Source organism: Lampetra planeri, chromosome 42 (assembly GCF_965212315.1).
Source record: "Lampetra planeri chromosome 42, kcLamPlan1.2.h2, whole genome shotgun sequence".
NCBI classification, from domain to species: Eukaryota; Metazoa; Chordata; class Hyperoartia; order Petromyzontiformes; family Petromyzontidae; genus Lampetra; species Lampetra planeri.
The window spans coordinates 7838974-7904488 of NC_136148.1; the positions used below are offsets into that span (position 1 = coordinate 7838974).

Consider the following 65515-nt stretch of genomic DNA (forward strand, 5'->3'; position numbering starts at 1 on the left):
AGAATTCTGCATGGCAGCATCCCGCGCCTCTGTCAATTTTTCCAGGTTAAATTTAACATGTTCGGCCAATTGAGTTTTTCCCTGTGGCGCTGGGATCTGCAGCTGGGCCCGAACAGGTGGAACAGGTTCGCGGCCATACATGAGGAAGAAGGGGTAAAATCCCGTGGCAGCATGGGGGGCCAATCTGTATGCTGCCAGGACCCCCTGAATTTTCAAGTCCCAATCTGTCTGTGAGTCCGAAACCTGCTGTGATAACATCGACGTGATGGTACGATGCAACCGCTCGACCATCCCGTCGGTTTGTGGGTGATATGGAGAGGTACGAATCTTTTTCGTGCCCAGGATCTCACAGACCTGTTGGAGCAATTTGCCAGAAAAATGTTTACCCTGGTCGGTCAGCAGCCGCTCGGGAGCACCTTTGTCAAGGACATATCCCTGGACAAAGGCCTCCACGATGGCTGCTGCCGACTGGTTGGCCAGGGGCCAGGCCATAGGCCAGCGCGTGAAGTACTCCACCCCGGTTAACAAATATCTATTTCCCCTGGGGGTGGCGGGGAACGGTCCCAGAATATCCAGCGCGACAAGTTCGTTCACTCGGGAGACCCTGATAGACTGCAGGGGCGGGTTCGACTCCCTCGCTGGTGGTTTCCGCTGCGCACACCTAGGGCACGACCCTAACAGATCCCCGACATCCCTTGGCATGCCCGTCCAAAAAAAATCAAGTTGGAGCAAGGCCAGGGTCTTTTGGGTTCCCAGGTGGAGGAGGCGCTCGTGAGCGGCCCACACCACCCTACCCCGTAACCCCGAAGGGACCACCAGCCGGTGTCGATGGGATTTCCCGTCCCAATGCATTAACAACCCACCGAGCATTTCCCATGCGTCGGCATCACCCCTCCCCCGCCCCCGGTCCCCGACGCAGCGGCGCAACGCAAGGAGGGAGGTATCTTCCATTTGCAAACGCCCCCATTCCGTGGCAGGCAACCCCAACAGGGAATCAGATCCCTGTTGTGCGATGGAATTCGTCATTGACGCTGCGTCGCCAGCAGCCGCCAAGACCGGAACAGGCATTTCACCAGGATGCCTGCACCGACCCGACCCCAGGAGGCATGCGCATTCGGGGGTGGTTGGCATGCGCGACAGAGCGTCCGCGTTGGTGTGGCGAACGCCCTTACGGTACGTGGTCTCAAAATCAAAATCCTGGAGAACCTCCAGCCATCGAGACAATTGTCCCGATGGTTGTTGGACTCGCAGGGCGTACTGTAGCGCCGCATGGTCTGTACGGACGGTGAAATGCTGTGACACAATATCGTTGCTCCGCTGGAGACAACACTCGACTACCGTACGCGACCACCCGTTCCACGCCCTCAACCACCTGGGAAAGCACGCCCCCAATACCTGTGTTGCTCGCGTCGGTATCGAGCACAAAGGGTTTTGAAAAATCGAGATAAACCAGGGGAGGGGCATTAACCAGAGCGTCCCGAAGGGAGCGGAACGCAGCCTCCTCCTCCTGTCCCCAATGGAAGCGGACCCCCTTTGACGTCAAAGCGTGCAGGGGCTTAGCAATGGTGGCAAAGTCCGCGACAAAGCGTCGGTAATATGACGCGAAACCAACGAAGCTCCTGACCTCTCCCACCGAGGTGGGAGTCGGCCAGGAGCTGACGCACTGCGTTTTGGCGGGATCGGTAGCAATACCCGAGCGTCCAACGATGTGCCCCAAATAACGTACCGATTCGCGCAATAAATGACACTTTTGGGGTTTAAATTTCAAATTAGCAGCCCGCATTTTGAGGAAAACGGCCCGCAACCTCTGGAGATGCTCGTCAAATGTTCTGCTAAAGACGATAACGTCATCCAAATAGATTAAACACGAATCCCACTGCAATCCAGCCAAAACCAATTCCATCAATCGCTGGAAAGTCGCCGGCGCCGAGTGTAATCCCATCGGCAACCGGTTAAATTGGAAGAGACCATGTGGTGTACGGAATGCAGTTTTAGGCTTAGATTCATTATCCAGAGGAAGCTGCCAGAATCCCGAAAGCAAATCCAATGTGGAGAAGAATCGCGCCCCCGCCAAGGCGTCCAGCGATTCGTCAATACGGGGAAGCGGGTATGCGTCAGCAACGGAAATTTTGTTGAGGCGGCGAAAATCTACGCAAAACCGCAACGATCCATCCTGTTTCTTAACCAGAACGATCGGCACCCCCCACGGGCTGGTAGAGGGAGAAATGATGTCGGCGGCTAACATGTCATCAACAGCCGATTTGACATGGTCCTTTTCGGCGGGACTCAGCCGGAAGGGGTTTTGGCGTATGGGCGCGCTGTCACCCATATCAATATGGTGACGCAGCAAATGGGTACAGCCTAAATCGAATTTGTTCTGACTGAACACGTCGGCAAATTCGCGCAGGAGTGTCCTAAGTTTTTGACGCTCTACATCCGACAGGTCCGTCGATCCCGCACAAAGCGCCTCAATCCACCCTTCATCGGTGTCCGAATGTGGAAGCGGCAGAGTGGCAGTACCAACGTGATTGGCGACAGGTTCCTCGCAGGGCACTGGCGTTGCGTGAGCAAGCACGGTCCCTTGAGGAATTACCACGGCCTGCGACCCCACATTGAGGACCGCGATGAAAGGGTCCCCGTCCCCCCTTACGATGGTCTGGGCGGGAATTAAATGCGGCCCGCTAACCCCGGCCCTAGATGGCCCCAGCAGGACACCCTGGTCCCCAACACCCTTAGCGAAGGGCCTGCGAAGTTTTAGGGGCACCAACATTTGTGCCCCCGGCGGCACGCGAACCATTTGAACGACAAACGCCGGTACCGTCGCGAACGCCGACCGAACCGCAGTAGGGGAAGGCAAAAACTCCATCCGTCGTCCCGACGGGAGCTCAATGCAACCTTGATCAATCAAAATCCGAATTGGCATTTTGCCCAAGAAGTCCGTCCCCAGCAGGCACGGAACCGCCAGCGAGGAGGAAACAAAAATCGGGCCGGACAATTTAATATCACCGATCGAAATTTGTGCGCGAATCTGACCCATGATACCCAATGAACCCCCGTTAGCAGCGTAGAATGGGACATTAACCGGTAGCAAAGGACGACTCTGGACAGGGAGAATGTTGTATATGAGTTCCGAAATGATAGTCGCCGACGCTCCTGTATCAACGAGGATACGCACTTCGACCCCGTCAATGTGCCCTACTACGGCCGACGACCCCGACGACGCAGCCACAACGCGATGGGCCAACACGGACCACTGCCTGGGTTCGATTTGGGTCCCCATAGTGGTGCGTGTTGGCCCGACGGTGCGCAATGTTGGCCCCCCGTTCGTTGCGGTGTGCTTGTGTGTAACGGGTGTGTGCTTTGGCCAAACATGTGGGGTGCCGCGACTCGCCGGGTCATGTTGATGGAGCTTGGAAGGAGGAGGAGGGCCGGCGTCCCGGCGAGGCGTCGTCCCCCGCTGTCGAGGAGAGCGGCACCCCGAGGCGACGTGGCCCCGGATGCCGCAGTTATAGCAGCGCGGGAGCGCAGGCGGTGATGACGGACGGTCGGAGCGGCCCGACCCATCCCGGCCCGCCCGTACTCCCACCCTCTGCTGCTGTCGGAAGTCGGCGGCGTAGACTTCCTCCGTCTCGGGGGTGACGGCAGCCACCGTACGCCCGGCCGCTGCCCTGCTGGCCTTCCGTCGCTGTGACAGGAGGTTAGCGTGGAGGAGCCGCGCCGCCTGGAGGGAACCCATCTCCGTGTCTTCCTGTGCGACGATGGCGATGTCCAGGTCGTCCGCCAGCAGAAGAATTTTCTCAGTGACCATCGCGTCCACGCCTTGGTCATCCATACGAGGGAAGGCCGTCTTTGCCAACGCCAGAAGGCTCGTACGGTAGGCGAGGGGCGACTCCTTTGCTCCCCGCTGGCGGTCGTAAAATCGCTGTCTGCATTCCGCCGAAGGTCCGTAGACCCCAGCCAGCAACTGCAGCGCCATCTGAAGAGTGGAGCGCTTGTCCCTCGGTGCCGACGTAAGAGCGGCGAGGGCGTCGCCGTCGAGGAGCGCCGGCAGCGTGCAGAGGGCTTCGGCGTCCGACCACCCCGCCATTTCTTGGCGCGCGAGGAAGCGCCGCTAGAACCCCCCCCAGTCGCCCTCCTCAGCTACAAACTCTTTCAGCGGGGGCAGCCTTTGGTGTAGCGCAGCGATCGCCGTGGAGGCCCGCGCTTTGCTGTCCCCGCAACTCGGCTGAGCGTCGGCACGAACGACAGATGGAATCGCCTGTCGCGCTGATGGTGACGCTCCGTCCGTTGGTGATGACGCGGCAGCCCCTGCGAGGTCGATGTCGGACCCCAAGTTGAGGCTGGCCACGCCTTCGGCAGCTGCTGCGGCGATGGCGGGAGATTCGAAGTTGAAGTCAGTAGAAATGGCGGGAAGGCGCAACGGTCGTCGGCCGTCCTCGCCCCGCGGCGGTCCAGCAGCCCCCAGCCGAGTGATGCTCTCGAGTGTGGCGGCAGCAGCATACAGCAGCTCCGCCAGCCTCGCGTGCGCCAGCCGAAGTCCGTCGGATGGCGACTCCCCTTCCTCCCGATGCCCCGGTAAGGATGCATTCGGCCCCGGCTGCTCGTTGCGCCCATCAGCCGTCTCTGGCACCGCACTTCCCGCGGTGTCCTCCGCCTCCTGCACCCCGGCCCGAGCTGTTCGGCGCGTGTCCATGTTCGTATTAGTTCACTTCTGTCACCAGATGTAGTACCGTTGAGGACGCGTGCACACCGGAGTAGAGGCACACGTATTTATTTCACAACAGTCACTGGGGACATACAGTACTGGAGGGGGTATCGGCCCCCTCACCCGGATAGCTGGGAACACACGGCTAGCTACCCCTAGCCTGCCTCCTAATCCTCCAATTACTGGGCTAGGGGAGGCTGTCTGGCCCGACACTGGTCAGTCGGGCTACGGTACCCGGAGTCCCAGAGTCCTGGCTCTGGTTCACGGGACCACGCCGCTGGCTCGGTCTTGCGCGGCCCTGACAAGGGCGGCGTCCCAGGGGAGTCCAGGGCACTAGCTAGGCAGTCTTCGGTCTTCAAGAGTTTACTTAAACATTCTGCCCCGAGCCCTCTGACACATCCCCCTTTATACTCCACCCCCGCTGAGGGGTGGGGCCCCGGGCTGCCTGGTGCGGACGTCGTTGAGAGCACCCCCCCCGTGCACTCACGTAGCCCCGCCCACTGTGTTTGTTTCCCATAAGCTGCCATGCATAACGGCTCTCTCTCTAACACCCCTACATATACATTAGCAGACCATGGTTGCGGCTGTAACCTCGCTCCCAAGCTGCTGCTGCTGACGTGTGTGTGTTTGCAGCCTATCGCATCGGATTGCCTAGCGCCGACTGACCGGCCGATAGGCAGAGTGATAAACGTAGCACTAGCGTTATATTCTAAAAATAGATCTTCGGTTGACGAATGACGACCGAAAGTCAATATCAGTTTTGGCCGAAACCGAAACCAGACCGAAAGTTAAAATTGACTTTCGGCCGAAACCGAAAGTATGCCGAAAGAGGCCATTTGCCAACTTTTGGCACCGAAACCAAAACCAAAACCGAATTTCGGTCGGCCTCTAGTTAGAAGCAAGGGCATTTCTAAATAAGAGGGAGCTAAAGCTGAATAGTGGGCATAAAGTGATGCATGCTGGGAATTGCACGAGATGGAAAAAGGAACGTGCGGTCATAAAAAGACAAATTAGAGACGCCACGTCGACTGTTAAGTCAGTGGGCTGGAACAATTCAGATCACTCGAAGAGACGATGGCTGATGGACGAGACTAGTGATGGAATGGCAGCCAAAGGGGTAAACGCGCCAAAAAGAATAGCTACATTTGAAGGTGGAACAAGGAGACAGGTTCATGTGCAGGAGTGAAATGGATTGCGGCATCACAGGATCATGAGGGATGATTTTTGTGTCTGTCGGCCTTCATCCATCCGCTGATACTGCATGGGTGATGATGAATGCTGATGTATGCTTTGGTATGAAGAGGCTTAACGGTGAAAAGGTAAATGGACGTATTGGTGGTACACCGGTCCCCATAAAAAAAGTATAAAATCTAAATTGTAATCGGCAAATCTGTTTTATCAGTGTTTAACTGACCCTGTCTCCAAGTTTGACGCGATTAAAAGGTTTATTAAGTTTACTGAGACTTAAAAAAAGGTGAACATTGACCATTGATTTTGGATCCGTTGAATCGAGGAATCGTCCGACCAAGTCTAGGGCACGAGGAGTCAAATCTGCCCTTGGAACACGGAGCCAGCCAGTCGTCATCAGGTTGCGTGCTGCTCCACGGCAGCAGACTGTGAAGCTTCGTGTTCAGCTCCTCATAATATTCGTCTACCGACTGCTTCGACATCACGAGAACTGATTTTGACGCACCACCCCGCAAGATTTCCTGACCGGGGTTGCGAATTTCAGGAAAAGAAACAAAATAAATCATGCTTGCAAAAATTTTTCATATATAACGTGCACTGGTGTACTGCCAATACGTTCAAATGTACATTTTTAGTAGTCGAAATGTGTTAATGCATTGACAAAAAATGAAGTGCGCATAATCCTGACATTGAGCCAGTTAAAACACTCTTCAATCACAGTTATTTAACATTCTTAATGTTTTTTTTTATTAAATGTTACTGAAATGAAAACTGTGCAACACTGGAAAGTTTGCATCACAAAATGGAAAAAAAGACTGCGGTTAGCTTTATCAAAGTTTCCATGGGCTTATAAAATGCCACACGAATTAGCATCAGTCGCTTTATCTCGAGTCAACAACGGCCACCTGCCGGGCGGTCCCAGTGCTGGTAGCGAACGGTGCGGAGTTTGGGGGTGGGGGGTCCGCGTGTGGAGGAGTCGTGAACCGCGCTGCTCGCACGCGGCTAACAGAAGCTGCCGTTGTTCTCACTTCGTCTCGGCTCCTCCAAGGTGAGAGCCTGGCCACTCACCCCGTTCCCTCCTCTTGACGTCCACCGTCGTCAACGCACTCGTTTGTTGTCGTTGTGCTCTCATCGTGTCGACGATTGCAGGTAGCAGGTGAGCTTTGTGAATTGTGTTGTCGCGGTATTTGCTTGTTCTTGTTAAGCTATGCATTTTGCCTGCACAGTACGATACCGCAGGTTTGGTGGTATCGTGAATGCTTAAACGCCCTTCATATATCGCCTTAACCAAGGCGTGTAACATAGATATATTAATTTGTACAGCAGAATACTGCGGTGAGATGAGTTGGTGAGGATGGTAGTTGGCAAGAGGGATAGAGTCAGTGACGGGGAAGGAGAGTTTGGGTAAGCGAAGGATAATCAGTGCGGGATTTAAGGGAAGAATGATTGATTCGTGAGTGAGGCTGATTGTTTGACGTGGAGGGGCAGTTTGTTCCAGTGTAATGATGACGATCGCTTGTGTTGTGATCGAAACGTCATAGTTCTTTGTTTCTTTTATATTTATTACTTTTATTAATTTGTACCTATCTGTGGCTTCACCGAAAGACCCATAGAATATGAAAGGGAATGATGATTGGGCACAGGGAGGAGGGGGAACAGAGACAGCTGGGATTGTGAACGGAGAGGGCGAGGAGTGTAGAATGAAACGAGGGAAGCGAGATACGCTGGGGCGAGACCATGGAAAGATTTGTAAACGAGGGCGAGGAATTTGAAAAGGTAACGATAATAGACGGGAAGCCAGAGTAGCTGGACGAGGAGAGGTGATGTACTGCGAATCTATGAAAAAAAGAGCTTCATAGCTCATCGGATTCCTCCAGGATAAATTAAGATTATGATTATGATGTGTGGTAGTGGTTAGGGGAGATAACAGACGATCCGGGCAGCGGAATTTTATATTTGTTGATGTGGTTTAAATACGTAGGAAGGAAGACCGAGCATGAGGGAGTTGCTGTAATCGAGTCGAGTGAAGATGAGGTCGTGAATTAGAAGTTGTACCGCCGTATTTGAGATGAGGGGGCGGACTTTGCGATAGTTTTACAGGTGATAGCGGCAGGAACGGGTAGTGGCAGATAATGTGATCGGATAGATGGAGAGAGAAAGAGAGGAGTCAAAGATGACGCCAAAATTACGGCCAGACGATACAGGGGTAAGGGAGACAAGATGAAAGGAGATAGGACAGGGAAGCAGGAAAGAAAATTATTTAGGTTTTGGAAGAATTGATGGAGAGAAAGTGCTGGGACATCCAAGACTGGATAAGGCAGGTAGAAATGTGAGAACCAAGGGCGGGGAATGATAGACGGGAAGGATGAAGAACATATTAGCGCCATCAGCAAAGAAATTATGGCGAAGGTTGAATGATGAGAAGAGGGATTCGAGTGGAGAGACGTAGAGACAGAAAAGGTAGCGGACCACCTTGGGGGACACCAACAGTGACGGGGGGGGGGGGTTGGGGAGAGGTGACGTGGTTTGATGACATTGGTTGAGGTGCGTCAGGGGAAATAGGAGTGAAACCAGGAAAGATGGATACCCGAAATACCGAGAGAGGACAGGGTAGAGGAGAGAGGGGGATGGTCAACTGTAGAATGAGAATATAAGACTGACATGAGCAGAGTTTTGACAAATTATTCTGACAAATACCGCAAGTAGGGCCATTCCCATGGAATACAAGTAACAGAACCTGGATTTGAATTGTGGGTATAGATAGTAAGAAGAAATGTACTGAGTGATGCGGGAATGGACCAGGCATTCAATAAGTTTAGAAAAGAAGGGGAGAAGGGAAATAGGCCGATCGTTCTCAGGGCAAGAAGTATCCAGAGATAGTTGTTTTAAGAGAAGAGCAATGATGGTAGTTTTGATATGTACAGGGAAAGGGAGGAATTGAAGAGGGTAACGAGGTAGGGGAGAATCAGAGGGAGGAGATGGGGTATGAGGGAGAAGCGGATAGGGCCTAGGGTGGGTTTTAGAGACTATGGAGGATAGTTCAGAAGTGATGGTTGGAGTAAAATACGAGAAAGTAGAGTCGGATTAACGTGCATGGGGGGAAAGATTGAAGAATAAGACAGTGGGGGAGGGAGACGGAAAAGAGTAAAGTATGAAGTCGGTTTTGGAAGTGAAAAAGTTATCAAAATCAATTGCGGAAGGGACAGACGATACCGGGGATAGAACAGGAGAGTGGTGAAGGTTGTTGAGAGTTTTAAAAAGTTGACATGGATGGGGAGCGAGAAAAGAGATGAGGGCTCGGAAATAATCTTGCTTGGCTTGTTGAGGGCTAGGAAATAATCTTATTTGGCTTGTTGAGGGCTCGGAAATAATCTTGCTTGGCTTATTGAGGGCTAGGAAATAATCTTATTTGGCTTGTTGAGGGCTCGGAAATAATCTTGTTTGGCTTGTTGAGGGATAGAAAAGAATCTTATTTGGCTTATTGAGGGCTCTGACATAATCTTATTTGGCTTGGTGAGGGCTCTAAAATAATCTTATTTGGCTTGTTGTAAGTCGGATAAAACGTGGGATAGGAGCGAATGATACGAAGCCAGGTTGTTGGATAAGCGAGCCGATTTCAGAATCCTTTCTGCTTTGCGCAAGAGCCGTCGTTTTCACTGGGGGAGGGGAGGGATTGATCTAGGGTTGACGAGGCTTGCGTAAAAGGGGATCGAGGGGAGCCAGGGAATCAGGGAGAAAGAAAATGCATAGGAGAGGGAGGTGGATGCTGAGTTTGGATGAAGGGAACTGAAGCCAGATATAACGAGCAGGAGAGAAGAAACGCTAGATATTAGATAACTTGTTGAGAGGCAGTGGGGATTACGACGGAGGATTGGATGGGCAGAGCTGGGGGCGGAGTGACATGGGGGGGGGGGGGCAGAGGGAAGAGAGATGGTGAGATAAAGGTAGAATTTAAATGGAGGAGGGACAAGGAGATGCAGTGGTAGGGGATGCTTGACAACCGGAGGTGAAAATGAGGTCAAGAATATTACCAGAGGAATGAGTAGGGGTAGATAAAGGTGGAGATTGAGTGAATTGACAAGGGGGAGGAAGGAAGCAATAAGGAGAGCGCTGAGATTAGGATTACAATCACCCAGAAGAGTGAATGGGTGGGGTAGGTGGGGGAAGGAGGAAAAATGCATTCGAGATTATCAATGAACAAAGAAGTTGGACCAGGAAGATGATAGATGATAAGCAGATAGATGGAATGAGGGAAACGAATGAAGGGAATTGAGATGGAAGGGGAGGAGGTGAATGGGGGGGGGGGGAGTGGAGGAGCCAAATAGGACGAGTGAGGAGACCAATACCACAACCGCCTTTTGCAGCTAACCGAGGTGTGTGGACAAAGGTGGAGGAGGAGGTGGTTAGAGCGGCAGAAGTGGCAACATTGAGTGGAAATATCCAGGTTTCGCTGAGTGCGAGAGCGTCGAGGTGGAAGGCGTCAAGGGTCTAGGCGGATTTATTAGAGATAGAACGGCCATTCCACAGTCCTATTTTGATATGGCAGTCAGGACGGTGTTCTGGGTGGGAAGTGGCTGGAAGGTGGCGAGTGGGGGAGAATTCGGTTGTAGGTGAGATGTAGATGACATTGGGGTGTCTGGGTTTAGAGTGCTTAATTGGCGTCGAGTAGGTAGAGTGGGCGGGTGAGGGAGGGGATGGGATAGACAGGTAGGGGTCGTTGACTCGTGGCTCATGGATGAGGTGTCTATGGTGGAGATGGTAGATTGTAAATGCGAGGCGGTGATGATGACACTCCAGGAACGACTTCTGCTGCCCCTGCATCCACGCGGACGAGGGCAGCGGTGGGGAAGGGACGAATAAGGATGAGCTATTCTTGTGACTGATATTGGCTTGAGCCTCGAAGCGTCGAATGCATTCGTGTGTCAAGGGGGATGAGTTTGGGTTAAACAGGTAAAGGTGCAGTCCTGCAATTGCTCGCTCAAGCCACTGCTGTGGGAAGGGCATCCCACTAGGAGATCTAGAGAGTATTTGGTCTACTCTTCAACGCTGACCACACGTTTTGGAAGAGGTGGGCGTACCCACAATTTACCCCACCACACGCAACCTGTTAATCACTCACTGTCGTGTGCCCATTTATACTGCCAGATAGACAGAGGCAGAAGGTATTCAAGAAAATGTCCCCATTGTTCCAAGTAGGCGCCACGGTCGTGAGATGTTAACTTCCTCGCCTGACCCTGACACCTGCTCAATATTTGGAGTTTGCGTGTCTCTCTCCCAGTGTTCGCATGGATTTTTCTCCGGGTCCTCCGGGTTTTCTCTCCACATTTAGAAACATGCATTTAGATTATTTGGCTGCTATAAATGTCCACATGGTAAGCCAGTTTGCTGAGTTATAATTCGTGGCCAGGTCGCTTCTAAAAAACAGCTATAGAGCTCAGTGGGCCTTACCTGCTAAATAGAGATGGAATCGAACCAGCGACCTCTAAGATCGCAAGTCCAGTGCGCTCTCTACTGAAGTTACCTCGTGGCTAGCGGACTTCGCCATTGGCATTTAGCTCGTGAACAAATTGCCATTATGCGCAAGAATAGAAGAGAGTGCTGCCAATGACACCACTGTGGCTGCCCTGAGCCAGGGACCCATCGCGATATTAAACCTTGCCGTCTGAATAAGAGCAGCTGCTGGAGGCAATTGCAGGAATACAAAGAAAAACACTCTAAAATCAATTCATAATTAATCATTATAATCATATAGGATAACTGTAAATGTGTATGAGGAAGGTTTGTTGTAATATTCATTACATGTCAAGGTATTGTTTATTTCAATACTGTATTAACGTAATGTGCGTTACTGCTGCTACCATGCGTTTAGAGTATGTGGCTACTATAAATGTCCACGTGATAAGGCACTTCGTCCAGCTATCATTTGTGGCCAGGTCGCTTCTCACATAAGAACTATATGATTTAGTGGGACTTACCTGGTTAAATAAAAAAAATTGTTGAGTTTTAAACAGTTGTGTTATTTGAATTTAACTAATGTGCGTTTCTACTGTTATCCGTACGTTAATTAATTAAATATAAATTTGTTGTGTTGACGTTATTTAAAAAACGTCGCTTGATTTCTTTTCAGATTCATGCAATATGTTGTTCCTGGGATATGCTGCACTTGTGGCGTTTGTGTTAATTTCAAAAGGTAAGTTTGTGCTTCCATACTTGCGTTTTAAGTTGGATGGTATTTAAAATTAATGCATAACATCTAATGGATGACAGCGTGTGGATCATTGCAAATAATTTAATTGCACGTGCAACAGCATTAATGTGTGTGTGTTGTCTGTGTCCTGGCGTGGTCTAGCTTTGAGTTTGACCTGCGTCACCTCCCATGTAGATGTCCTTCTCAAGGCATTGTGGCTCCTCTCGCAAGAGATGCAGAGCCACTTCAGGACTTGTCATTGTACAGAATGACTTGAGATTCAATGATACTGGACATCGCTATTGATTAGGACATCGCCATTGGCTAAATCAAGGATGCACAACTAAATAATTACTCGATCCACTTTCGTCTTCGTAGTCTTGAACATTGTCTTCATCATTTCGATCGCCATCGATAGAAGGATGTTTCCAGTACCTGGTGTTATATTTGCAGAAAAGAGAAATCTCCTGGACCGGATGAAATAACTTGACGCCATCAAAGAAGCAGCGAAATTAGCAGAGACCTGCTTACGAGAGATTTCCAGGCAGTCCTCGACTTACGAACTGGTTTTGTTCCTGAGACCCGTTCGCAAGTCGTAACAAAATAACATACTGTATTTAAATACACATACGGCCAGTTATACATATGCGATATGGTTCAACAAAAAAGGGAAGCATTGTTAAACTCATAAACAATAAGGTGTACATTTCCATGTAATGCTGTAAAGAATATGGATAGCAAATTAAATATAAAATAAAGTCACAGAAATAGAAAAAATCTTTTTCATATTCACTTACCGTGAGTCCTGATGCTGACTTGCTTGTCGGAAGGAGCGCAATGAGTCACGCACACCCAACAAAGATCCCCTGTGTAGCCTTCACAGGCTGTTGGGGCAAGTGCTGTTAGCGAACAGCTCCTATGAAGGCCGGGTGGCCAACACCACGCCCGGCCGCCTTTGACTCTCCAGTGGCGATGTTTACACACCGCACCAGGTATTCGTTTGAGGCTGAGTCGACCTAGGGGAGGCCCAGGACCCATTCAAATAATCGTCACAGGTGTTGGTTGTGAGAGCGGGAATCGAACTCGGGTAGCCGGGTTGGTAGTGCAGCGTGATAACCATTGCACTACCGCTCCACACACAAGCATGAGGTAAGGGACACACACACAAAAAAAGACCGAGATCCCCCTTATAGCCTTTACAGACTGTTGGGGCAAGTGCTGTTAGCGAGCACCTATGAAGGCCGGCACAGCACACGAGGGGGTCGGTGGCCAACTCCACGCCCGACCGCCTTTGTCTCCCCAGTGGCGATGTTTTTACACACCACACCAGGTACTCATTTAAGGCTGAGTCGACCTAGGGGAGGCCCAGGACCGGTTCAGATAATCGTCACTGGTGTTCGTGGCCGTGAGCGGGAATCGAACTCGGGTGGCCGGGTTCGTAGCGTAGTGCGCTAACTGCTACGCTACCGCTCCACACACACGCGCACGCACACACACACAACCACACACACACATGTGCGTGCACGCACACACACACACACCGCGCAAGGCTGACTCATTACATCTCACGGAGGATCGCTCCGCTGGACAAGTGCGATTTCGCGTTTTGAGTCTATGTTACGGAAACTGGTTCGTAAGTGAGGATGTACGTAAGGCGGGGTATTCGTAAGTCGAATACTACCTGTACACATACATGTAATGCCTCAAGAATAAAATGATGCCCAAATTATCATTCCATTTTGAAATGGAGAGAGACAAATTTATTTGAAGAATTACAGGCCCAGTGTCGTCCTCGCACACACATGAAAATTGTTCACCAATATCATGGGGAACAAAATAATGGACAACGTTGAGGCCAACCAATCACTGGAGCAATCCAATTAGGGAAACCTGTTTCTACTCTCGACCACATACATCCTGGCAATCGGATTCTGTGAAAGACTTGAATATCAAAAACCACGATGCCTGGCCTTCACAGATTGCGAAAAGGCAGTGGAAATTGATGCCTTCATCACAAACCAAGGCCTCAATAAGAAATGTTTATGAATGCTAAAAGCCATTTAGAAGGATCGCGGTCGTCAGACGAATTGGAACCTGAATGGCCACCGTCATGCGCTGGATGGGATTATGCCATGGCAGGACTGCTGAAACGGTGTCAATGTACAACTATAAATGTAATAATGATGGCTTTGTATAATATTTAAATTGGCAAAAAAACACGTGCAAAGCCAATTTTTACTCCAGCGATGGAGATTTTAATCACCATAAACCTTACTGGATATCTACATTGGTTTCTCTTACACATCTATTTCCTTTTAAGCTTTTCAACAAAACTCCTGATAAGCACTCTCCCTGGAATGATTGATAAACGCATCCCTTTAAAGCTGCACGACACTTATGCCCCCTTTGCTTTATGACGACCTTTCCCTACTCGGCAACATTGTTAAGCAGTTCCTCTAACGCAGTGGTTCTTAACCTTTACTGCAACCTTGCACCCCTTTGGTTCTCAATCGTACAAAAATATATAACGTTAATAAGTACATAATTTTGATGACATACGTATGTGACCGTGCTTAATTTGTCTTTTCGATGATTTATCTGGCCATGCCTCGCACCCAGAGAAAGGGCATCTCGCACCCCTGACGGTGCGTGCACCGCAGGTTAAGAAGAACCACTGCACTCACGTCTGTCAAACCTCTGCACTAAATATATCGACACTAGCACCGCAACCACTTACTCTGTCTTCACAGGTTTTTACTGCCCTTTATATTTTCTTTTAAATTTACTTTTCCGCCGATGCCCGATACTTCTCAACGGCAAAGGGTCAACAAGTTGCAGACACAGCCTCCTCCGCCTAGAAAATAATATGATAGATTGGTAATCACGCTATTCTTATAGCGGCAAGGCTATCACGAAGTAAGGCGCTATGTTTCACAGACATAGCAGTCGTTTGGCTGCAACGGGCGATGTCGCTATGTGTCATTTCAGTTGAGTGACCTGCGGGTAACTTTTCTAAATTGACAACATTTGAACGATGAAGCCCGCACACAATATGCCTCATCTCGAGTGACGTCACGTGTCTCCCGACTCCCTTTGTAGTCGGGGTGGTGGTGCTCGCTTCTTTTTGGCTGCCCCGCCCGAGCCACTGGTGTAAATTACACATTCCCAGGGCCCCCAGTAAATCCGGAGACGAAGCCCCCGTGAAGACGTAACACGAAATCGCGCAGTAACCTTAAATATTCTCGCCGTAGTTGTACAAATTGATAACATCGCACGGCGTGGGCCTCTACTCTTAAGTTACTGCCTGCCATCAGGAATGTTTGAATAACCAGGATCAATACCACACAATAAGTGTGTGTTGCGACACGCAAATGAGCAGCCCTTTTGAGACCTGGTGCAGCCAGGGTTGTACTGCACGGCACCGCAAATTGAGAATGACGTTTAGTAATATAATTTGCCGACATTATTGTGGCACTGTGAGTCCACTCGTATTGCACATGTCACGTGCATCTTTTATTATTTAACTGTCAAGTCTGGTTAATAACATCACGTAATTGCAGTTCTACCGATAAGATTAATATGCATATCAGTTGCGTTTGTTATCGCATAAGCTGGAAATGTTACGGTGATTTCACATTGCACTCTCATTCACAATCACTCCACACGATGCCGTTTATAGCGAAAATGGAGCTAATGATTGTGCATTTGATTTTTCTTCGGACAGAGCACTAAATAAATAAATGTACACGTGTACATTTAGAAAAATGTACGATGTTAAAAAATAATTATATAAGCTTAAACATCAACATATGGTTCAGATGTGGCTCACAAAACTTCCTAATGGTAGAGTGGTCCCAATATTGCAAGCTTTTAGAGCCCGACATTAATAATAATACATGCTAAATGTATTTTCTCTGCTAAATATAAATAAAATACCAGTTTTTAGATCGCCACCCATTCGATCCACCACTGATATCCGCGTGTTGACTCGATGCTGTCAAGATAACGAATGTGGTTTTTGCTTTTTTCCCCAACCCTTGCTCTCTCCGACTGTCCCCTTATCTATCTCTCCACCCCCACCCCATGTCCCGCCACTCCTAGGCACCGCAAACGAAACCCAGGACATATTTGTGACTGAAGGAGATCAGGTTGTGCTGCCCTGCGGTGTTGATGATGGCTCCTTGAAGAGGTGACGCGGAGGAGAGTCGTGGTGTACGATACACGGACGGTGACATGGAGCAAAACGACTTCAGAGCAACTGCATGGACACCGGAGAATGCCCTTTTGGATATTTGGTTGTGAGCGTGTGGGTGATACCGTGTGATCCGCATTTGCATGGCCAACACCTTTCTCGCTGCTGATACCCACGATACTCGTGGAAGATGCTGGGATATACTTCTGCCTGGTAAATAGTAACCAACTCCAACTCATGCAAAAATTAGAATTTCAACTCATCATAAGGGAAAAAGGTAAACATCAGTGGTAACCGGTCTAGCAAACACTAAAATAAGTTTTAACAATGGCTAATTATTAACTGTAATTGCGAATAATGTTCTCTCTATTGCATTTAAAAAAGTATTTGTCGCATGTGCTGCTGACAATAGACATTGCGTTACACGATGCTAGTAATTCGAATGTATTAGATATACTGTAGAATACTCATGTATACAGGAGTGTAAATGTGTATTTAAAAAAATCTGAAATATTAAGACTCAATTATTCAAATGTAACTATTTTCTAGATTTGTTTTTGATACAAAACGTTTCACAAGAGTTTACACATACAATATTTAAAACGAGTGACATACCTTCGGTTGGCCAACGTCTTTTATAACTTTTGTTCGCATGACAATACACTTTAAACTCTTCAGTGCCTCATCTGTCGACTTAGAATGATGAGGGTGGTGTGGAGTCACACGATCAGAGCGGCCTTCATTGTTCCTAGCTCAGTGGTGTCTTTAATGTTGTGACTAACGCTCACAGGGACCGAACCAGTTGGAAATGTCACCACGAATCCATCAAGATGCATCTCAGAGGTGGCCAGCTTAGGTCCTTCTGGCTGTGAGAACTCAAACACAACTCAAGGCACTGAACTTGGCAACATATTCAAGCAATACAAGATGCTATTTTTCATCTCTCTTGCAATGATGGCTGTTTTGATAACAGTGTTGGTCGTGGTAATCTTCCAACTGGTCAAGAAAAAAAATGGTAAGGAAAACTATTACATTGGCATCACTATAAGTAGGCAGTGTTTGGTGACTACATATATACAGCATATACACATTGTAGCATAATTATGCACGTAAAATGTATGGCATAGGTAGTAGCGTGAAAATCATGCTTGACAGAGAGACGATTGTTGTGGGGATGGGACCCAGGATGATGGAACACGTTTGTTAATGTGGAAATGATGTTCGTGAAGTACGACATTTGGGGAGACTGGTGAGAGAATTGGGAGTACAAGTAGCAGAGATTTAACAGAGAGAAATATCCATCTTCAATGTATAACCCAATTCCGCCCCAGTGTGCGGGCTTATCTTTTACTACAATCGTAAATCCTCCTTTGCTCAAGGTTGCTCTGACCAGCTCTATGGTACCGTAATGCCACCAAAGTGATAATTTATTGTGCACATCGGCAACAACACAAGTGTTGGGGAATATACATGAATATAATTACTTAAAAAAGTAAAATCACCCCCAAAAAGTAACTTGTTACCAAAATATTGCTTTCAATTTGCAGTACTGAAACATTACAAATATAAATTTGTCTGTTGCCCAAGCACACTAGAACCCTCTGCTTGGTTTAGATATGTGGATGACACATTGGTGGTCTGGCCACACGGCAAAGATACACTTAATGAAATTCTAAATCATCTCAACTCGCAAAACGCATCCATCCAGTTCACCATGGAAGTGGAAGCTTACATAACTCTACCATTGCTGGATATGTGTGTTATTTTACCAGTTTAAAAGGAAATTTTACCTCAAAAAGAAGGTTATGAGTTCAAGTGCTGTTTGAAGTTGATTCGTGCTACCGGTCTCCTGAGCACCGGTCTGTAATGTTAACAGTGGTTCTATCAAGCGCCTCACCACCTCCATATGAACGTGGGATTTCCACAGCTAGCTTTGAGAGAGGATAGGCGCAGTTCGCAGCTCGTAGGGATTCGTGGTCAGTTTGCTTTTTTGCCAATTTCTGAGCAAAGGGGCAAATTCTGTTTGTATCTGGTGTGGATTCTTGGATTCTTGATCAAATATACAGTTTACTCTGCATAATCACACATCGATGACAAAAATAATTCAATTCACGAATCGACAAGGCCATGGAACTTGTTATTAAAGCATCGTCATCCACTGCCTGCTTGACGAAAGGAGGCCGCAAATGTAAAAAAAAACCTGCACGTTTAATTGTTCAGATAAAACCAAAAGTACTTAATATTGCTCTGAATGTTCTCAAAACAGAATGCCTGTCATTGATATCGAAACTGCAAGGACTCGGCAAGCTCTCTGCACAGGGACACGCTTCGGTGAGTGCGACTTCGGCCCTGAACACAGATGCTGACCACAGGCCCAGAGGCCACCACTGCCGCAGAATCGCATTCCATGCTGCTATGCACGACACAAACCCAGGGGACAGATGCACCCGGGGGCCCGCCCCAACATTCCCAAATAACTTCCATCTGCGCCTTGTCACTTCCCCTTCATCACCGTGTACATCTGTCTCAACCTTAACGGATTCCATACATGTCCTATCAATGGCTCTCTGACCCTACCTCTAGCAGATCCCCAACGATGCCATAGTGGAGGGGCGTCACAATCGATGAGCACTCTGCGCCATGCCTACGATGTAAGTGTGTGGCAGAGTTCATTCATTTATTCATTGTTCTGTCCGTAGACAGGTCTAAGGCACAATTATGTCCTCTACGTTCTTCTATCTTATGCTGCTGTCTTTATCTGTCCCTACGTCCTTCCTTCCTTCTTGAACATTATCAAGCATCCTCATTATTTTCCTTCCTCTTTGTATTTTCCCAAAGACTCTTCCCTCTTCATCTCGGCGGAATGACGCCAGCCGACCCTCTAATGGCAGATGACGGAAATGACGGAGATAGCATTTATCTCATACCCGGTGGAATTGACGCATATAGCTCGTACACACTCGTATAAGCTGTAGGTACGTGCGTGTGTGCGTCCATGCATTTACAAAGATTCAGCAAAGAAGCGGCTGAGTTATTGAGTCACACAGACAACAGGATTCACGAATAAGGGGACGATAGAAAATAGTTTGACTGACAATGGGAAACTACAGATAGAATTACACGTATTGGTGCTAGTGCTTTACATTCTCCTATCTTGTAGTCTATGTACGTTGTAAGGAATGTAATAGCGGGGGGACTGCAGTCACACCTGCTGTCGTAACGGTAACGAGCAGCCAAGTGGGATCTGTGTGTGTGTGAGTGACGGCTGTAACCGCACGCGGTGTGACTTGTCTCCTCCTGTGCCAGGATGCAGGGGAGGAGCCCCATTACTGCCCACTCCGGGGGAAAGGGCACAACTCCGAGATCTACACTCATCTGCCTGGGCAATCATAATGCGCTTACACACACACACATACTGCTATCTATATCATCATCATTATTATGACGTTTGTTTATGCAGGAAAGCCTCACTGCGTACCAGGACTCTTGTTCGGGATGATCCTGCCAAGCTTACGGAGTAGGGAGCAAGTTTTGTTTATGTGGGTCATCTGTAGGCCATTCTTCAGCATTGGGATGTTTGCCCAATACAAGTTACATTGCGTGCCTTTAGCTATTGGCAGGAAACCCACACAGAACAGGGGGAGAACATACCAACTCCACACAGAAAGGTGCCCGAGATGGGAATCGAACCAAGACCCTTCTTGCTGTTAGACACAAGTGTTACCACTGTGCGTAACACCATGCCACCCAAAAATGAATAATAGTTGAATTCTTGTACATTGTTACTTAAGTGTAGCGGGTATGACATGATTCAAAATCTGGTCTTAAAATGTGTAGTGTTTGCAATGAGTTACTGTTAGACAACTTTAATGAGTGCAACTTATAAATGCAGTACCGTATATGCCTACTGTGTCCTTGACATGTGCTTTTAAAAACACCGTCAACATCCATTTTGGAGGCTTTTATGTCGAAAACGTCTCTGGCACGCATTGCGAGCTTGCACATTTGAGGATAACCGTCGGATATCCGACTCCCTGGGGACTCAGGTTCAGACGGTTGTGTGTGAAGGTCGGATTTGCAAACATCTACAGAATGTGACAGTTTTTCATCGTTCACAGATACCCGTGCTTCATTGCTATAAGCTCACAAACAAATGCATCTGCCGTGATCACTCTGATCATATCACGTTTTTTGATCTGGGGCATCTGTTGTAAATGTATGCATGTTGAACTTCTTTCGTATCGTACGTAGCCGACCGTATAATTATATGTTTCAAACATTGCATACTCTGACTTTCACTTTACTAAATAAACATTGTATTTGTGCTTATTTTGGTGCCGTTTTCATTTGTTTAAATGGTTTACATAAGTTGATTGGTCTATAGGTTGTGTTGTTTTATTCATAAAGCACGTTCCTTCGGAGTGGGCAGGTAGGAACTTGGTTGGACAGCGCATTCGTTCACGCCAGAAAGCTCGCGGTCACGTGACGCACTTCAACTAATCCGGGAGCGTACATGTTTGGGAGGGGCTATGCACGACAGACAAATAATCCCTGGTGGGCAGTGTGGAACTGTTGTTCCTACCTGTAGAACTAGTTCATCAAACATGGAAAATGTCTGTGTTCCGTGATGACCACGACTGCATCGAGCAATTCAATGTAATCACAGACAGAGCCCCCATGCACTCTGCCCAGTCACTGCACGCATAAATCATAGCTGCTGTGAAGGAGACATCATCACAGCGATGATGATTCACCACTCCGCTACTCCTGATGCAATCAGAACCAGAATCTGTATTTAAATTGGAGAAATTCGATGAGCTTTACGGTTCTTGTTCAAAGGTGTCCAGCAGGAGCAGGTCAGAACGTTATAACAAACAGTAACAACTAACAACAAACAGTAAAAAACACACGATACGAGTGTAAAGTCTAGGGAAGATAAACTAATCACATTAAAACAATATACAAATAAAAGTCAACTATGTTTTATCTTACCAGATAAAGCCCACTGAGCTATTAGCTTCTTTTTCAGAAGGGGCATGGCCACAAATGACATGACAACGAAGCGGTTTATTCCGTGGACATTCAGAGCAGCAAAATAATCGTGCTGGCTCATCAACCACCTCGATGTACAATCACAGCTGTTGCTCTCCATCAACATCAGCCACGCGGAGGAGAAGCACAATGGCAACTACAGTGGAACCTCGGTATACAACCGCTTTGGAATACGTCGAATTTGGTATACGTCGTGTTTTTTCGAGAGAGAAAAATGTCTTGGGATACGACGCGTTTGCTAGAACTTGTATGGGTCGGGATGAGTCACCGTGTACAGTACCCGTCTACGCCTCGTTCACGACTGAGACAAAGCGAGAGGGGCGAGGTGGCGTGGGGGAGAGGGGCGGGGGACGTGGGGGAGAGGGGCGGGGGGCGTGGGGGGCTGCCCCCATGGAGGGTGGAGCTCCGGGTCGAGGCGCGCGCGACGTGCGTGGTTGAGGCACGCCACGTGACCAGCGCAGCAGGCAACAGCGCGGTAACGTGGCTTCTGTATGCATTTTAGTAATTGTTGTCTAAATTATTTTATACAACCCTATTAATGTATAATATGCCATATAAAATATCATTTATTTTCCTCTGGAACGGATTATTTCCTTTCCCTTTATGTCTTATGGGAAAAATTCGTTTGGTATACGTCATTTTCGGTATAAGTCCTACCTTCTGGAACGAATTAACGACGTATACCGAGGTTCCACTGTATGGTGGTTGTAGAGAAGCAGCCACGGCCCGAGGCCCGCTGAGCCTGTGGGTCAGCAGCAAGTGCAACGAGAGTTGTGAGTGACGCGTGTCTGGCAACAGCTGAGCGGCCACAACCGCTCTCGCAGCGAGTGGCACAGCTGTCTACCCTACAGGGGTGGGAGCAGATTTGGCACAGGGTGCCGTCCATAAATGACGTCACGCACCTAGGGGGGGGGGGGGTCAGACATTTGTTACGATGTGTGACGAAGGGGGGGGGGGGGGGTTGAGAAATGTGACATCACATCAAAATTCGCAACTTAAATAAATATAGTTAACACGTTCTACTTAAATAGACTTTTTAATACATGTTTTCTTCTACAACATCAAATACGCACTACAATGGCAATAATTTAAAGCGATTTGAAGCACGTTTTATTTGGGGGGGGGCAGAGCTTTGTGACGTCATATTTGAGGGGGGGTTTGACTTTTTGTGACGCCGTGTGACTAGGGGGGGGGGGGTAAAAATCGTCAAAAATCGTGTGACGTCATTTATGGACGGCCCCCAGTCGAGCGACAGCCAACACCAATTTAAGGCACTTTATCTGAGGTAGGCGATTTAATAGTCACACAATCACGCGTAGGCCAAACACGTGATGTTAAAAAAATAAAGGCCTCATTCGACACCCAAACATCGCAACATCTCCTAGCTTTTATTTTCCTTCTCGAAGACACCGGTGGAACCATCAACCACATCAGTACATCAACGGGCCGCTGCGCACATCTCCTTCATGAATAGGACATTAAAGACAAGCCACAATAGTTCAATTGCGGGCATACAACCCAAACTATGGACCATATCTTAAACCCACAGTTACTCATGAAGATAGAAGGAGACACATAGAGATACACAGAGATACATGTAGCCCATCCTACGGACCATACAGTAAACCCACTGCAGGCCGCGCTCCTCCAACGGAGAATGAGAAACAGCAAAACTACACGGACTCTCTCCTGAAGCCCTCTCGACGTGGCCAGCAGACCTCGACATTGGCATCGAGCTCCTGAGCATATTGCTGCTGCCATCATACGCAAGAACGTAATATGTGAAACGGTGTATGAAACAGCAAACACAAGAGGAATCTCAGCATAGTTTGAATGTCGTGGTGACTTCATTATTCGCGAGCATATTCTGCACACAGCCGTATAACAACTGCTATATTTTAAGAACCAATTCATGCATTTTTTTTTTACAAACATGCCACCTGAAACAAATTCAGAATTAAGGGTGATTTTCAAACCATGGTTTGATCCAAACATTTCTGAGTTGATGAAACTAGAGATTTCTCCTGGAATAATGCAAAAACAACAAACAACCTCCCCGATTGGATTACCTATACAACACTAAGAAATAGATGTACTCGCCATATAAGAAATGCCAAATGTTCATGTTATCATGAAACTATTCTAAATTAACAAACAAATCCAACACTCTTCTGGCAAACGTTTATTTAAAGAAACTAAAATGTTCTACAAAAAAAGCTCTGACCTAATGGCAAAGAACTACTCACAAAACAATTGATTTAATTCTCGTTTAGGATCAGCAGGACATATTTTTTGACAAACTCACACCAGAGTAAAAGGTCTACAAATACACGACCGTTCACATCACTCCCTTCTTCCTCCTCCCCAAGCACCAACGCTAAACATGTTAGTGAAAGTCTTCGGTTCAACTTCTAGTTTAGTCCCATATCTGCACTGGATGTACCGCATGCGCTTGCATCAATTACGACATCGTCATCCACGGGAGAAGACAATTTACCTGCGTTTGTACTTACGGCTGTGGCAGATCTCACCTGACACGCATTTTCAACCTCTCACTCACCGATGGTACATTTCCACTAATGTAAATCGCTATTATTCATCCAGTATATAAAATGGCTCCAAATAAGATCCTAATAATTATAGACCAATCTCTATCCTTTCACCAATTACTAAAATATTTGAAAAAATACAAAACTCACTAATAAACTGCTACCTCAAAAGTCACAATCTCATTCACAGAGAAATGTACTGCACCACCACAGCTATGACGGATTTATGACATTTTCTGTTCAGTAACCTTGATAGAGGCCACTACTGCTGTGCCCTATTATATTACTTGTCAAAAGCCTTTGACACTATTAACAATGATATTCAATTCACAAGATATAGCGATAACATCTCGTCCACAAATAATAAAATAACAAAGGGTCTTCCACAAGATTCCGTGCTGAGTTCAATTCTATTCTCCTTACATTTAAACAATCTTGGACTAACCTTAAATCATTGGGAATTAAATATCTTTGCTGATGACACTGTCATGCTTGTGTCGGATAAATCTCCAAACGAAGTCAAACAGAATCTCCAACACGATTCTGACTTAATTCAATGTTGATTGTTATCACTAAAACTGCTCCTAAATCCCCAAAAAACGAAGATCATGCTATATTCTTCAAACAAAAACCAATTTCATTCCCTTCACCTATTACGGATATCAGAACATCATGATTCAAAATTTAGATTACAACCCCATATCGATCATATTGATCTTCTTCTTCCTAGCGTTGTTCCCGCTGTGGCGCAGGGTCCGCTTTTCGGCATTGTCTTCTCCATTTGGCTCGGTCCAGGGCATCTTCAGGGGATGCGTTGACCGTCTTCATGTCTTCCTTTATTCGGTCCATCCATCGCTTCTTCGGACGCCCGCGTGGACGGCGGCCCTCTGGCTCAATACGAAAGACAGTCTTGGCCACGATCATATTGATCAAATCTTATATAAAATAAAATAAAACAGGGTTTTTATACAGAGCATTATTTTCCCATTCGATTGCACCTGCAAATTGTTGAAGTTATAATTCTGCCACTTTCTGCTCTAAGACTATCTGCCACTTTTTGACTGCTTTAAGACTATCTACATGACTTTACCGAAATAACCAAATAGTATGAATTCCTGCAGTCACGAAAGCTTCAAATCAAGATTGTTCTAAGACTGTTTATAGATCAGCTACTAATGAAACACTAAACAGTCTAACCCACTTTATCATTCTACTCTTCGATTTGCACTGGAACTACCATACAGGACCCACCATTGTGATATCTTCTTAAAATCCAATCGCACGTGACTTGATGCAAGAAATCTACATTGGGCCCTGTTTATCCATAACATCCTTACTGGCAAATCTGTGCTATACTTAGTTCATTAACCCTATTGTCAATGACAAGAAACTTAAGATGTCCATCTAATTGCCTTTACAATATCCCAAGAATAAGAATTGGAATAGATGACAATGCATTTGCCGTTGCAATACCAACGTTTTGGAACAACCTCATTCCCTCCCTTTACATCGTAAATCTTCCTTTAAAAAATCCTGAAGCAGATTAGTGCTAGATACAGATACAAATTGAAAATGTGATTTGTAACTTTGATCCGTACCCATGTATCGACAGTTCAATGTTAATGTGCAATTTTGAGGAACTGTGTGTTGTTTTGGTGTGGTCTGGCACTGCTCTTACTGTTGTTTAGCTGCTTTGCCCAAGCTTGGAAATTTGTGTACTAATGAAATTTGAACGTATATACTTTATATATATTTATTTTAGTGATTTGGTTACCTTCCCTAAACTTTGCACTCCTATCGTTTTTTGTATTGTTTGTTGTTGTAACTTTCTCACCCACCCCAACTGCATATCTGAAAAAAATAGCTTCATAGCTCATCGGATTTCTCCATGATAAATACAGATTCTGATTCTGCGATCTCAAAAGAGCTAACAGCATTCTGCCCATTTTCTCTATTTAGGCAGCACAAAGGGGAAAAAACTTAAAAAACATGCGTGGACTTGTGACCCGTTCCCAATGTCTCGTTCTTCTTGGCCGGTGAACATCAAGGACACAGGGGTGGTCATCAATGAATGCATGTCAAAAGCGTTGACAGTACTCATGCGTTGTCTGCTTGTTTCTGCCCTACTATCCTCTATTGTCTAATGCAGTGGGTCTTATAACCTTTTACTGCAGCCTTGTACCCCATTGGTTCTCAATCGTAAGAAAAAATATGTTAATAAATACATCGGTTTGATTAAACAAATTAGTTGTACTTAAGTGCCCGTGCTTAATTTATGTTTTTGATGATTTACCTTTTTAAAAATATCTGGCATTTCTCGCACCCCAAAAAGGGCATCTCGCACCCCATGTTAAGAACCACTGGTCTATTGTCTAATGACTGCAACACAACTCGATCAACTCGCTCTCACACCGGCCACTGCACACAAGGACTCTTCAGGGAGTGACGAGAATCCAAAATTGCGCCTGTTTATTCAGACAGCTCTCAAGCACCCACACACCAGTACGCCAACAGACCTGCAGCGCGCTCCGCCTTGGCCATGCCCCCTTTCTGGAACCTACTAGCAGGTTCCCGGGGCTCCCTGATGGGCCCCTTCTGTGACTTTTCCTCTAGATGTCCCCCTCTCGTATATATTGTGGCCTGCTGACGCCAATTCTGCTGTACACTGCAGTTCACCTTTTCCGCCAGCAGCCAGCGCTATACCACTACATCACCCCCCTACCCCCCGTGCAAAAAAACCAGCCATCTCGGCTGACAACAATCACGTAACAAGAGCGGGAAAGAGCTTACAAGAATTTGTGCTAACACAATTAGCATAAGACGGAGGGTAAGCAGACATCAGTAAAAAAAAAAAACTGTAACTATTAACCCCGAACCGACGTCTGCCGGTGCACCGCAGCCCACGAGCATAAGAAAAAACCCCAGATCAACGAGAAGCCACAGCCCGGCTCATGGCGACGGCTACCCGCCCGACGACGTCGGTACACAATTGAACGATGGGAAGGGAGCGGTTCTGTGGAAAAAAGTGCTCTTGGAGCAAGTCCTCGATGCCGGTCCCCCATCTCAAGCAGGAACCTGCATGCTGGGAACCACCGGGACATCACAAAAACGGCCTAAAGGGCGCGGCCCCTCCCTGGGAGAAGAAGATGGTGACTGGGCTTCCACACATGGTCCATCACACAGAGGCGCTTTCGGGGGATCTCCGGACTTCAGGTGCTGGGGTCCTGCGGGCGGCACGACACAATTCTTCTGAAGCGCAACTTCTGGGCTCATCGGCCCCGGCTCGTCGGACACATCAGACATCCGCTGCTCTGGAGATGAACTGTCTACATAGGGTGGAACATAGGGGTTTAACCATGGCGGGTGCGCAAGCCAGTGACGGCAACCGACCTGTGCACGCACGCGCTGCGGCCTCTTGAGCTCGATGACCTCAATAGGGCCCTGCCACGACTGGTGTAATTTAGGGGACGTACCCAGGGGCACCTGGGGACAATGCAGCCACGCCTTGTCCCCAGTGGTCCATGGGGTCCCAGACCCCCGTTGTCCCACAAGCTTTTCATTTGCGGCCTGCCGTTTGGCCGAATTCCCCCGCGACGCCTCCCGTGCTTCCGTCAAACGTCTGAGTGTGACCTGCATGGGCATGACGGCTCTCTTCTTTCCCAAATCGTGCGGTGCGAAAGAAGCCCAACACATACATAGCACGGTCGGCTACGTACGGTGCGAAATAAATTCAGCACACACACGTAGCACGATTGGCTATGTACGGTGCTAAAGAAGTTCAACATGAATACATAGCACGAGTGGCTACGTACGGTGTGAACGAAGTTTAACACACATACATAGCATGGTTGGCTTTTGTAAGGTACAAAGAAGTTAAACACACATACACAGCACGGTTGGCTACGTACAGTGCGAAATAAGTTCAACACACATACATAGCATGGACCCCAGTTATAAAGCCAATGGCTGCTGGGCAGCGGAGGATTAGCGGGACAGCTGCTATGCAAAAATTGCAGGGTCAGCGGCTATGCATCCGCAAGGGGAGAGCGGCTGGGCATCGACAGTGGGAACCGCTAGGCAAAGAGGCTGGAGCAGCTACGCATCGACGGACAGAGTGCAGCCAGGTTGCGGGAGCGGGTGAGCGTCGACCGAGAGAGAGGCTGCACGTCGATGGAGAAAGAGCGGCTGAGTGTCGATGGAGAGAGAGAATGAGGGATCCACGTCGATAGAGAGAGCGGGAGCTGCACATCGACAGGGAGAGCGGGAGCTGCACGTCGACGGGGAGAGCGGCTGAAATTTTACCATAGTCAAGCGTTGACCAAGCAGCATTGCGGAGGACCGCCATGTGGAGAGGAGGTGCGGGCCAGCATGAGGCGTGAACCCCAGGGGACGGTGGGGAGGAGAGCGGGTAAAATAGAGTGGGAGCAGGGGGCTCCAGATGGGGGACAGCGCACATGGTGGGTGCCATTTGGTCACCAGAGGACCTCCCATGGCCAGCGGGCACCATTTCTAGGAGAGCGCAGGAGCGCATGGAGGAGGCGCAAAGAGTGACGGAGCTGCAGGAGGCCACTCCTGCTCTGGCACGGGAGGCTCACACAAGATTCCTCCAGAGGGAGCGGATTAGAGGACGAGACACCCTACGCCTTCTGGGCAGCGCTGTTGGCACTGGGACGTGAGGCATACTCACTCTTGGGTGAGCGGGCACTCGACCTTTGTGTGGCGGAGAGGCTGCGGGAGCTGGCGAGAAGATTGAGGGTTGCCCTGCCCTCCGCCGTCGGCACAGAAATTTCATCCTCAACGGTGGCCAGAAACATACAGGTCTTTGAAGAGACATAGCAGCGGGAAAGGTGGGAGGCCGCAACACGGAGCCTGCAAGATATGGTGGCAGCAGTGGGGGGCCGGGGAGCTCAAACATCAACACCCCCGCGGGAGAATCCGCGGCGAGGACAGCTCCCTCTCTGATTTGGAGACCCGCACCAAAGTGCTTCATGTGTGGTCGGAGTGACGAGTAAGCACCTGTAGGTTCACCCATGCTTGCTGGCCCAACGGCATAGTCAACTCAAGCCCCGCCGGACCGGGTCTGTGAGGCCTACCGAGACCGCCAAGTGCGAGGTCTTGGGGTCCGGATCAGAGCGGGCGCTGCCAGGCATTGAGGGGCCACGCCCTTTGAGCCGAGGACTCCGTCTCTATTGTCTCTTGGCCCTCCGGGTTCCAGAGGTGCAGGACCCCGCTGGGACGAGGGTGACCGGCACCATGGAGCGGATCATGTGAAGTATGTCTCCGAATGGGAAGACTTTCCCTTGCACTGAGAGGAGATCCAAGGGTGAAGGGGTATTAGGGCTAAGGGCCTGGGCAAAAGGGAGATTGAGGTGGTGTCTTGGTTGCGAGTTCGGGGATGCCGTGTTGTGTGTGGGGTGTCGCCCATTCGCAGATAGGGGGCTTGTGGGAGAGTGCCGATTCGCGAGTTCGGGGCTTCACGTTGGGGTGAGTTTGCTATCGGGCGGGGGCACAGCAGAGAAGTGGAATGTGTTGTTGATTGCAGGGGATGGCGCGGTTGTAAAGGGATTGTGGTGATTTTTTTTCCCCTCATTAGTGTTCCTCGAGTTGGGGGAGTTTCTCTGCCTGCCTGCCAGTTGCTGCAGCTGTATTGACAGCCGGGATGGCTGTTTTTATTAATGGAGCACGTGATGTAGTGCTGACTGTTGTACAGCTGCTGCAACTGCAGGTGGGCGCACACGCCGTTGAACATATAAACGGGTGTGTCGGCAGGGCGGAGGAACTGGGACAAGGGTCACCGTAGACCTCGTGTGGGTGCCCCTGGAACCCCCTGGTGGGATCGAGAAGAGAGGCGTGGCTAGGGTGGAGCCAAGCCGCGCCGAGGGGAATATAAGCAGTGGAGAGCGAGAGCTCCGGGCTGCCGGTTCTGGGATTGTACTCGTCTTGTCGTCACTGTCGTAGTCGCCGCCGTCGTCGCTGCCACCTTCGCCTGATCATTGCACGGCCGGACAGTACTTGGTTGTCCCAGTCGACGCCATCGGTGTGAATATATGCACCCTTTATTGCAAACATAACCACACACGTTACACACGTCACAAATACTACGTTAATACGGCAACTGAACGTCCATTCCGTCAATGCTTCTGGTAAAAAGAGTACAAGAGACATTCAAATTCAAGAATGTGGACAGGACGTGTTCAGGGCCAATGTTTTCCAACCTTTAGCAGACTGCTAAAGCAGTGCTTCTGAACTTTTTTCATTCCACGGCACTCACACTTTTGAGTTTCCTCGATCATCGCGGCACACCGAGGGTGAGGGCTGACGGCTGTCTGCTGCCGTAAAGCGCCGCGACCAGTAGAGAGGAAAGTGTGGGAGGTGGGAGGTTGAGACTGGATCGACCACTGAACGGCACGGCGAATTTGTCTGTCTTAGCTTGCGAACTTTGAGCTTGTTTCCTTTCCTATAATTCTGAAAATACCGCGGCGCACCTGGGACACACCGGGGCAAAGTGCGGTGCTAAACAGGCATTGTTGGATTGCCTGGTGGTATAGGCAAGAGCCCTTCAGGAACACCGCTGACTATTCAGCGCAGCCATGCAAAATCATAGAACTAAAACAATGATGACAATGGTGGTCATTGATGGCGGTGGTAAGGCTAATTATTATCAGGGCCTGATAAAAAATAACATTTTTTATTTATTTCCTGATCACTTTTAAATAGACATATGAATAGTTACCTCAATGGCTGTTATAGACAGCTCCTTCAATAACACTGATCAACACACTTTTCTGGCATGAGGTATTCCAAGGGCTTTAATGTAATTTTGGGGTGCTGATTCCAAATCTGGCATCAGTTTTTCTCTATCACATCAGGTTTTTGAGATATCAAATATTGCATTTTCAATAAAAACTGCAGAAGAAAAATATTAAATAAATGTGGATATCTACATAAAATGATATTATAAACACACTTTCCTAAAAATACAGCACCATATTTTAACACTAAAGCAGTCACTGACTCGCTACAACTTGCAATCATAAGTGACAGAGTTAATTTCGGGTAAAATGAATGAAAATGGGGTATGCCGATAGCATAAACATGAGATGTAATATAGCAAATCTGAGATCAGATTTGGAATCAGCACCCTGAAATTAGTCTAAAACAGCTGCAAAAGTCCAGGCCAGAATTTTTGTTTTTGTTGACCAGTGTAATCAAACATGTATGAGCAAATAAACTCATTAATATCAAAAGTTTAATTATTAAATGTTGCTGGTACATTGCATTATAGATAACCCTATTGCGGTGATGTCAACAAAAACATAATTAGCATCATCCAATTTGTGATGCATTCTTGGGTCCAATCGTAATTTTAATAGTAATAGAAGCTCTCAAGAAATTTTAGGATCAAAGTACTTTTCAAACATTTAAATTGTTGAACCTTGCAGATCAAAGTATATTCGTGCATATACGTGACAACTGTATCTAGTTTTATTTGAGCGTCTTTTGAGCCCTTGCTGTGAAATTTTGCTGAGAAATAAAATAATAATAAAATGATTTTGATTACAAAATAAAATGTTACCTCAACAAATGATTGTTCCAATAGGATGTCACCATGTACGAATCCAAAAGAGGTTCAGGCAATAATCAAGCTATACTTTAAAGGGATGCGATGTGTCCATTCAGCCCTGCCGGCTGAACGGTATCGTGCTTCTGGTCTCGTTCCCACCGTCAGAGATCAACACACGGCACTCCTGGGGCTGCGGTCCAGGCGGGTGAAGTTGGGAGCTCTGCCCGGTGGGATGGCAACAGATGTTGGGAAAATCTATCACCAAGGCATGAAAATAATAACACCCATGTTATAAAATGACACCCATATTATCATGATTTCCCTTGGAATGTTAACCTTTTGATTGCTACATGATACTTACTTAATGAAAATGTTATCAAAAACAGTAATCCACAAGTTTGATTTTTTTTTAAACTCACTAATTGGCTTTGTCCGGTGGTGGTGGGTTAACGACACATTTAAATTCACGCGATATGACCCAAAAAAACTTTTATTGGAAATAATATTGATCGCAAAATCCTACGTGTGAAAACAACCGTTGTTGGAACACAACTGTAAAAGACAGCAGAAAATGCATGCCAAGGGTAGCGATTGAGCATGTTGGAGTGCTTTTCGAAAACTGCCTTCGTGATCGTGGGTCAGCAGCATGGACACTTCGAAAGAATTGGGAGCTAAAATGAGTGAAGGTTACCTGCGATGACTTGGGTCAGCAGCATGGACACTTCGAAAGAATAAATGTGAAGGAGAGGAAGTGGGCTAGGGCCGGACATATCACGAGGCAGAGATGGACGAGACTGGTGATGGAATGGCAGCCAAAGGAGAGGACGACCCAGCGTGAGAGGGGAAGAGATGAAACCGTTCTTGAGGAGATGGATTGTGTCACTGCAGGATTGTGAGGGCTGGCTGGCACTTTGCGTGAAGAAGGCTTCATTCAGCAGTGGATAGATAATATAATGTAAGCTTTGATATATTGGCGGATCCACGGGTGGGAGGTGGGGGGATGAGGGTGATCTTGAGATGCTGAATATTTGGTATTGATATTTACATAGAAAATGTAAGTATTATTAATCTAGGGCCCTATTTAAATTCTTGAAATTGGGGGTCGCCCCCCTCTCCTACCTCCAACTTGGGAAACCCACAGGTCACGTTCAATAATTAAAAATGTATAAATATATGTAATGTTCAACTTATTAAAAGTTTTTGCTGAGAGCGCGCGGTCCCTTGCTTCAGAGCCACGGAACGTTCATCTGAATTCCGATCATTGCTGCGCTGCAAAAAAATGTTTGCCCATTATCCCATAATGTTGTTTAATTGCAATGGAAACTATGGAACGCTGGAAAAATGTTTACCACACAGGGCGGGGGTGGGGTGAGGTGGGGCAATGGAAAACGTGTGGGCAACTTATCGACATTTCCGAAACACCACACGAATGAGCACCCCTCTCGCTTTATCATGGGTTCCACCACAGCACACCTGCTCGGCGGTCCTGGAGGCGAGCGGTGCAGCAGCAGCCTTGGTAGCGTCGCGTGTGGAGGGAGAGGAGTCATGGGCGCGCGCTGAAGCTCGCACGCGGCTCACAGAGGCTGCCGTTGTTCTCACTTCGCCTCGGCTCCGACAACGGTGAGGGCCTCGCCACTTTTCCCGTTCACCTCCTTACGACGTCGACCGTCGTCGACGCAGTCGTTTGTTGTCGTCGTTGTGTTCTCCTGCACGCTTTCGACGACTATAGGTAAGCAGGTGAGCTTCGTGGATTGTGTTGTCGCGGTATTCGCTTGCTCTTGCTAAGCTATGCATTTTGCCGACACCAATCCTGTACCGCATTTCACACACTCAGATTTGGTGGTAATCATGTAATGCTGAAAAAACCCTTGAGCAAAGAGGAAAACATACATTAAACAACGCAGGATTCCGACAAATTGTGAAACGATGTGGATTACTGTCCCAACACACCGGTTATGCTGAAGCAGTAATAGATACATTTTGATTCAAAACATTCGTGACTGCAGGGATTCATATTCTTGGTTCTTTCGGTAAAGTCACGTAGAAGGGAAATAATAAAATAATAAATTTTCTTTCTTATTTTACTTTATTATTTCCCTTCTACGTGACTTTACCGAAAGAACCAAGAACAGTAATAGATAGACACGTTTGCTCATCGGCGTGACACCTTTATTTTAATTGGCTGCGTCGGGTGGATGAGGGTTTCAGACATACATTTCACGTGGACGATCTTACCCAAACGTCAATTACGAATCGGTAAAGATTCACTCGCAGCGAGATAGCGCTCCCGTTGGAGGTGTGTGTATGTTTCGCTGTGCCACAGGATGTGCTGCCGTACGTTTGGCAACACATGGCAGCAAAATGTCTCCAAAGACTCGGTCCACAAAATATCAGCCTCAATTTCTCCTCGAATTAGATTCATTTCATAAGATTCCTTTTTTTGTATAATATTTTAAACGATATCACGCATTATGGCTTTTTTGCACTGGGCCGGCCCCTACCGTATTACTGCAGCTTCCTCTCTGTAACATCTGGCGGTCGGGCGGTATTTGTTCAATGAGCCAAGTTTTGTTGATAACACCCAGGTGGGATGAAACTTGTCCAATGCCGCTGGAAAGGCTCATCGGCTGATGGACCAAACACATACTCAATGCTGATGTACAAGAGCAATTAGCAGTTCAATCTAGATTCGAAGCTTTCGTGACTGCAGGAATAACTCTTTGGATCTTTCGGCAAAGTCACGTAGAGAGAAATAAAATAAAATAATAATAGAATACGACTTTTAGATTGCAACACAAGCAACCATCATCAGGTACAAATGAATAAGAGAACAAACATAGTAAACTTGGAAATATAATGCAATCTTTGGGAGAACGTAATCAACCAGGCTATGCGTTAACTGTGTGCTAACCGACTCTCTGTGTTGTATTGCATTACACTTCCTAATTTTACTAAATTTGCTTTCTACCGTGCTTGTTTATGGATCCATTCTTTCCTCCGGCCGCTATGGGCAGTAATTCCAAACAACGCTCCGTGCTTGTTTGTTTAGAAGTCCAGTGTCCAGCTCGTCCGTCCGCTATGGGCAGGAATTCCACACAACTCCCCCGGTGCCCCCCCCCTCTCTCTATTTACGACCTCGACACAGAGACGTTGTCTTTCTGTGTGCCTATGTGTGTGTCTCTCTCTCTGTTTGTCTCTCTCTGCTTGTGTGTCTGTCTGTGTGTCTCCGTGTCTATGTTTTGTCTCTCTCAAATTTAGCAATCTTTGGAAGAACGTAATCAACCAGGTGGGATGTTTACTGTTTTGTTGGCCGATTCTCTGTGTTGCATTGCATTATATTTCCAAGTTTACTATGTTTGTTTTCTCATTCATTTGTACCTGATGATGGTTGCTTGTGTAGCAATCGAAACGTCGTATTCTATTATTATTTAATTTAATTTATTTCTACGTGACTTTACCGATAGGACCAAAGAGCAATGAGCAGTTGTTTATTTAAGTCTATAGTTGTACATTTCCTGGAAATCCACATGTTATCACAACCACTGATGTTGATGCCAGCACACCTGTTCGTTCCTTGGTCAGTGTCCAGCCAGCAGGATAAATCTATGCGCCACAGTTAGTCAATCAATGGGTCGCGTGAGAAGATGTAAAGTGTGGGTACTCTTGACTTATTTTTCCAAAATATCTGGCCATAGTGGAAGAGTAGGCCAAATACCCTCTGGAAAAGATCTATTGAGCTCCCCTAATGGAGGACAGTTTGCCAGCAGTGGTGATAGCAAGTAGTATCAGCGCTGCGCCTTTACCTTAGATGTCCGCTGTTGTAAACTAGACACCGTTGTTTTTAGAGTGTGTGAATTGCGTCCATATATTAATTCATAAAATATCAAACTGTCATGTTGATTTTAACAAAATGACTTGATTTATTTTCAGATTCATGAACAAAAATGCTTTTCCTGGGATATTCAATTGTGGCATTCATGGTATTTTCACACGGTAAGTGGTGCTGTCATGTTTACGATTAAAGTTGGATAGTAGTCAGTGAAGTGAGTTGATGGTCTCAGGCTGCTCATCAATGATCAGCGCATTCAATTAGGCACTGCACTTAATTGTCAAAATTCCACCTGAGAATTAAAATCGTGGCTTGACAGCCATGCCGCGAATCTCACTCTCATGTCCAGCGAGTAGGACCAGAGCGTCACCTGAGGGGAATCTCAGAGCTAGCTCTGTGATGTCTGCTTCTGTGGACCATTCTAAAAAAGTGTGGGTTATGCACTTCTCTGTGAGATTTCCGTCGGGAGGCTTTGACTTATGACGTGACGCTTATAGGACAATCTGTATACAATTTGGGAAATATTTATTTTTTATTCAAGTTTTGTTTACAGTTAGATGGTATTCATAATTAATGAAAAATACATACAAACATTTAGATCTGAACCACGGTGTATGCAGTACAATCAAGTTGTATATATCTTCCATCAGAATGAAATGAAATCCAATTAATACAACAGTGATTGTGTAACGTTATTAACTTGACATTATTTACGTAATTGTGTAACGTTATTCACGTTACATAATTAACGTTATTCAAGTTACACAAAGTGCTTGCCACAAATTAACCACAATACCCTGCTGATCTCGTCAAGGAATATTCACCACTACGTGAACTCCGGTCATCCTCTCAGCGGCTTTTGGATAGCCATCGAACAATGATGGTCACTGCATTGTGCACTTTCAGATGCGCTTAAGCGGCCGTCTGGAACACTCTTCCTGGCGATATAAGGAAGCCACTGGCGCTATGCACTTTTAAATCCGGATTGAAAACTAATTTCATTAGAACTGCGTTTTGTATTTAGTTTGTTGTCCTTGCCCCGTACCTCCAATTGGCTTGGTTGGCTACGTACAGAGCGAAATAATTTCAAGATACATACAGTCACAAATCGCTCCAATTAAACGCGGCGAGTGAAGGGCAATGGCACGGAGAGAGAATCGGCAGACGGCAGAGTTGACGCGCAGGCCGCTCTGACCAGGGAGGACAGCGGTCAGCGTTTGGTGGATGCGCCTTCTGCCGTAGCCTCACACTGCACCCTTTGGTGGTGCACCTCGCCGTCGGGCGAGCGATCCTTGTACTTCTAGATTTGAAGCTAATCATTGGAAAGATGTTATTAACCATGTAAAAAAGATTTAACTACACATTTTTGGACCAACTTATCTGACAGGCACTATTTTACTTTACCGAGTGTTAACATCCCCAGCGTTTAATAGCACTCTCCTTTTTCGTATTTGATTGTCAGCCAACACTGGTAAAAACAACATGGGCATTTTCGTTCTCTTCCATCATGTGCACCAACAGGTGCTTATGCACAAACATGTCCACGTACACCTCGTGCTCTCTTTTAGCCCCCCCCCCCTTCCAATACGTTATCATGTGCACCAACAGGGGCTTGCGCACAAACACGTCCACGTCTACGTACACATCGTGCTCTCTTTTAGGCCCCCCCCCTCCCAATACGTTCCATTCATTGGCTACCACATTTTGATAAGCTCCCCCCCTCTCCTCCCCCTGAACTTGTATTTAAGAACTTGCATCTTGGAATTGTGGGGGTCGCTAGCCCCCGAGATCCCTCCCTCGATAATACTAACGGCCGGACTAACATCATCAATCGCCCCCCCGCTGCTAAGCGAACCGCCGCTAGGCTCCTCACCCATGGTGTGGGAGCCGTCACCCGAGGATTCCCCTCCACCGCGGGTCCGCGTAGCAGGCATGGTTAACCACGTACGCGCACACCCACACACAGCTCTGCACGGCACTCACCCAACACTGACCACTCACGTTAGGATCGCGCACCTGTGTTACACACGTCGTGAACGTGCGCGCACACACATACAGCTCCACACGCGATACCCACTCTTGCGCCGCTCTGCGCCGCGCTGGCCGCTCACGTTACGATCGCGCACCTGGGGTACGCCGATTACGCACGCCGAGAGCTTACGCAAGTAACGAGCACACGCAAGCGGGGCACACGCCGACACAACGACTCAAGCCGCCGCCGCCGTGCGCGCGAGACAAACCATACAACAATGCGCAGCCGATTACGCGCTCGAGCCGCGGGGTCGGGGGTCAGGGGTCCACCACCGCGCCGCACTTTACGCAAGTAACGAGCACACGCAAGCGGGGCACACGCCGACACGACGACTCGTCCCCTCCCCCACTCGCGCGCGCACGTCAACACAAATATCGTACAAGGACGATTCTCCTCTCACACGGCTGCGTAGTCACGCCAACACACAAAAGTGCTCTCCTCGGGCGTTAACGCACACACCTCCGTACCCGCACAATCGTACAGAGACCACGGCCTTTATGCATACAACGACCACACACTTGCGAATGCAGTGCACGCTAATACCACGTTCCAAAAACACCCAACAACACGGTTTTGTTACTACGCTCGAGATTTTATTAGCCCTTGCTAACCAACCGAGCCACCCGTGTGTGTGTGCGGGCCAGCAAGGCGCTTCTAACCCACACTCTGGTGCCGTGTAGCCCTATTCTATGCTGCGCTCTCTGCTAAACCGCTTTCCTACTCGTCCTTACCCCGAACTAACCCTCTCCTACGGATCCTACTCTCCGCTCTGAGGTGTTGTAAGGCGCGCAACACGATACCGTCTGTAGTCCTTGGTGACCTTGCGGCGCTCAGATCGTCCTGCAGACAATCTAGCGGCTCGCCCGATGACTCCTTCGTCGCTGACCCCGTGTCCAAACTCCAGAAGAAGAGAGTTCCCTACTGCCCCTGCGTTTTCTTTTAAACTATTCACATCAAAGGCTAGGCGCCCCCGTCCCGACCGCCTTGGTCTCTCGACCAATCCTGAGCCTAGGATTTCCCGCTCTTTTGCGATCCCGCCGGCCTTTGAACTTTCGACCAATCAGTCGTCCCGGGTCCTGATCCCAGCTATCTGCCTTGCTGACCCGTGTTTGTGTTTGTATGCGTTTCTAACTGCGGGGCTCTCTGAGCTCGCCGTGGTCGTGTGATCTCAAATCCGCCCACGGCGCCGCAGTGTTACTTGGCCTGGGAAGGGTCCTGTCCAATTCCCTGGCCCTGAGAAACCGTGGGGTAACCCCCCTAGGGGGCCCTCGGGTGAAAACTCAGGGTAGGTGACCCGACCACGAGGCCCTATGTGGGTGCGGGTGCGTGTTTATGTGGGGGGGGGGTGATGGGGGGCAGTGCGGCGGTGGAAGCCGGGCGGCTCCCTGGCTCGGCCGAGCGGCCCCGTCGCTGTGGCACCACATAGCCCCCCGGGGTGCCAGTCCCCGTCCCGGGTTGACTGGAGCACCTCGCCTGGGTTGCCCCCACGAGGTATCGCCGCGGGGTCCGCGGGATTCGCCCGGCCCCTGTGGCTGGCCTCGGGGGTGGCGGCTCCGTCTCCTGGGGCTCCGGCGGTGGTCTCCTCCTCCATTCCAACGGCTCCCCTCGGTCTCTGGCACCTGCGGGCTGGGGAACAAACTCAGAGGCGGTGGGGTTTAAGGGTCGCCGTCCTCGTCGCCCCCGGCCCCGCCCGGGGCCCCTCGGAGCCCGGGGCTCCGTGGGGCCCATATACTGCGCGAGGCCCCCGGGCACGGGGGGTGGGGGGACCCCGGGGTTTCGGGGTACTTGGACGGCGGGGCTCCCCCCCTCGGGGGCTGCTCGCCACGGCTTCAGTCGGCGGATGTTGACCACCATCTCCCGGCCCCTCTCTCCTCCCTGAATCAGCACCGTCCATGGTGAGATCTGCCGTCTCACAATCCAGGGTCCTCGCCAGTAGGTGGTCAGCTTCCCCACCTGTCCGGCACCGACGCGGGGAGTGTACAGCCACACCTCGGAGCCCGCAGTGTAGAAGGGGGGCTCCATACGGGGTCGGGCGCCCTGCTCTTGCCGCTGGTGCGCGGCCTCTCCGTGCGGGTAGGCTCGGCCCCTGGCCCCTCGCAGGGTCTCCAGCAAGTGCTCCACGGGGTGGCTCCCTTCCTCCCGTTGCGGTGGAGGGACACCGAACAGCAGATCTGCGGGCAGGCGAGACTCGCGACCAAACATCATTAGGAACGGGGTCTGTCCTGTAGATGTGTGAACGGCGGTGGTGTAGGCGAACAGGGCATAGGGGAGGTGTTCGTCCCAGTCCTGTTGATTCGCGGCCGCCATGCGTTTAAGCTTCCCGGCCAGAGTCTGGTTCATCCTCTCTACCATCCCGTTCGCCTGGGGGTGATATGCCGTGGTTCGGTCCTTCTGGATCCCGAACTCTCGGCACAGCGCCTGGAATAGTTCGGCCTCGAATTCACTACCCTGGTCGGTAATGACTCGTTCGGGGATCCCGCACTTAAGTACGTAGTTTTCCACGAAGGCCCGGGCCACTACGAGGGCTGTTTTATCCGGGATAGCCACCGCCACGGGGTAGCGGGTGAAGTACTCCACCGCTACAAGAATATATCGGTTGCCCCGGTGGGATCGTGGAAAGGGCCCCTGCAGGTCGATTCCGACCAACTGATTCGTCCGACTGACTCGGAACGGCCTCAGGGGTACCTGGTACCTCGCCGGCTTTTGCCCACACTGCTGACAGGCCCGGCAGCCCTGCACCCAGGCGGCCACATCTTGCGCCAATTTAGGCCAGAGATACTGGCGACGCAGAGTCTCCCGGGTGCGCCGTTCCCCATCATGGCCCCCGAGCGGGTGGTCGTGTACCAGTCGTAGTAGTTGGGGTCGCACATGGGCGGGAACGCAGATGCACCCAGGCTGCCCAGCGTCGGCCAGTTCCCTCACCACCCCGTTTTCCACACACAACCGGGCATACAAACCGCTCCAGGGCCCTGGTAGTGCATCCTCCTTCTCTCGCAGTGCCGCCTCCACCGCCGCCAGATCCGGATCTCGCTGCTGGGTCTGTCTCAGCTGCTCGTCGTTCAGGCCCGGGAAGGCGCAGCCGACGTCCTCCTGGATCCGTCCGATCGGGTCCCGAGCTGCGGGTCCCGCGCTTGCCGGGCGGTCGACGGGATCCTCGGTGCCACCTGCGAGGGTCTCTGTGGCGCACACTGCACTCTCTCTCGCTGGGGGGGGGTCAGTGGCCACGGCCTCTCGGGGGTCCGTTGCCTGCCGGCAGCGTCCCCCCGTGAAACACGGGCAGGCCTCCTCCGCCCTCGTCTCGGCGAACACCGTGGGTCGCCTCGACAAGGCGTCCGCGTTTGCATGCGTCCGGCCAGCCCGATACTCGATTTGCAGGTTGTACTCCTGCAACTGCGCCAACCACCGGGCCATCTGCCCCCGCGGCTCCTTGAATGTAAGAAGGAACTGCAGAGCATAATGGTCAGTGCGTACGCGACATCTCCTGCCGTACAAATACGGCCGGAACTGTTTGCATGCGAAAATTACGGCGTACAACTCTTGGCGGGTCACGCAATAGTTCAGCTCGGCCCCACTCAAGGTCCGGCTGGCGTACGCGATGACTCGTTCCGTCCCATCCTGTACCTGTGACAACACCGCGCCCAGCCCGCTGCTGCAGGCGTCGGTGTCCAAAATAAAATCGGTGGTAAAATCGGGGAAAGCGAGGGTGGGGGCGTGGGTGAGGTGATCTTTGAGAGTGGTGAAGGCCGTCTGGCAGGCCCCCGTCCACTGGTAGGGGTGCTTAGGGGAGGTGAGTTGGGTGAGAGGGCGTGCAATCTCACTGAATCCCTTAACAAATCGACGATAATAGGTGGCGAGCCCCAAAAATGATCTGATCTCCGTCAGATTCCTTGGCCGTGGCCACTCCACTACGGCGCGTACCTTCTCCGGATCGGTGTGCACGCCTGCCTCGCTGACGCGATGCCCGAGGTACCCCACCTCGCGTTGTGCGATGTAACACTTACGTGGCTTGAGCTTGAGATGAGCCGCTCGCAGTCGCTGGAACACCTCTCGAAGCCTGGACCAATGCTCAGACAAAGATCTACTGAACACTATCACATCGTCCAAGTAAATCAGGCACTGTTCCCATTGCAAGCCCCGCATCACCAACTCCATCAGCCGCTGGAACGTCGCAGGCGCATTGGTGAGTCCGAACGGGAGTACTCGAAACTCGAATAGTCCCATCGGGGTGGTGAATGCGGTTTTCGGCCGATCCTCCTCCGCCATCTCCACCTGCCAGTACCCGGACGCGAGATCGAGGGTGGAAAAATATCGCGCTCCGGCGAGGCTGTCGAAGGTGTCGTCGATGCGGGGTATGGGGAAGGCATCGCCGAGCGTGACTGCATTTAGTTTACGGTAATCGACGCAGAACCGAGTTGACCCATCCTTTTTCGTTACTAGTACCACTGGGGCTGACCAGGGGCTCGCCGAGGGCTGAATTATGTTATCGCGAAGCATGTCCCCAACTGCCTCTTTGATTTGGGCGCGTTCGGGTGCGCCCACTCGGTACGCAGGGAGTTTGATGGGTCGGGCTGCACCGGTGTCAATTTGGTGCTTAACAAGTTCGGTCCGACCCACGTCCGAGTCGTGTTCACTGAATACGTCGGCATACTCCCGCAGTAACTCGCGCAGCCGATCGGCCTCTCCCTTAGGTAAATCCGCCCATGGTACATGTAACGCGTCGAGCAGGGGAACGACCTCGGCTTGGGGAGTCGGGCCGACTCGCCATGCCAGGTCCTGGTCACCCTCAGGACGCCCGGGGTCCTCAGCCCAGAGTGCGAACACCGAGTCGTTAGAGTGGCGTGCGTGCAGGGGGTGTACGGTGGCTATCGGGGTGCGCCGCCGCAGTATCGCTGGGGTACTGTGGGGGTTAAACATCCGCATAAACAATCGGTCCCCATCTGCGTTTACCAACGTGGCGGATCCCACTATCCCATACCGTTTTGCCAACTCCGGGTGAGGAGTTAGCATTACCTCTCCTGATGGTCGGAGCGCGGGGTCGGTGGGGGATGTTGCCACCGGCACCAGCATCTCGGTGAGCGGGCCGATGGTGACTGCTGTCGCCAGGATAGCGGCCACAGGTGCGAAGCGGGGGCGCGTTGGTTCTCGTCCCAGGAACGGTATCCGCTCGCCGTTGCTCTCCATGGTGGCGCATCGCTGGCGGGGTTGCACGTTGAGTCCCAGCCGTTCTAAGAGGTCGGTACCTGCGATACACTCGTGACACAACGCACTCGACACGTAGAACTCCTGGGTGCACACCTGACTGCCTATGCGGACCTCTAGGGTGGCTCTCCCCAGCAGCCCCATTCCGGCTCCGCTCGCCGTGTGCAGCGCGCGGTCCGGTGCCTGCAGGTGACGCACGTCGACCCCGATCGCGCTGCAGTGCGCTGCGCTCACGAGCGAGGCCACCGCCCCCGTGTCCAGCAGAATTCGGGTACGCACTCCGTTTACCTCCCCTTCCACCAGCGACGTGGCCCCCGTGATCCCCGCCACCAGCTCCCGTAGCCAGTCGCCAGGAGTCACCGTTTCCGTGGGCGTTGTTGTTGGAACCTGTGTGGAGATCACTCGCTCGCCATTATTACCGTCTTTTTGCATCGGGACCGCTTCGAATGCACCCCCAGATGGTCCACTCTCTAGGGGGCGTTGGGGTTTAACCCTGGCGCGTTTCTAGCGCGGGCGATCTGCGGACAGTCTCTCACGAGATGCCCTCGCCGGTCACACAGGTAACACGCATGGGGGGCCGTCCCGTAGGAGCCCCCCCGTCCGTTCCCTATCCCCCCTCCGGCACGCCGCTGCCCCGACTCTGCCTCCAGTCGAGCCACTCTCCCAGTTAATCCTCCTACCTCGGCCTGGACCGTCTCTACCATTGTCTCCAGCGCAGTCATGTGTGCCCGTACTTGGGTTACCTTGTTGTCTACTTGGGTTACCCTGTCACCTACCTGGGTTACCTGGCCGGAGACATCCTTTATACCCGTTTGTATACCGGCAACCCATCCCGGGGTTGTCTCGCGGGACACTGGAGGCTCTCTTTCCCGGCCCCTTACCGTCCTCGCGAGCTCCTGTTCCTCCTCCTCGTCTTCCGAGAGCAGGCTCGCAATGGCGCGCTCTCGTCCCAGCCCCCGGAGCTGCGCGCGTTCGCTGTGAATTCTTTCACACTTACGTGCGCGCTCGACAAGGGCGTTAAAGGGAAGACGTGGGCAGCTCATGTCTGGCTGCCACCACGCCGTGCGAGACAGGTACCGCTGGATTTTCTCGGCGGCCAGTTCCTCAATAACATTAGTTGCGTACCCCGGGCGTGCGATCTTTGTTAACTCGCGCACATCCTCGGCGTAATCACGTAGATCTTCGCCAGGTTGGCGACGGCGCGCCTCTAAGGCCGATTTTGCTTCCTCCTCGTCACGCGTGCCAAAACGCTGATCGAGTCGGCGCATCAGCTCCTCTAGCTGTGTCTGTGCGCTCGCGGGTAACGCTTCTACAAAATCGGCTGCCCGCCCATCAAGATTCATATTAAGTTGACGTACTGCCTGCGCGTCCGTCCATCCATTAATTTCCTTGGCCCCTAAGAGATTGCGGGCGAATGCCTTCCACGAAGGGGCCCCCCGGCCGGTAAATATCAGTCTGATTTTAGCGTGAGGTAACGCGGGGGTCCGTACCGCTTCCGACACCAATTTGTGGGGGTCGCTAGCCCCCGAGATCCCTCCCTCGATAATACTAACGGCCGGACTAACATCATCAATCGCCCCCCCGCTGCTAAGCGAACCGCCGCTAGGCTCCTCACCCATGGTGTGGGAGCCGTCACCCGAGGATTCCCCTCCACCGCGGGTCCGCGTAGCAGGCATGGTTAACCACGTACGCGCACACCCACACACAGCTCTGCACGGCACTCACCCAACACTGACCACTCACGTTAGGATCGCGCACCTGTGTTACACACGTCGTGAACGTGCGCGCACACACATACAGCTCCACACGCGATACCCACTCTTGCGCCGCTCTGCGCCGCGCTGGCCGCTCACGTTACGATCGCGCACCTGGGGTACGCCGATTACGCACGCCGAGAGCTTACGCAAGTAACGAGCACACGCAAGCGGGGCACACGCCGACACAACGACTCAAGCCGCCGCCGCCGTGCGCGCGAGACAAACCGTACAACAATGCGCAGCCGATTACGCGCTCGAGCCGCGAGGTCGGGGGTCAGGGGTCCACCACCGCGCCGCACTTTACGCAAGTAACGAGCACACGCAAGCGGGGCACACGCCGACACGACGACTCGTCCCCTCCCCCACTCGCGAGCGCACGTCAACACAAATATCGTACAAGGACGATTCTCCTCTCACACGGCTGCGTAGTCACGCCAACACACAAAAGTGCTCTCCCCGGGCGTTAACGCACACACCTCCGTACCCGCACAATCGTACAGAGACCACGGCCTTTATGCATACAACGACCACACACTCGCGAATGCAGTGCACGCTAATACCACGTTCCAAAAACACCCAACAACACGGTTTTGTTACTACGCTCGAGATTTTATTAGCCCTTGCTAACCAACCGAGCCACCCGTGTGTGTGTGCGGGCCAGCAAGGCGCTTCTAACCCACACTCTGGTGCCGTGTAGCCCTATTCTATGCTGCGCTCTCTGCTAAACCGCTTTCCTACTCGTCCTTACCCCGAACTAACCCTCTCCTACGGATCCTACTCTCCGCTCTGAGGTGTTGTAAGGCGCGCAACACGATACCGTCTGTAGTCCTTGGTGACCTTGCGGCGCTCAGATCGTCCTGCAGACAATCTAGCGGCTCGCCCGATGACTCCTTCATCGCTGACCCCGTGTCCAAACTCCAGAAGAAGAGAGTTCCCTACTGCCCCTGCGTTTTCTTTTAAACTATTCACATCAAAGGCTAGGCGCCCCCGTCCCGACCGCCTTGGTCTCTCGACCAATCCTGAGCCTAGGATTTCCCGCTCTTTTGCGATCCCGCCGGCCTTTGAACTTTCGACCAATCAGTCGTCCCGGGTCCTGATCCCAGCTATCTGCCTTGCTGACCCGTGTTTGTGTTTGTATGCGTTTCTAACTGCGGGGCTCTCTGAGCTCGCCGTGGTCGTGCGATCTCAAATCCGCCCACGGCGCCGCAGTGTTACTTGGCCTGGGAAGGGTCCTGTCCAATTCCCTGGCCCTGAGAAACCGTGGGGTAACCCCCCTAGGGGGCCCTCGGGTGAAAACTCAGGGTAGGTGACCCGACCACGAGGCCCTACGTGGGTGCGGGTGCGTGTTTATGTGGGGGGGGGTGATGGGGGGCAGTGCGGCGGTGGAAGCCGGGCGGCTCCCTGGCTCGGCCGAGCGGCCCCGTCGCTGTGGCACCACAGAATCCCTGCCTCACTTGATACAGCAAATCTGGCTGTGACGGTCCCACCTGATGACGGAGACTTGTGTTGCCTCCGAAACGTCGTTATTTTTATTATTTTATTTTGATTAATTTTAATTTCCTTTTTTACCTACGTGACTTTACCGAAAAAACTAAGAGTATGGATCCTTGTACTGCAACTGTAACCCGTGTGGCAAACGTTGCTGATTCACAGTCGTCCAGATGCAGTCGTTGGCTTTGCGTTACCCGTCACGAGTGGACGCCACATGAAGGGGAACCGCGGTGGCGAGATGTTAACTACCTCGCCTGGTATACAAAAGGTCGTCGGTTCGATCCTGACCCTGACGCCTGCTGTATATTTCGAGTTTGCATGTTATCCCCGTGGTCACATGGATTTTTCTCCAGGTCTTCCGATGTTTCCCTTCACAGTTCGAAACATGCGTTCAGAGTATTTGGCTGTTGTAAATTTCCATGTGATAAGGCACTTCACTTCATTGGGCTATTATTTGTGGCCAGGTCACTTCTGACAAAGAGTTAAAGAGCTCAGTGGGCCTTACCTGGTAAAATATGTATATTAGTATTAAGAAGCTCGTTTCATGAATGTGTGCTGCCTGCCTGCTTAGTGGCAATTTTCCCAAGAAACTAACTCTTATTTGTTGAAAGCCTCACTTCTCATATCCCATGTCTTTCTGTAGTTGTCCTTTACTAACATTTATAACATCACACGAATAAAATTCTGCGTACGTCTACTATTAAGTTACATTGTGGCGTTAAGAATTACTAATAGTTATGCTCAAACTTTACATGAGTTTCTGATTCAAAACACCCTATCTGACCAAATCTGGATATTTATTGCTCGAGTTTTAAACCATAAAAATGAAACAAATAAGAATGGGCACTCATTTATTATATTGCTGATTTAAGAGGGTCGTCGTGAAGCCGCGCCACCCCTCCTGTCCTCACCCACCCCTGCCCCTGCTGTGCGCAACCCCCACCACCAGTTAAATGAGCCTGACCCTGAGTCCTGAGAGTCAGGGCCAAAACAGAAAGAGTTGGGGCCTAAATCAGAAGGGGCGGGTTCTAAAAGGGAAAGACACGAGTCGTATAAAGGAAATGTGCGGAGTCGAAATAGTAAGGGGCGGGCCTAATTGGGAAGGGGTGGGGCCTTAGAAGTATTAAACAGGAAGGAGGTGGGCCGAAAGAGGAAGGTGCAGGGCTTACAGAGGTTGAATATCCCTTTAGGTTTAAGTCAGGGGTCAGCAACCACAATTACAATAAGAGAATCAATATATGAGCCACAACGCATGTGAATAACATCGCAAAGCAGTTCTTAGAGAGCCGCATGTGACTGGAGCCGCAGGTTGACGACCCCTCGTTTAAGGTAATAAAGGCTTAGAAACAAATACGTGCAGCAGGCAGCATGTATTTAGTGCTGCAGATGCGAGTTTATTTACGTTATGAGAATTTGACGAACAACCGTGAGTAAGAATAGCAACTGCATGTCGGACTACTGAGGGGTGGCCTTGGTGTGGTTCAGGTGCAATGTTGCTCCTCGTATTCAAGAGTGGGAGTGGAACCCAGGAGCAGGAATCTCAGAGTGTTGTCATGACTACTATGAAACAATGGTAACTGCTGTTAACCCTCACGCCGTGGCAGCTGTGTTCAACTCTCATAACGTGGTAACTGTTAACTCTCACACCATGGTAACTCTGTTTAACTCTAACATTGTCATTACTGTTAACTATTACACCAAGGTGACCGTGTTTAATTCGGGCACCGTGGAAATGGTGTTTAACTCACACAATGGTAACTGTTAAATCTCACTGGTTACTGTACTTAACTCTCATACCATGGCAACTGGTTTAATTCTTACACCATGGTACCTATTCTTTGGTTCTTTCAGTAAAGTCACGTAGATAGAAAATAAAATAAAACAATAATGAAAATGAAAAATAAAAAACCAAAAACTCGCGACGTTTCGATCGCAACACAAGCGGTCGTCATGAGGTAGAGAGAAAAGGGGGATCAAGCCTCTAAATGCAACTGTTTATAAAGGTTTAACACGTTCCTTCTGAGTGGGCAGGTAGGAACTTGGTTGGACAGTGCATTCGTGCACTACAGACAAATATGCACGACAGACAGACAAATAATCCCTGGTGGGCAGTGTGGAACCTGTTGTTCCTACCTGTGTAATGCGGGCGTAAGCGACCTTCCGGATGTGACGTCACGGGGAGGCGGAGCCAGGTGACGGGGGTGAAAGGTTGGGGTCCTTAAGTGGGTAAACCGGAAAGAGAAGTCAGTCGGGGTGGGAATGGAAAAGAGTGGGGCCGCGCGGGCGAACGTGAGGAGGGGGCACCGTTGGCCAGCGGGAGCCAACCCCGGAGAATAGCAGGGAGCTAAAGGGTGGTGAGAAGCTGCGGAGAGTACAGCCAGGAAGGCTGTGTGTTAGAGGCAGCGGTGTGGCTGCAGAGAGTCGCAGGAGCGACGAAGAGAGAGAGAGAGACAGCACGAGGCTGTCAGCGCTGCGGAGTAAGCAAGAGGGAGAAGAGCAGCAGCGATTACAGCCAGGGGGCTGAGAGTGAGTAACAGCAGCGGAGCTGCTGTGGGGGCTACAGGAGCGACAGAGGCCAACAGAGGGGCTGCTGGTGGAGAAGAGAGAGACATCGGAGTCAGCACTGTGGGGACTAAGCAAAGAGGAGACAGCCGTGTGGGTAATACAGTACGGACCAAATAAAGGACACTGAGCCAGAGATCGTGGTCAAGTCATTTATTACACCTGTATAAAAGATAACTTGACTTGAGGTAGCCAGGCAGCCAGCCAGGTAGCCAGCCCCCTTAACTATCGGCCCCTCCCCCTTGCTTAGGCCCCTCCCCTGACCCCCCTCCCTTAGGCCCCTCCCCTGACCACCCCCCCCCCATATCCTTAGGCCCCTCCCCTGACTCTCCCTCCCTTAGGCCCCTCCTCTGACCACCCCCCCCCCCCCCTCAGGCCCCTCTCCTGACTCCCCCCTTCCTTAGGACCCTCCCCTGACCCTCCTCCCTTAGGCACGTTGCCTCTCCGTACCCGGCAGTAGGTCTCCACCAAACAAAAAGAGGTATTTATATTATATATATTTATGCACGACAGACAGACAAAAAATCCCTGGTGGGCAGTGTGAAACATCTTGTTCCTACCTGTAAAATGGGCGTAGCCCAAGTGTCAGAAGGAGTGGGGGACAAGAGCCGTGGAGCAGCATGAATGGACGAGCTGAAGTTGTGAGTGGGCGGGGCACAAGAGCAGTGGAGAAGCATTAATGGACGAGCTAGAGCTGAGTGGCGTAGTCCAAGTGTGTCAGCAGCATGGGCGGGGCAGCTAATGTTAATGTAGGAGAAGACAATTGGGGAGAGAGAATGGGTTGAGATAGGGGGAGAGAGGGGGTAGAGATGGGGGGCATTGCACCTCGCTTCACACATCCACACTGCTGATGGTGGAGGTTGACAAAAAATTACAAATAAAGTCATGACCCAAAGTGGTTGATGGTATCTTTCCAATGATTGATGAGTTACATTGGGGAAACTTAACGACATGTCTCTGACCGTGTTTGTGAACATAAGGCAGATTTGAAATACGGTAGGACCAATACTTCTGCCGTAGCTGATCATTATTTTAATGCGGCTGGCTCACACAAAATTTATTTCTCTAAGACGATAGTACTTTGCAAGCCTACTGGCTATCAACAAAGATTCGTTCATGAAGCCATCCATATATACAGACACAAACACAATTTCAACTGAGAAGACGGTTATAAACTCGGCAATCATTGGAAAGATGTCACCAACCACTTTGGGTCATGACTTGATTTGCAATTTCTTGTCAACCTCCCCTATCTCTCCTCCCTCTCTCTCTCCCCTATCTCTACCCCCCTCTCTCTCCCCCTATCTCTACCCCCTTCTCTTTCCCCCTATCTCTATGCCCCCTCTCTCTCCCTATATCTACCCCTTCTCTCTCCCCCTATCGCTACCCCCCCTTCTCTCTCCCCCTATCTCTACCCCCCCCCTCTCCCCCTATCTCTTTTCTACCTCCATGGTGAATTTTATGGCTGGGTGTATGGAATTGATGTGGTTGAGGAATTGGTTCAGAGCCGGTCGGCCATGTGGCCCGATGACAAACGTGTCATCCACGTACCTCTTCCACAAGGACGGGCATAGAGTGGATGCCTGGATGGTGTTCGTCTCAAATTTTCCCATGAAAATGTAAGCTACAACCGGAGATAAGGGAGCATCCATTGGGGTGCATTCAGTTTTCTTGTAGAATGTTCCATTCCAGGTGAAATATGTATTGGTGAGGCAGTGTCTCACCAGGGCCGGTACATCAGCATTCAATCCTTGATACAGCTGCTGTCGCAGCCATATCTGTGGCAGCAGTTACATTGGGGAAACTAAGCGACATGTCTCGGACCGTGTTCGTGAACATAATACAGATTTCAAACACGGTAGGACCAATACTTCTGCCATAGCTGATCATTATTTTAATGCGGCTGGCTCACACGAAATTGATTTCTCTAAGACGATGGTACTTTGCAAGCCTACTGGCTATCAACAAAGATTCGTTCATGAAGCCATCCATATATACAGACACAGACACAATTTCAACTGAGAAGACGGTTATAAACTCAGCAATCATTGGAAAGATGTCACCAACCACTTTGGGTCATGACTTGATTTGTAATTTCTTGTCAACCTCCCCTATCTCTCCTCCCTCTCTCTCTCCCCCTATCTCTATCCCCCTTCTCTCTCCCCCTATCTCTACCCCCCTTCTCTCTCCCCCTATCTCTCCTTCTCTCTCTCCCCCTATCTCTACGCCCTATTTCTCCCTATTTCTACCCCTTCTCTCTCTCCCTATCTCTCCCCCTATATCTACCCCCTCTCTCTCCCCCGCTTGTGTTTGCGATCGAAACGTCGTGGGTTTTTTTATTCATTCATTTTTTAAAGTTATTTTTTATTTAAATTTTATTTTTTATCTACATGACTTTACCAAAAGAACCAAATAATATGAATTCTTGCAATCACAAAAGTTTTAAGTCAAAATTTTGCCATGGTACTATGTTAGACCTAATTTCATGCTAACTGTTTATCTCTCACGCCATGGTAACTGTTTTAACTCTCACCATGGTAACTATGTTACCATGGTAATTCTGCTTAACTCTCACACCATGGGAACTGTTAACTCCCCCACCATATTAACCGATGTTACCTCTCACACCATGGTAAATTTTCACTCTGATATCATGACAACTATAACCTCTGATACCATCATAACTGTTTTTAAGCCTCACACCATAGTAACTGTCACCATGGTCACTGCAATATTACTATTCACTAACCCAAAAGTAGCAGAGGATTAAATGCATCGTTACAATTAACTCGCTGGCTGACATTCTGTCATTAGCCTTGACCATCCGCCTTCATCCCTGGTAGCACCATGACCTCTCCAAGCCAACCCATTAGCCTTACCAGTCAATAAGATGTCTCTCACGTGAACTGCGATCCATATTTGTACGGAGTAAAAACTATTGCAGCGCTATATAATTTACAATTATTTATTGGGTTGGATTGCATAAGTAGATTGCCAAATGGTACCAATTAGTTCTCCTCCACCCCTTCCACCCAACACAGCTATCTCACCCAAACACCAATTAATAATGATACAAGTAATCTATTATAATAACGACACCAATAACAATCTTTATTTATAGAGGGCCTTTCATACCACAAGATTCAAGGCCACTCCACATAAGTTAAGATAAAACAAAACCTTTACAAAGACAAATGTTCTCAAAAGAATGTGCTCGTAAACAATAAAAATAGATGAAGAAAAGAAAAATTATTAAAACAGTAAAATAATCACGAAATACCAGAATACAATCAGAGAGCCAAATCATACCAATTGGCCTGAAGCCTTGATTTAAATGTAGCCACTATGGTTGTATTGGGAGCATTCCGGTCGCAAACACCTACCTGCGTGTTAGCTCAGGACTGCATAAATTACATATTGCGATTTGACATGATTTTTTCCAACTTGCTTATCACAATTATACATTACTAGCTTTACTACCCGGCTTCGCCCGGGACTTGGATTCACCACGCCCGGCCGCCTTTGTCTCCCCAGTGGCGATGTTCACACACCACACCAGTTACTCGTTTGAGGCTGAGTCGACCTAGGGGAGGTCCAGGACCGGTTAAAATACTCGTCACTGGTGGTGGCCGTGAGCGGGAATCGACCTCGGGTCGCCGGGTTCGTAGCGCAGTGCGCTAACCACTACACTACAATGCGTTACTCTTCCACATGCGCAGGTCACGTGACAGATTTGACGTCACAGCTCACTTGCCGTGCAAAAAATATATGCATTATTGAGCTCCCCCCCCCCCCCCCCCAAAAAAAGTGTATTTGTATAATTTTTGCATGGTGTACAGTCTAGAAAGTACCCAGATGGCAAAAGTCAAGTTTGTTGCATGTCGGGAAGTACGCTAAAAATTTTGAACAGACACATAATCACAACTTTGCCTTTTATATATATGGAGATTTACGTTACAATACAGTATACTTGTTCATTCCATTCATACACATGCATGTCTATCATCATCAGCCATGATCAATCCACTGCTGGATGAAGGCCTGCCCAAGCAATCACTACCTTGAACGATCCTAAGATGCAATAATCCACCCAGCACCTGCGCATGAACTAACCTTATCACTCCATCTCTTCGGTTGACGTCCTCTCTTCCAATCATATACGTGCGCAACATTTAGAATTTTGTTCGCTTAAATAAAAACACACGTGGTAAAATGTGCGTGTTGACTTGATGTCAAGATAACGCATGTGTCTTTTGTTGTGTGTCCCAATGCTTGCTCTCTCTCCCTGACTTCCCCCATCCCGCCATTCCTAGGTGCGGCGAATGAAACCCGGGAATTAACGGCGACTGCAGGAGATCAGGTTGTGCTGTCCTGTGGTATTGCTGATGGCTCCGTAAAGAGGTGACACGGAGGAGCATCATTGTGCGCAGAACACGGACGATGTCACGGAGCAAAACGACCGTAACTCCCAATTGCAAGGCAAAGTGGAGGACGAAACGTGGGTTTTGGATATTTTGGGTTGTTAACATGAGGATGGGAATTGCGCGTCGTCAATCAATGGCGTGGCACAAACCCCTTCCGCTCTGCTGATACCTGCAGTGCGTGCGGAGGATAAAGCAACGTACCGCTGTCTATTCGGCGTTCATGCAAACAAACTTGTGCAGAAGCTCGAATATCAACTGACCGTGATCGCGAGAGAAAGAGGTAACCACCAATGGTTATGCGTATGGGCGAGAGCACACGCCTGCTGTTTAAGACTGGCTTCGCGTCAGGTGTTCATTTTAATGCAAACCTTTTAAAAAAATAATACTAAATAACAGAGGTGTGGACTCGAGTCATGCGACTTGGACTCGAGTCAGACTCGAGTCATGATTTTGATGACTTCAGACTCGACTTGGACTTGCCTCATCTTTGACTCGACTTGACTCGGGACTCGAGAGCAAAGACTTGAGACTTACTTGTGACTTGCACAACAATGACTTTGTCCCACCTCAGAGGTGTGGACTCGAGTCATGCGACTTGGATTCGAGTCAGACTCGAGTCATGATTTTGATGACTTCAGACTCGACTTGGACTTGCCTCATCTTTGACTCGACTTGACTCGGGACTCGAGAGCAAAGACTTGAGACTTACTTGTGACTTGCATAACAATGACTTTGTCCCACCTCTGCTAAATAATAAAACGGGTGTTGTATGTAAATGAGTGATATATATGCAGTTGGACAACATCTTTCATAGCTTTTGTTGAATAATTAAAATACAATTTCGACTTGTCAGCGCGTTAGGTGTTCAGTGCTACAGGTGTTCATTTTAATGCAAAACATTTTTTTAAATTAATACGAAATTGTAAAACGTGTGCTGTATTTAAATGAGTGATATATGTTCAGTTGGACAACATCTTTCATTGCTTTTATTGGATAATTAAAATTATTTTTAGACTTTTCAGCGTCTCATCTGGCAAATGAGAATGGTTAGCGTCGTGCGGAGTAGTGGCGATATGAGGGCGATGCTTATCGGTCTTGGCAGAGCAGTGCGACTGATGTTGTGGCTGATATTCACAGGGGAAGAAACTGACGGAAGGACATTCGTTCCCCCAAAAGGATGCATCTCAGGGTTGGCCACCTCCAGTACCCATGGCGGTCAGAACTCAAGTACGGTTCAGGAATCAAGCCTATCCGAAAAAACTCAGGCCAACAAAATATCAGACAGGCCGTACGAGACGCTGTTTTTCATCGCCGTCGCAACGGTGGCTGTGCTGCTGCCAGTGTCCATGTTGTTAATATACAAACTGGTGAAATTTAAAGAAGGTAAGGGCGGTAAATATAGCATTGGCATTCTGGTAAATATTCAGTGGTTTGTGGACTTACATGTTGTATAATATATCTTCCATCTACGTTTCTGCCTGTTACTGATTACGCCGAAGTTGTTTACAAATCTGCTTCCGGCTTAGCGTTGGACAATTTTAATTCCAATTTTTATTACGCCTTACGAACTACTCAACCCATTGTTACGATCTCTACTCTAAGTTTAGTCTTCGGCCTATCTCGAGACACGAGGACAAAGCATTGGGCCAAATTTGTCTTCAACACATTCGCAAATAAATAAGCTAATGTTACAGCTGTGTTGCCGCTATCCAGATCCAACTCTTTGGAGCCTAAGACATACCACTCCCGTTCACTGCATCATACCTAGTGTGAATATAAGGTTTTGTCTGGCATCAATTCTCGAAACTAAACTATAATTTAAAGAAAAAATATTTGATCAGGTAAGGCCAATTGAGCTATTATATAGCTCTTTTTCAGAAGTGACCTGGCATTCCATTCTACAATCACTCCCAACTCCACGTTAATACAATTTCAACCAAAGCAGAGTATGCATAAAAACTAGGAAATTATTTTGACAAAACCTCTGTGAATGTGTTTGATTGGACTGCAGTTATTTTAATGTTTGCCGGCTGCTCGTACACATTTTTTTAAATATGTTATCACAAATTGTACAATTTTGTCCATCGCCTCTATTTGTGTAATATAATAATTTTCATTTCAAGAAATCAGATTTGTTTATGTATATGAACACTATTTCAAGTACAATGTACTTTCTGTATGTACTTATTGCATGTATCCTCATTCACTTTTTTGTATGCAATCATTGTTAAATGTTGTTTACATTTATTGCAAAATGTAGTCCATATTTTTTTTCGGTTGTTTTTTGGACGTGGGCAAAGTTTGGTCTGAATCAATTCATGATGATATTTTCGGTCTGAATTCATGATAAAAAGGGTAAAGTTGGCAGTGCATCCTCACACATCGACTCATAAAACACAAAGCCAACACTTGCGCCGACGTAGAGAATACAGGTCACAACATAAGGAAGCAGACAATATGCCTGCTTCGCATATCCGTCACTCCACGTAAAAAGCCATAACTTTATTTTATAAACATCCCATTAGCCACATGGTACACTGTTATGTTTTATGTGGGGGGACGGATATATGAAGGAAACTCAACGGGCTCCTTATTTACTTTGCAAATTCATAGAATAAGTCAATTTAGAAAGCGACGCGGCTGTAACGTGATCATGCATGGAACTTGTTGTTATTAAAGCAACGTCACTCATTGCCTCTGTGATTAAGCCCATCAGCTTGAAACACGGTCATTGATCATTGCTATTTGAGAACAACAGAATTAATACATGTTTTTCTATGTTCTCAAAACAGAATACCTGTTATTGAAATCAAAATTGCAAGGACTTGGCACACTTACTGCGCAAGGACACGCTTCGGTAAGTGTGACTTTTACGCTCTAAAATTAACAGGAAACTATAAACACGAACAGTTGTGGGTCGCGTTGTATATCGTAAATATCTTGCTTATTTGCCGCTCGGTGAACCTTCAGATTATATCGGCCCGAACCCTCCATTCATAATTCGCTAAAGAGTCGAGAAGGGACCATTGCAGAGAGCGCAGAGGTAAAAACGGATCATTGGGCAGAAAAAATACATCGAAAATCTATCGATATGGAAGAATAGAGAAATTTCAAGCATTGATAGGGAGGGAGAGAAACACGCAGCACGACCATGACCTATTTTTGGCTGGACAATCTCTCCCATGGTTTGTCCAAAGCCCCACCTGGCAGCCTTGACGCCAAACCCGTGCCTATTTCATGACACCACTGATATGCTTCCTCACCCTGTGATTGGTCAGAGCCACGTTTACATCTGTCTGGTGGATTTGCCCACTTCGGAGGCGTGGAAACTCATTTCTTTAGAACTGCTTTTTGTTTTAGTTTGTTATCCTTCCCCCGCACCTCCGAGTAGCATGGCTGGTTTACGTAAGGTGCGAAATAATTTCAAGATACGTACATATAGGTGTGGACAGCGGGGAGCAGACTTAGCAGAAATCAACACAGTTTTGTCAAGCTTTATGAAGATGCAGCAAAGAGCGGCTGCGTTATTAAGTCACCCAGACAACATGATTGACGAATAAAGGAAATGATAGAAATTAAAATTCGACTGGCATGGGAAACTGTTGATAGCATTACACACATGAAACGTCGTGCTTTACATTCGCCTATCCTGTGGTCTATGTACAGTGAAGGAAAAATGTATTTGATCCCCTGCTGATTTTGTGCGTTTGCCCACTGACAAAGAAATGATCAGTTTATAATTTTAATGGTAGGTTTATTTGAACAGTGAGAGACAGAATAACAACAACAAAATCAAGAAAAGCGCATGTCAAAAATGTTATAAATTGATTTGCATTTTAATGAGGGAAATAAGTATTTGACCCCTCTGCAAAACATGACTTAGTACTTGGTGGCAAAACCCTTGTTGGCAATCACAGAGGTCAGACGTTTCTTGTAGTTGGCCACCAGGTTTGCACACATCTCAGGAGGAATTTTGTCCCACTCCTCTTTGCAGATCTTCTCCAAGTCATTAAGGTTTCGAGGCTGACGTTTGGCAACTCGAACCTTCAGCTCCTTCCACAGATTTTCTATGGGATTAAGGTCTGGAGACTTGCTAGGCACTCCAGGACCTTAACGTGCTTCTTCTTGAGCCACTCCTTTGTTGCCTTGGCCGTGTGTTTTGGGTCATTGTCATGCTGGAATACCCATCCACGACCCATTTTCAATGCCCTGGCTGAGGGAAGGAGGTTCTCACCCAAGATTTGACGGTACATGGCCCCGTCCATCGTCCCTTTGATGCGTTGAAGTTGTCCTGTCCCCTTAGCAGAAAAACACCCCCAAAGCATAATGTTTCCACCTCCATGTTTGACGGTGGGGATGGTGTTCTTGGGGTCATAGGCAGCATTCCTCCTCCTCCAAACAAGGCGAATTGAGTTGATGCCAATTTTGGTCTCAACTGACAACAACACTTTCACCCAGTTGTCCTCTGAATCATTCAGATGTTCATTGGCAAACTTCAGACGGGCATGTATATGTGCTTTCTTGAGCAGGGGGACCTTGCGGGCGCTGCAGGATTTCAGTCCTTCACGGCGTAGTGTGTTACCAACTGTTTTCTTGGTGACTATGGTCACAGCTGCCTTGAGATCATTGACAAGATCCTCCCGTGTAGTTCTGGGCTGATTCTTCACCATTCTCATGATCATTGCAACTCCACGAGGTGAGATCTTGCATAGAGCCCCAGGCCGAGAGAGATTGACAGTTCTTTTGTGTTTGTTACATTTGCGAATAATCGCACCAACTGTTGTCACCTTCCCACCAAGCTGCTTGGCGATGGTCTTGTAGCCCATTCCAGCCTTGTGTAGGTCTACAATCTTGTCCCTAACATCCTTGTAGAGCTCTTTGGTCTTGGCCATGGTGGAGAGTTTGGAATCTGATTGATTGATTGCTTCTGTGAACAGGTGTCTTTTAATAAGGTAACAAGCTGAGATTAGGAGCACTCTCTTTAAGAGTGTGCTCCTAATCACAGCTCGTTACCTGTATAAAAGACACCTGGGAGCCAGAAATCTTTCTGATTGAGAGGGGGTCAAATACTTATTTCCCTCATTAAAATGCAAATCAATTTATACAAATTTTTACATGCGTTTTTCTGGATTTTGTTGTTATTCTGTCTCTCACTGTTCAAATAAACCTACCATTAAAATTATAGACTGATCATTTCTTTGTCAGTGGGCAAACGTACAAAATCAGCAGGGGATCAAATACTTTTTTCCCTCACTGTACATTGTAAGGGGTCGTCCATAAATGACGTCACGCGATTTTGGGCGATTTTTGACCCCCCCCCCTTCTTCACACGGCGTCACAAAAAGTCAGACCCCCCCTCAAATATGACGTCACAAAGCTCTGCCCCCCCCCCCCAAAAAAAACACATGCTTCAAATCGCTTTAAACTATTGTCATTGTAGTGCGTATTTAATCTAATGTGGCGCTGCACGCTGGCGTTGTAGGAGAAAACATTTATTTAAAAAAAGTCTATTTAATTAAGTAGAATGTGTTGTCTATTTATTTAAAGTTGCGCATTTTGATGTGACGTCACATTTCTCACCCCCCCTCGTCACACATCGTCACAAATGTCTGACCCCGCCCCCCAAGGTGCGTGACGTCATTTATGGACGGCCCCTAAGGAATGTAATAGCGGGGAGACTGCAGTCACACCTGCTGTCGTAACGGTTTCGAGCAGCCAAGTGGGATCTGTGTGTGTGTGTGAGTGACGGCTGTAACCGCACGCGGTGTGACTTGTCTCCTCCTGTGCCAGGATGCAGGGGAGGAGCCCCATTACTGCCCACTCCGGGGTAAAGGGGACAACTCCGAGATCTATACTCATCTGCCTGGACAAACATAATGCACGTGCACTTGTTCGACACGCATGCTCTAGGTCAGGGAAAAGCTAAAGGCTGACCTAGAATTCCCAGGTTATTGCCATGCATTGTTATAGCAAAATAAAAACTACGAAACTATCAACTATTTTAATTTTACCAGGTAAGGCCCACTGAGCTATATAGCCATTTTTCAGAAGCAACCAGCTCACAAATGATAGCTGAATAAAGTGGCTTATCACGGGAAAAAAATTAGCAGCCAAATAATCGAAACGCATATTTCAAAATGAGGAGAGCAAAACCGGAGGACCCGGAAAAAAATCCACGCGGGAAAACATGTAAACTCCAAATATACAGGCATCAGGAGGGTCAGGATCGAATCCACGACGTCCTGTATACTAGTCAAGGTAGTTAATATCTCGCCAGCGTGGTGCCCCAAATATTAGAGACCGATCCATGAATTTCCCAAGGAGGACGGGGGGGAGCGGGTCTGGAAGCGCACGATGCAGTGACCACCGGCGTTGTTCGATGGCCAGCCAAAAGCTGCTGCGAGGATGGCCAGAAATTGCGTGGCGATTTATGCTCCTTGACGAGAAATCGAGGTTGGATAAACTTGGAATGCTAATTTTTTTATCATTACGTGCAATGAAACTGTATCAACGTTTTAATTTCGTGGATTTTACGTGGAAATAACATATGCTTAACACACATTTCTCAAAGAAGTTGACCGTTAATATGTGCTGGCAATGAAATTTATTTGCTGCGATTATTCTCATGCTATATGTAGTTGTGTGTACATAATAAGACTCGTACATTTCTGATCTGGCGCACCTTTTATTGACCATACGTGGTGTAAAGAATGGATAATGTGGTAAGTCCAATTACACGTTTCAAACGCTGCATATTATCAGTTCCATTATATAAAATAAACATTGTATTTGTGTTTAGTCGGTTGCTTTTTTCATTCGTTTAATTGTTTCACGTAAATTCTATTGGTCTATGTATGGTATAAATCTTGACTTAAAGCTGTCGTGACTGCAGGAATTCATATTCTTTGGGTCTTTCGATAAAGTCACAGTGACTTTACCGAAAGACCCAAATAATATGTATGGTATATTATAGAAAGAACACCACTGAATAAACAAACTGAATAATTGCTGTTTTCCTTGATAACCACAACAGCGTAAAGTAATGAAACGTAACCACACACTGGGCCCACTCCCCCATGCACCCTGCCCGCAGCCCTCAAATTCACGGCAGCTGTCGCGGCAGTTGTAGAGAAGCTGCCTTAGTCGGTGCCACCGAGCCTCCTTCGGCGCCATCTTGTGGCAACTGTTGATGTTAACACTGCCCTAGCTAGGGGCCACTGCACCCTTACCTGGCGCCACGGTGGCGAGATGTTAACTACCTCGCCTGGTATACAGGAGGTCATAGGTTCGATCCCGACCCTGACGTTCGATCCCGACCCTGACGTTCGATCCCGACCCTGACGTTCGATCCCGACCCTGACGTTCGATCCCGACCCTGACGTTCGATCCCGACCCTGACGTTCGATCCCGACCCTTGTATATTTGAAGTTTGTGTGTTCCCCTGTGTGGATTCTTCTCCGGGTCCACCGGTGTTTCCCTCCACATTTAGAAACATGCGTTTAGAATATTTGGCTGCTATACATTTCCACACGATAAGCCACTTCGTTGCGCTATCATTTGTGGCCAGATCGCTTATTAAAAAAAGCTATATAGCTCAGTGGGCCTTACCGGGTATAAAAATATAGTTTATGATAGTTTAGTTTACTCATGACAGCAGCCAAAACTATTCCACCTGACCATTTCTGTAACCACGGACAAAACAGCTGGTAGTACCAGTCTGGCTCATGACATAGGAATGGCAGACTTTTCTCCTCAGGGAGCGTTCAGACATTGCATGTGGACAAACGTAGAAATTGTGTGTTATCTCTGTAGAGCAGTGTTTCTTAAACTTTTTGCCCAGCAGACCACTCAGCCGAGGCGAACATTTCCACAGACCACCCAGCCCCCTCACCCCCAATGACAAAACGCATTCACTTCTCTCTCAATACCAGGCATATAGAATGATTCATAGTACCACCACATAAATATTTTTTTGCACAGCAATAAGGGTTTTTTTAGGAGAGGGAATTTTGATCTTAGGGTTAGTGTAGTTTAATCAGGGTAGTTTACGTAACTTCATTTTTTTTAATTAAATATAAGTAAAATATGAATTAATGTCTGAAACAATTGGAATAAATATTGGCATTATTGTCCAGATTAACCTGCGTTTGCATCACGGCCCCGCACTCTGAGAACCACTTCTGTAGACTGTCCAAGGGGGAACGGAGCTTTAGTCTCCGGGATATTGTGAAGTTTGCCCGCGAAATGCCATGGAAACCCATTCCTATGGAGCCTTCAGCCTCGTACTTAATTTGAACCTGTGTGGGAGTGACAATTTACGGTGACAGGGTTTCCAGCCGCTCACACCGTCCAGGGCCTCTACTTTGCCACTGTGGTGGATGTGGTCAACCCGTGAGAGTTATCAGTTCACAATCGGAAGCCCTTTCCCTCCAAAAGGAATTGCTAACCTCACCAGCACCACCACAGTGTTGCTATCTGGTGCCGCAGAGAAAGGGGGGGGTGGTTTGAAATAATTAAATAATTTTCCCAAATGGAGCCTTTCGAAATCTAAGATACATATGAATGCCACGGAAGCTATTGGTCATGACCAGGGGTCGGCAACTTGCATGCGGATTTCTAAAGACCACTCCTCGACGTTTTTCATGAAGGACCAATGTCTCGTATTCAAACGCATTGCTGCTCTCAGACTATTGCGGTTTTTACCAAAATAAAAAAAAATTGGCTCTTAATATTATAATTTTGGTTGCCAACCCGTGGTCATGGCTGACGATGGTGGCAGCTATGCACATATATAATATCACAGAAATTGCATGACTGTATTAATAATAATTCACTCAATTGTGCAATATTTATGACAATATTCAAACTTTACATGTGTAAGGACAGTACGGGGTGATGTAAGGACAGTACGGCTCCCCGTGACCGTGATTACTAATTACCGTGACAGGAACAGACAGGGTCACGTAAGGGTAATATGGGACCTAAGTGGTCGTTAATAATGAGTGATGCGACGGGCACTGACAGGGTCGTGAGGATAAGCTTGGGACCTAAATGGTCGTAAATAGGAATTGGGACAGAGACAGACAGGGCCAGGTGCGGTGAGAAAGTTCGGGAAAAGGGGCGTGGCCCGGTCGTGAGGGGGATAAAAGCCAGCGTGGAACAGGGCTCTGGGCTGCTGTTATGGGGGAACCAAGGAGCTGTCGTCGTTGTCGTCATCTTGGAGTGGGTCATCTTTATTGTCTTGGAGTGAGAACCTTGTAGGCTTGGAAGGCTAGAGTTATATTTTTTCAGTGAATATTACGCGTCCGCTCCTGTGTAGCCAGCCAACTACACAGGGAGCGTAGCGTAAAGTCACAGAAGTGACCCAGGTGTATATAGTCACTCGCAGTTACTCGTTAAGTCATCATTGAGTCGGTGGACTTTAGTCACAATAAATATACAGAAACAGAACAAGACGGTGTCTCTGAGAGCTACATTACACATGTAAAACAGCATTACTTCTGTACTTGAAAAAAACTGTTCAAGCAGCAAAAGCTTCTGTATTGCCTTGTAATATTTTCCTTTGGAGCGACAATGCTGTATAGAAATATCCATTTTATTACGGAAATTTTCTATATGTATAGATAAACGTGCATGTCTAATCTGAAGCAAAATTTGCTTCAAGGGCACACATTTTTGCGATAATTGGTGTGGTATTGGATTGTTGTTGTTGTTTTGCTGCCTTGACACGTTCGCATTTATTGTTGTCGAATGTGGGAATTTATGCACGAGTAATATTTCTGTACTTTATATTTATTTACGTATTTATTTTAGTTACTTGCTTAACCTTCATCGATCTTACTCTCGTATCGTTTCTTGTATTTTTTTTTATTGTTGATGTAACTTTCTGACCACCCCTACTGGACATCTTTGAAAAAGAGTTTATAGCTCATCGGATTCATGCAGTTTAAAAGAAAGATTCCGATTATGATTATGACTTACATCAACACTGCCCTCGAGTGCATTGACAAATTGGTAGCACAAGATTACGGCAGCGCTGTGCAAGCTGGCACCAGCAGCCATCTGCTGGATCCCTACTTTGTCTCTGCCATCCCTTACCCCCCCTAAGTCTTTATACTTTTCTCTTCTTCTTCCCATCCCCCACCACTACTACTTGCTTTATTTGCTATTTTTACGACGCCCTTGTTTTTGGAGGCGCCGCTCCCCTCCCACGTCTGCTGCCTGCTCCCGCGCCCATTGGGCGTTCTCTTGGTGGGCCGGCTGCTGGCGGTTGCCCTCTGAGCCACACCGGCGCCGTGCGACTTCCATGCTATCCAAGCCACGTGGCCGCCGAGGCATCGGAAGCCCCAGGACATTGGGGCTTAGTGCGGTCCCAAGGATGGGAGGTCAAGCTCCTGCATTCCGGGCACGGAGGGAAGATTCGCGTCTGTGGCAAGCGGGCCGAGCCGAGGCTGCCCATTCGTCCTCATCATGGGCCTGGCCGGGACTCCGCTGCTGCACTGCATGGACATCGTTGGTGGTGCGGGGAACTCGATCGCGGTGGCCCCCTTCTCCCTCCTGGCTCCAGCCCCTCGCTGCCCCGCTTTGTCTTCCCAATATAATGTTGCCTGATTACCATTCAGCCCTCCTGCTTTCTGTCACCCCCCAACTACGACCAGGCCTATCCCAACCCCTCATTATCAATCTATCTTGCTTTACTGCATCAAAACTACACCACATACAATAACCCAATTCATTTCAAAGTATCATGTTATGTACAAGTGTAGCATTGCTGTAAAGTGCCTTGGTAAAGGTGCTATATAAATCTCATTAAGATTAAGATCACGAATTGGCACAAAAATGTATGGTGACAACACGCACGAAGTGGAACACACGTGCAGTATTTCCTGTGCATTCCGCTCGGGAAACTGATTGCATGCATGCTAATGAGCTCTTTTTGACGTTACGGGGTCATGGCTCCATGCGATGTAGATTCCAGAGAAATTGTAAAGCGTTTTATTTTTTGCGCAAAAGCAGCGGAAGCGATGCTTATTTTATTTGTTAGCGAAAAAACGGAAGTGCAAAACAGGTGAATGTTAATTATTTGTGTGTGTGTGATGTAAGCACCCTATGTGCAGGTACACCTAGTCTGGCACAGGAACCTTGTTGACTTCTCCACCATAAAAAAAACACTTTTTTTCTTTGACCAGGTGAGGCCTACTGAGCTATATAGCTCCTTTTCAGAAGTGATCTGGCCAGAAATCATAGCTCAATGAAGTGGTTTATCAATTGGAAATGTATAGCAGCCAAATACTCTAACGCATGTTTTCTAAATGTGGAGGGAAACATTGAAGGACCCGGAGAAGAATCCACATTGGGGGAACATGCAAACTCCAGGGTCGGGATTGGGATCGGGATCGAACCCATGACCTCCTGTATACCAGGCGAGGTAGTTACCATCTCACCACCGTGGCGCCAGGAGGGGTGCACAGGCCTCTACCTAGGGCAGGGTTAACATCAACAGTTGTCACAAGATGGTGCCGAAGGAGGAGAAAAATCCACTCGACCACGGCGAGAATATGCAAACTCCAATATACAGGGTCATTTAGTGGCGAATGCCAGCTGTTGTTGTATATGCCAGGGTGTCTCAAAGCTTTTCACGTCACACCTCATCTCAACACTTTTGAAAATGTTAACGATAATCTCCCAGGAGGAAGTCAGGGATGCCAGGTATAGTCCCAATTGAGTAATTTGCAGATAATTTCCGCATTTCACAAATTTGGATCCAAACGCAAGCACACAATGGCCTCTTGCAAACGAAGTCAGGGGACTTTTTAAGTTCACGGTAAAACAGACAACGTGTAGTATTATGATCACAACTGCAGTATTAATCAGGACGAATGCTTGATTCGAACCGCAACTATTGGCGAACATTTATCTTGGAAATGTAGCTTTCGTTTGTTTGACAAAGTATATTTGTCATCCATAATAGAAGTTTTTTTTGGGTTAGATCGCGTAATATATAAATGTGTCGTTAAACCCACCACCACTCGATACAGCTAAAGAGTAAGGGTTGTCACGTAAACAGAACATGCCAATTCGTCACTAGTACAGCACACCGGTGTGTTGGAGAGCCAAGCCACAACATTTACAATCTGAGTACGACGTTTCGCCAGTAATTACAACTATAGCTTCATCAGGCGATAGCCAGATTTGTGGAGAAGTCCCCCTGTTTTGTTCCTTATATAGAGGCGTAGATGTGGTGACCAGACTTGTGCACTCTTCTTGCTCGAAATGGGGGGGATTAATGAGTCAATGTACATTATGCATGCGCATTATGCGAGACCATTGGTCTCGTCCTTCCTGTCCATTGTCAGTATATACTACTGTAGAGCCAATGGAAATTACTATAGAGTCAATACATACTACTGTGGAGCCAGAATCTACTGTAGATTCAGTAGATACTACTGTAGAGTTAGTAGATACTACTGTAAAGTCAGTGGATACTAATATAGAGTCAATATATACTACTGTAGAGCCAGATGCTACTGTAGTGTAAGTAGATACTACTGTAGAGCAGTGGCGGCTCGTCAATAGAGGGCGCAGGGGCGCCGCCCCCATCAAGATTCAAGAATATACATACACAAAAATTATATAAAAATACATAAATAAAATATTTTATTCATACGATGTGCCGGCTGGTAGTAAGAAAAGCATCAGCATTTAATAAAAACTGGCTTTAATCGGTCAACTATTTTCTATGTTTTTCAATGTGTTTCATGCGGGGCGCCGGACAAATGGATGT

At 48.5% G+C, this 65515-nt stretch overlaps 2 long non-coding RNA genes across 4 annotated transcripts; both read left to right on the plus strand.

The window, feature by feature from the left end:
* Window positions 1-6830: 6830 nt before the first annotated feature.
* LOC144732365 (uncharacterized) lies at window positions 6831-20601 on the plus strand. 3 transcript variants are annotated; one of them, XR_013588189.1, is made up of 5 exons: window positions 6831-6941; window positions 12021-12083; window positions 16182-17287; window positions 18539-18603; window positions 19579-20601. It is a non-coding gene; the product is annotated as an uncharacterized LOC144732365 (long non-coding RNA). The 3 variants fall into 3 exon arrangements; XR_013588188.1 differs by having other exon boundaries at window positions 6929-7049; XR_013588190.1 differs by lacking the exon at window positions 6831-6941 and adding an exon at window positions 6942-7042.
* A 12329-nt stretch (window positions 20602-32930) lies between these two features.
* On the plus strand, window positions 32931-59529 carry LOC144732226 (uncharacterized). Its single transcript, XR_013588166.1, has 6 exons — window positions 32931-33057; window positions 35368-35430; window positions 52621-52805; window positions 53869-54114; window positions 55524-55588; window positions 58522-59529. It is a non-coding gene; the product is annotated as an uncharacterized LOC144732226 (long non-coding RNA).
* The last annotated feature ends 5986 nt before the right edge of the window (window positions 59530-65515 follow it).